This window comes from Amborella trichopoda, chromosome 7 (assembly GCF_054954075.1).
Source record: "Amborella trichopoda isolate Santa Cruz 75 chromosome 7, AtrichopodaSantaCruz75HAP2 v2.0, whole genome shotgun sequence".
Taxonomy (NCBI): Eukaryota; Viridiplantae; Streptophyta; class Magnoliopsida; order Amborellales; family Amborellaceae; genus Amborella; species Amborella trichopoda.
This window is the reverse complement of record NC_142342.1, coordinates 4,766,580-4,838,418: the sequence shown is the minus strand read 5'-3', so window position 1 is coordinate 4,838,418 and position 71,839 is coordinate 4,766,580. Positions and strand designations below refer to the sequence as shown.

Genomic DNA, 71,839 nt, shown 5'->3' with positions numbered 1-71,839 from the left:
AGTTTGGTTATCTTGGCATCTATCTACATTTCAAGATCAGGCTTGAACCTTCTTAATTTTTGTTTGACGAGTTTGACAATCGGATCAATGCCGAGGCGGTGAACGGCGACTTGAGGGTCTAAACCAGGCATCTCATGGTAATGCCAAGCAAAGATGTCTCGGTTCGTTTTCAAGAAGGCCATGAACTCCTCTTTCTAGTCTAGAGACATTCTTGCTAAAATGAAGGTAGGTCTGGGGTCCACTTCATCTCCAAGATTTATTTCTTCGAGTTCGTCAGTTGTGGCCTGACCACCTTCTTCTAATTCTTCTGAAGCCTCTTGCAACTCTTCATTGTTGTTTTCAGGGATATTTTGATTGACCTCAAATGCAGAGACCCATGATCCTGATACCTCTGCCTTCAATAGAGGCCCAGAGTGGATTATAATTTCTGCATCTTTCCCCGTTTGAGGAAGGGAAGGGTCTTCCATAAACAAGGGTTGTTTCTCAGACTGCATGAGTTCGCCTTGGAGATCACAAGGAATTTGGGATTCAATGATTGTAGTGCAAGAAGTATGCTAATGCAAATCACTTGGCCTTTGAGCAGCTATCCGCACTGTTTGGTCTACACGAGTTGGTGCTTCACATATTTGTATCATGTGGAAAGTTTCCTGAGAGTAGAAACTTTGCCCCCTTGACTTTATCAATCTCTGCTCAAAGTTAGGCTCAGATGGCCATTGGGGTTTCTTTGGCTTCGACTTCTTGCGCTTCTTTGTGGTAGGTGGCTCTGCCTTAGCTTTAGCTGTCGAGGCATCAGCAACTGTTGGGAATCCTGCTGCCTGTGGCAGGGTCTTTCTCAATCGTTTTCATTGCGTCTTTGTTCTCTATTGAGAGACTCAAAGTCTAGATATTTCAAGGTTACACCTGCAAGAGACATAGATGAAGAAGCATGAGAAGAAGGAGAAGTAGGGTTAGAAGGTGGGGGACTTTTAAGGTCGTTCCCCTCATTAGACCGATCTGGGCAGCTTTTACGTCATCGCCAGAGTTGACATCATCGCCAGAGTTGGACGGTTGCAGGGGAGCTTTTAGATCTTTCTCTTGCTTAGACCACTGAGGAGTGCTTTTAACGTCGTCACCCTCATCGGACGTTTGCTGAGTGGAAGATGGCACGGGGACGTCTTCTTGATAGGATGAAGAAGGAAAAAAGATCATGTCGAGGATGAAGTCTAGCAAAGTTGGCAACGGAGGAAGCGGCCTGAGAAATTCTTGCTCGACTGTGGGTTGAGCGGTCTTGTTTCTTCAGCGAGCAACCCTTGGTGACGGTCTTTTTTTGGTTTTCTGAGGTACTATTTGATTTGTCTCACTGGGTCCACGATCAGCGTTGGCTTGGCGAACCGCTTCTTGCCTCAAAGACTTGAGTCTGCTTTGGCCATGGTAGATCATGCATGGCTGGGAAGTCGAGGGTTCTGCAAAGTCTGAGTCATTGATTGGAAGGTCCTGCCTTGTAAGATCTTCTTGCCCTAATGAGGAAGTGATTTGGGGATCACTTATGGGGAGGTTGTAAAATTCTTGACACTCTTGCATCTTCTTTGCGAATATGTCAAGGAAAGTTGTTTATTCTGACAAGTAATGACCTCTTATCTGATGGTATGGACACCAACGATCTTTAGTCCCCTTAACAAGGTGAAGGGGTTGTCTTGCCTGCTTTAGTATGATTATGCCTTCCTGAAGCATTATAATGAAAAGGGTGTAGAGGATACTCAGCACTTCATCCTCCTCTTGGATGGCTATAGCATAGGAGGCCTCAACTGCCCCGAAGGCCTTCTTTAGGTCTTCAAGCTTTATCTGACCCTTCTGAATCAGGGCCTCAATGATATCCTTCAGCGTGTAGCAGTTATTTGTGGGATGATTGATCCTCCGATGGTAAGCCCAATAATTCGCCTGAGTGTCAAGGCCAGATTGCTCAGGGAACCTGGTTTCGGGAAGCTGGATCGTATTTTGTTCCAATAATAACCGGAACAACGCGGGGACCCATTCCTTCTCGAAGGGGTATACCTTATTCTTATGCCTGGTGAAATAATCACTCTGATCAAAGTTGGCTGGTGGAGGTACCCGATTGTACGACTGTTGCTGCTTGCTAGCCTGGGGTGTTACCTTCGCCGTGCTTACCTCTTTAGAGAGGTCCAAAGTTTGGGAGGGAGCCTTCTTTAAATCAGTGACCATAACGGCTGCACTAATTACCCCTTTCTGTTGGCTGCCCCGTGTGTTATTTCGAGCCACCATTGCCCCGGTTGTTCGTTGAACTTGTAGATGGTTTTCATGCTCCACCATGATGGCGGGAATGCGAACTGATTTAGAGATCAACTCTGACATGGAGGTCGGATTAGAGGCCTCGTGTAAAGTGATTTCAGGTCGCATGTTCTGCACGCAAGTTTGGACTGCTTCCTTCTCGGGCAGAGGATTAGGACGGCGAGAAGCCAAGTTTCTCCATCTTGATATGAACTGATCTACGGGCTCATCAGGGTCTTGAGTCAAGGTGAGAAGCTCGATGGTATGAACTTCCCTCTCGACCTCATAGAAGAGTTGATAGAACAATTTCTCCATCTCCTCCCATATATGCACCGAGTTAGGAGGAAGTTGGGCATACCATTGGAATGCTGGGCCATCAAGGGTCTCAACGAATTGGTGGAGAAGAAGTCTTCCATCAGCTGTTGTTTCCCGACATGCTACCTGGAAGTGGTGATATGCTGGTTTGGGGAGGTGGTTTTGCTAAATAGAGGAAACTTCCCTTTCTTATAGTCTGAGGGGAACGAGACCTGGTTAATATAAGAAGGATATGGTCATTGATAAGGCGTCGCACCCTGTATCCCTGGAATTTGTCTGTTCTTTAGGCTATGGGTGATCATATCATCAATATCTAACTGAGAGACCGGATAAAGGACATAATTATCTTATGAGGTAAATGGAGGAGGCTTCCGTGGAGGTACACCATCAGAGTGATGGGAATTGGTCTCATGGTTAACCGACTGGTGTGCAGCTCAATACAATCGATCTTTTCCATCATCACATGCACCATATCCTCAAACTTGTTCATGCGATCCTCCTGTGCATCATTGGGCTCGCTTACGACCATTACGCTAACCGTTTCATTATGGGGGTCGACGTTAGTGGCAACAGAGCGTTTGCGAGCTTGATGGGTCAAACATGGTAGGTCAGTCAGTAAGGGGTCAGCATGCCTTAACTGAACTCGACTTTTGTACGCAGATCGCATTTGGACCGGTTCTCAACAGTCTTGGGACGGTGGCTGAGGAGCCGGTTCACGACAGTCTTGGGACCCTGGTTGGGTCCTCTTCTGTGACAGTAACCACAACAAAGGGCTCCTTGAGCTCTTCTTCAGGCTTCATCGTTTGAAGGGGGTAGAAGGGATTCAAGTAAAGAGGGTCATCAAAATTGGCTGTTTTGACTACCTTGGTCACCTCCTTAGTCAAAATTCGCAGACCTCTATCACGTTTAGCTTTGAGGTTTTGATAGACCTCGCACCAAAACTACGATCTAGGTCACGGCAATGGATGAGGGCCAAGAATTGGAGTCATCTTGGCCCGGGGAGGATGAAGGACTCGATCTTCCGTGAGGTCCATGCCCCGAGCTCTCTTATGAGCTCCAGAGACATGACCAACGTGTTGGGGCTGGTTCAGGATGGTACTCTTGGGGAAAACCTTCAAGTAACAAAGCTGAAGGTGCTTGCTCGATGAAGGAGGAGCAGGGAGGAGCAGGGTCGACTCATGAGGAGGCCTGAGTCGAGGACGAGGGGAGGCCTGAGATGGCGACTCCTGTGCGCCCCTTGAAGAAGGATCATGGGGGTCCTGGGGTTCCATCCGAGCTCGTGCAGGTGATATGGTCTTAAGAGGCTGAGAACTACGAGCAGGTGTCTATAAGAGAACATGTGTAAGCCTGCCCTTATAGGGTGCTCTTGTGTATGCATAGGAGGAGGACGAGAAGGTCGTCTCCTGTGTACTCGGGATGACATAACAATGGCGTTGTCCCGAGCAGTGGGATGCAGATGAGTGGCGTGTGCAGGACCTAGCCTTGGAAGGTTTGATCTTGGACACCGACTTGAGGTAACAGAAGGGTTGCCCTGAAGTGTGACTCGAGTGGGTGACCCACGAGCCTTGTGGTGTATGTGAGGGGTGGAGACCATAAAGTTTCCACCTCAATGTGTTGAGCCTCTAGGGATAGAGACCAATGGTGTAGGAATGTGGGGGGTAGCCCTATGGAGACCCGCAAAAGCAATGAAGCTTGCTTGCCTTTTGAAAAAAGGGAACGAGCGGCCCTCCAGCGTACCTCAGGAACACGATCGGCAAGTGACTTGCCGGTGGCTGGGTGCATGCTGTGTGGGGCAACATAAGTGCCGCCCATGCAAGGTGCCTTGGTGGAGTTTCCACCAGAGTGAAGAGATGGGGAGTGAGGGACCTTCAAGTCCCTCTTCACACCGGTCCAGGTTAAGACCTGGGAGCTAGACAAGGGGTCTTTGCTCAAGAGGATGGTTGGGAATGAAGTCGAAGGACCTTGTTCCCTATGGAAACTCTCAAATAAGGGGATAAGAAAATCCCCGATCCGAATAAATGGGTTACATAACCAAGCAGCCATAAGTGAATGTGAAAAGAGAATGAAAGCAGATAAAGAAGAAACTAGCCAAACAAGAATGATCCAACGATGGGGTAGCAAGTCCCCAGTGGAGTCGCCACGTTGGTTAGGTGCCTTGATCTGGCCCTCCGGATCCCTGGAGGATCGGGCGGCACGCGTCTCGGGTTTCAGGAGAGACCTAGGAAATTTGTGAGATCGCTCTTTCAGGAACTTTGTTTGAAAACGGGGGCAGGTGTTACCAACCTGTGAGAGAGGAATTTAAAGGGGGGTTCAGGACTTACTCGGGCTGACTCACTCGGGCTGATTTATATGGGCACCCTCTTAAATCACGAAGAAAGCCCCCCAGTAATGAAACTGGTTCAAAATCGTCTCCCTTGACTTATATTCTTCTCATTTTATGCTTTCCTGCAATCACACACATCTATGACAAAGGTTATGGGGCAGGCGTGTCAGGTCTCACCCTTTTCCTCTTTGATGAACATACACAAGCATGCATATTCAAAAAGAAGAAAGAAAGACAGGGGGAGAGAAGAATTCGGCCTAGCGAGAAGATTAGAGCAGTGACTAGGTTGGTGGATAATTGACGTAACGTGGTAGCGAAATGGGCTTGGTAACTAAGACCGGCTCACAGGATCGCTGCTAGATGTTGTTACCAATATCGACTAGCTAAGCACGATGGTCGGTCATTCGTGGCAATAAAGCGGGCCAAGCGAACCTGGCGCAACAACATTACGGCTAGATGACAAGACTGCTATGAGATGCTAACCTCAACCCCTCTTGGTTGAACGAAAGAGTAGCAGAGGAATGGTTAAAGAGAAGAAGGAAATAGATGGAAGGAGAGAGAAGAAAGAAGGGAGGAGGGAGGAGAAGGAAGAGGAGATGCAGTTGAGCTAGACGTTGCCGACTGTTTCAGGAGATGGGGGAGAGAGGAAGCAATCGACGCTAAGCTTCGCCAACTATGTCAGATGAGAAGAGAGGAAGAGAACCAATTGGCGCTAATTCTCGCCAATTGACAGAAGAAGAGAGGGAAAATCAGTCGGCGCCAAGTCTCACCGACTGATAGAAGAAGAAAGAGAAGACCAATCGACGCTACGTCTCGCCGACTGATAGAAGAAGAGAGAGAAGGCCAACAGGCGCTAGGCCTCACCGATTGATAGAAGAAGAGAGAAAAGATAAACAGTGCTAGGCCTCACTGACTAATAGAAGAAGAGAGAGAAGGTCAACTGGTGCTAAGCCTCACCAGTTGCGTTAGAAGGGGACAAATGGAGATAGAGAAGATGAGAGAGAAAGAGATTGAGATGGGAAGAGGAGAGAGAAAGAGATAATGATAAAGAGAGAGAATGATAGAGGAGAGAGAGAAGGAGAAAAAGAGAGGGAGAAGAGAAAAGAGAGAGAAAGAGAGAAGGAGAGAAGAGAGAGAAAGAGAGAGAAAGAGAGAGAAGAGAGAGGGGAGGAGAGAGAAAGTTGTTTGCTCGAAGGGTACCGGCCCTTCTTTCTCTCACCTCTCTCTCTCTCCAAGACGTAGTCACAAGCTCAAGCAAGGAATCAAAATTTTTATTCAATCGTCCAAAAAAATCAACAGAAGACCGAGAGTCTCTTTTTTTTCAATGAGGCAGTGCCTATTTATATAAACGTGGGTGGATTGATCAAAATTAGACCTAATTGCTGAAAATTAAGATTTAATTGAATTAAAAAAATTCTAAAAGTAAGTACAAAATGACTGTTTTCCCCCTGCTTAATAATATGTGGAATTCCAGAGCAGTCCCTACTGGTGTCCGAGATCTTGCGTGATCTTCCGTGGCTGACTCGAAATTGTTTTGATGCCCGTTTAATCAAAAGATTATTATTTTCTTGTAGGGCTCGGCATGACGATTGTTTTGATACCAACTTTGAGCCATGAATCATGTTTTTGAGTTATGATCACGAGACTTGAATCTTGAAAACTTCGGATCGATTGTGTGCTCGTTCCTTGATGTTTTTCTATGATTTCTTCATCGTAGCACACTAAGCATGTTATCACGATCATGTGGCAATAAATGGGACGCGATTTGGAGTCTGAATGAAGATTTCACAACTTTTGAGTTTTGGCCGGAATCTGAAATCCGACGGTTGGAATTTCAGTCACTTCGTCGGCTTCATGAATGAAACTTGACCGTTCATCATCTACGGGGTTCAGACGAATGGTAGCCCTGGACCTTATGCACATAATGGAGTTGGTTTTATGTCGATCCGTTGAGCGAGCGTCGTGATTTGGTCTACTGAGCAAGGCATGTCGTTGTTGAATTTTTTGCAACTTCGTCATGGATCGGCAACTTCTCCTTAGCTTCTCTCCCTGCTCGGACATCATCTCGAGGCGTGCCACATATCGAATTGTTCGTCTTGATGAGACGAATATGCTCACCAAATTTGGGAGTGATACGACTTGGAATGAGTGAGTTAAGGGCCCCGAAAGTGACTAGACGTGACTGTAGAAACAACCACATTTAATGGTGTTTTGGTGCAGTGAGGCCACACGGGAATAGTGTGCAGCCTCTCATGTTTCAATGATTGGCTCATATCTTTGTTCTGGAGTATCCGATGAAGCTGAAACTTGACCCATAAGGGTTTTCAACCAAGCCAAATCCAACGGCAGTGGTCCCACATTGATTTGAGGTACCGAAAATGTAGTTCTAGTTGTAAGGTCCATTTCAGGGTGCTAGAGGCCATTTTTTCGAAAACTGTTCCTTTGTGTTCACTGCCTTAGACATGTTGGAATGCGACGAAACTTGGGAAGTAGTCTTTTAGAGTACTGATGAACAACTTGACTAGTTCTAGGGTCATTATGAGATTGTCGATAATTCCACTACTTTGTGGGCTTTATTGACCTGCTTCCTACCAGGGACTAAGGTAATGAAAAATACGTTCAAACAGGACACCCAACTTAGGGAAGCTCGAGTGGCAAGCCCAAGTATCTGGGACTCAGAGAATAGTCATACACCGATTTATCCTATCAAACATGCAATTTTATGACATTGGGCTTTCCGCTTGTTAGAGCTTCATATTTCCACAAAATTTCAACTCAGGTACTGCGGGATGTGGTGGGATCATCAGAAACGACATGGGTGGCTTCATAATGGTCTTTGCTATCCCTCTTGGCACCAGCTCCAATAATGCCACTGAGTTCAATCCCTTTGATCGTGGCATCTCCTTGCACATGAGATGGTTTACCGCCCTCCTATCATTGAGAGTAACTCCAAGTTGCTAGTTGACTCACTTGCTCACCATAGCTCTTTCCCATGGAGGCTTCACATCCTCTTGTCCACCTGTTGAGCAAAGCCCTTCTCATTCATAGTAGATATTATATGTATTCCGGGAGGCAAATTTGACTGTTGATTGCCTGACTAAGCAAGCGACATTCATGGCTCAAGCCAAAGTTTGGCAGGCCTGTCCCCCTGATTTTATCCCTCCTTTCATTTTGCGGGACAATGTTAATGTCCCCCTTGAAAGGGTTGTTTAATTTCTTGTTATGTTCTCCTCTACGATGTAACATTCCTCTTGTGATTATTAATAAAAACAAAACGGGTGGGGACTAGTCATCCCCACTTATTTACCCAAAAAAACCCAATATCTTTACAAATCTTTAAGGGTACGTTTGGTTCGTATGTAAATATTTACATGCATAAAGTATTTACATATGTAAACAGTTTGCAACAAAATATTTGCGTATGCATTTTTTTTTTATCATGTTTAGTAGCACATTTAAAAAGGACTATGGAATCAGTTTCATATGTTTGGTAGTGCTTGGTCGGTATAAAAATATTTACACAAATTCTTGAATAGATATGTATATTACATATATAATACAATAAATATATGTATTATAAATACAATATATAATATATAATATAATACAAATATATAACTAGTATATAGAATATACATTATATATTATATATTATTTTATAAATAATAAGATTACTTATTATATATATAATATATATTATATTTGATACATTATATGTTATAATAATAATAAATATATAATCATATATATATATTATTATTATTTATAATATATAATATAATATAATACAAATACATATAAATATTACATAGAATATACATTATATATTATATATTATTTTAGTGTGGGTAGAGGGAGGAAAAGTGAGAGAGAGGGCTGATGAGAGAAAGAGGGCCGGTAGAGAGAGAACAAGAGTGAAAGAGAGAGGACATGTAAAGATAGTAAGGTGAAAAAATGTGCTCATCTTGTAGACTGTGGGGATTGGAGTTTCCTTTTGAAATATTTAAGTTTGCTTTTTAGCTCTAGTAATAGACCTTCAACGTTTTGAGATTCTTTGATTAAGAGAATGCAATATAAGTTGGATTCGTGGAAATTCAAATTGCTATCTCTTGATGGTAGGCTTACTCTTATTAAGTATGCCTTAGCTAACTTGCCAATTTACTTCATTTCTCTTTATAAGCTTCCTTCAAGTGTAGTCAAAGCTTTGGAAGAATTGATCAGGAATTTTCTTTGAGGAAAAATGAAAATAAGAAATGCTTCCATTTAGTTAAGGGAGATAGGTGTGTATTCCTATAAGTGATGGAGGTATAAGGATAAAGAGACTAAAACCTATAATAGTGCTCTTATAACAAAGTGGTGGTGGAGAATTTCAAATGAGAAAGAGCAATTATGGAGGAAAATACTAGAGGAAAAATATGGGGAAGATATTGAACATGGTTTGGTTGCAAAGGGAAATAATAAGACATGTATTACTTCTATATGGAAGGGGATTGCTACGCATCGGATATTCTTCTTAGTTATATGTAAATGATGGTGGGGAAGAGTGGTACTGTTAGATTTTGGCAGTAAAATTGGATTGGAAATTGTCCCTTAAAGTATCAATTTCCTAATCTTTTTGCTAAGGTTAAGACCAAGTGTAAATTGATTAGTGGAAGAGGTTTTAATGCCATATGGGATATTCAGTGCCCCTACCGAGGAGTTAGTAACGTGATGGCAGATGAATTAGTAAATTGTTTAATTCTTTTACAACAATATTTTTACAGCCCTGATGAAGATGATAGATGTATTTGGACCCCTACTAGTTATGGTAAGTTTACTGTGAAATCTGCCTATAAAGTTTTGTTTTATGGCAAAGTTAGATGCGAAGACATAAGTATTGCTAAAGTTTGGAGATGGCCAATTCCACTAAAAATTTGGGCTTTTATTTGGTTGTTAACTCAAAACAAATTGTTAACTGTGGATATGTTGATTAAAAGAGGTAAAGTTCTTCCAAATGTTTGTTTGACATGTAAAAATGATGAAAAAAATGTGGAACATCTGTTTTTTTATTGTGTTGAAGGGAAAAGCATATGGAGATGGGTGTTCAATTGTATAGGGATGCAAACAAAATTTCAGACATGCTAGCAGATTCATTGATGAATGGGACTTAAATGAGATTGGAAAGAAAGGAAAATGTATTTAGAGAGTAGTTAAAGCTTCTACAATTTGGGAGTTATGGAAAGAAAGGAACATAAGATGTTTTGAAAGTTTAAGTAAACCTTCTATGGAGATACAAGAAAAATCAGAGTGACTATGGCCGAGTGGTTAGCCATCAATAAGATATGATGGGGCGTGTCTCGAACAAATCTGATGTACAATTTGCACATTCTTATTAGAAAAAAAAGCACTAAAGAGGTTAGAATTGGTTTGTGGAAAGCAATAGATGAAGGATGGGTGAAATTGAAATTTGATAGAAGTTCAAAAGGCAATTCAGGCCCAGGAGGGGTGGGAGGTATCATTCGAGATTGTGGAGGAAATGTATTGTTAAAATATTCAGGGCCAATTGGGAATATAACGACAATGAGGCAGAACTGCGATCTTTACTTCAAGGATTGAAACTTAGTAAACAATTTAACAAATCAGTTATTATTGAAGGGGATTCACTTAATATAGTTAAGTGGATGAAGAGAGAATCTGAGTTTCCTTGGTTGCTATATGATTTAGTAAGAGAAGTGACTGCAGTGTGTGAAGGTATGACTATGAATTTTGGTCATGTTTTTTGAGAATCAAATATGAAAGATGATAGATTGGCAAAAGAAGGTGTTGCACTTTCAAGTTTAAATGTGGTGGTGTTATGATGCCTTTTTCTTTCAGTTTTTTTGATTTGTAGGTTGTCTGTTTGTAAAACATAAATCCACTATAGATCCTAATCTTTGGGGGTATTGGGTTTTGTTATTTTTGAAATATGTACTTTGTTATAGATTTTATGATGAAATGAAATGGTTACTTGATTTAAAAAAAAAAAAAAAAGAGGGTGGGTAGAAGAGAATAAGGATATTTTTGTCATAATTTTGTTGACTGAGGGCTTAAATACAAGAAAATAATATTGGGTCTATGATGGGCTACTAAAAGTATTGGGGGAAAAAATGTCTATAAAGGTCATTTTGAGGGGTATTTATAGTTTGAACCCGGTTTCTATAGGGCTAAGCCTGCATATGTAGAAATGCGGACCTATTAATAAATCTATTTTGGGATGGATTTTGGACTTAATTTTTAAGGATATGTAATATCCAACATGAAGAACATAAATATGAATAAATAAATAAATTTTAAAAACTAGAAATAATAATTCTAGTAAGAAAATATTTGGACCGATAGTTTTCATTGTTTTTAGATGGACCACCTACTTGCATCCATCTTTAAAATGGATGGTTTACACTTCTTAGATTGGATATGTAATTCAATTCTCGAAAAAGAAGAAGAAGCACATGCAAGATTTCCACACTAAAAAGAAGGTCCAAATATCGCTCTTCACATGCACAAAATCTTGGATACATGCAAATAACACACCGTAATGTTTTTTTGTTTTATTTTTAGAATAATTTACATATGGACCTTAAAATTTTAGGTAAAATACGAAATGCTTCACTTAAATGCAGAAATTACAAAGAATGTTGGTTAACCCATTTTTTTTTTATTTTTTCAAATCTGACCCTTGGTCAAATGAATTTTGAATTTTTTTTTTTAGTTTTGTTTGGTAGTAATGATTTTTTAAAAAAAACTAAAAGAAAAAATTAGGTTGACCAAAGGCTAATTTTGAAAAAATTAAAAAAAAGAAAATATCTCCGTACCCCATATTTTTAAGTTCCATTTCAAAATAGACCCAAGGTTTTAAAAGATATCTTGAAGCATTAAAATTGTAGATTTTATTTCTTCTAACCCCCTGAGTTAATTTAAACCTATTTTTTTAGGTCAAACAAATCTAAAAAGATATGCCTTTTCTATAAGCCATCCCTCCAAACTTCGAGAGAGAGAAGAGCTTCATGGAGGTGAGAAGTTATCGAGAGGACAGAGAGAGGTGTCTGGAGAAACATGGGAGGGAAAGAAAATGAGAGGGACGTAGGAAGAGAGAGAAAGAGAGAAGTTTGGGGTATATAAGTAAAGAGAGAGAAATGACTGGGTTTAGAAATAGCATGTCTTTCTCACATTTGTTTAGGTTAAAAAATAAGTTTAAAGTGGGGGGTTAGAAGATATTTTTTAAAACCTTGGGTTTATCAATAACTGAAACTTAAAAGTAAGGGATATGGAGATATTTTCCCAATAAAAAATACAGGTTGACATTCTTTATAACTTTTAGGGAAAATTACGTACGTATTCGTTATAATTTGCATTATTACAAAACTACTGAATAGTTTCCGTTATTACCTATCTGTCCATTTTTTATGTTATAACGAAAATTAAAAAAAAAAGATAATTTTAATCTTTTTCGGTTGTTGAACAACCGAATTCGATGGATTTTCGGTTTCGGTTGTTGAACAACTAAATTCAATCCATTTTCGGTTGTTCCAATTTTGGATTTTGAAAAACCCAATATTCATTCTGTTGTTCCAATTTTGGTTTTTGAAAAACCTAAAATTCAAAATTTTCGGTTGTTGAAGTATTGAAAATTTTAAATTGTCGGTTCTTGAAGAACCTAATTTTTTTCGGTAGGTACTCCCCATATTTTGAACAATCGAATTAATGGATTTTCGGTTGTTCAACAACAGAAATCCTCTATAACCTTCTTCATCCACGTTTGACCCGTCTTTTCCCTTTAAACTCCATAGCGAAGAGTATAGAGGATATGTACGTAATTTTCCCTAATTTTTACATATAAGTGGAGCTATACGATCATTTCTCTTTTATATTTTATCCAGGGTTTTAAAAAATGCCAAGTAAAACAGAACTCGCCCGGTTCGACTCGGGAATCGCCCGAGGACGTGCCTGTTCTGCACATAAATGGGAATCGCCCCTGTCCACAGAGAACCAGGCGATTCCCAATAGTAGACTCGCGGTTCCGTCCTAGTCAGACCGAGTCACCCGGAAGAACACGGGCTGCACAGTGCTCTTCATGGGATTTCGATTTTTTTTGTCATTTTGTGATCAATTTTCAACGTTTTCAGCCTTATGAACGAATCTTACAGGCTTTAATTCAAATTTCGAATCATTTTCACTCAATAAAACGAATTAAAACCACCATTTTTTATCAACAAATTTGGATCGCAGAGTGAGTTTTAGGGTTTCCGCCATTTCAGTTATTTCAATCGAAATAAAGCTTTATTTTTTGTAAAGTTTCAGGCTGAGTGATTGTAAGAGTGTTGGTCAGAATTTTGTGTTCATAATTTGTGATTATCTTGGAGGAATACATATCAATTTTGAGTTTGAAGGCACGGTTGAATGAAGAATAGGTAAAAAGTCTTTTTTTTTTTTTTTTCCGCCATGTGATCAAATCCAATCAATATTTTACAAATCATGTATTAAATTTGTAGGGTTTTGATTCTTTGTAGTGTTGTTTATCATTAGATATATTCAATTTGATTATATTTTTTCAATTTCAGTTGGATTTTATAGAAAATAAGAGTGATGTTTGTTAAAAAAAAAGTGGACTGTTTTTTTTTTTCCTCCATTTTCACAATTTCAGTAAATATTTTACAAAGAATGTGTTAAATTTAAAGGGTTTTGATTCGTTATAGTATTGTTTATCATCTCATGTATTCAATTTTATCTGATTTATTCAATTTGAGATTAAATGATTGATGTCTGTGAAGAAATGCGTTTTTTTTTTTTTTCCCTCAATTCAATCGATTTTATTTAATATTTTGATAATAATGTATTAATATTATAGGGCTTTGATTCCTTATAGTATTGTTTATCAAAACATGTATTAAATTTGATGTAATTTATTTGATTTGAGGTGGATTTTTAGATGGAATGACTGATGTTAGGTTGGTCAGTGAAGAATTGGGTTTTTTTTTTTTTCATGATCAATTTTTTTGAGAAATCGTGATTTTTGGAAAAATTGTTTTTGATTATCATGAGGAATTAAACAATATTTTTAATTTTTATTCTTAAATTTCTAGTTCAAAAAATTGCATGTTGGTATATTATTAATGCAAAAAAATACAAGTTATTATATTTTTAATGCAAAACTGTACTTTTTAATTTGTTGTTAATGTAAAAAAATACATTAACAAATACAAGTTGTTAAACTGTATTATATTTTTAATGCAGTTTTGCATTAAAAAGGTATTTTAAATTTTTAAAATTTTTAATCCAAATAATACATGTTAAACTGTATTATCATGAGGAATTAAAGTGAATATCATTGTAAAAAAATCGTGGCATGTTGTTATATTTTTAATGTAAAATTATATTTTTTTAATTTGTTGTTAATGAAAAAAAATACATGTTGTTAAACTGTATTATATTTTAATGCAATTTTGCATTAAATTTTTTTTTTAAAATTTTAAAATTTTTAATGCAAAAAATACATGTTGTTAAACTGTATTATCGTGAGGAATTAAAGTGAATATCATTGTAAAATATCATGTATGATAATTATATTAGCTTGCGATTATCAATTTTATTATTAAATTTTTAATGCAAAAAATGTATGTTCTTGATAACTGAGTTGTAGGCATGTTTGGAGCTTGCTTTTTTATTATATTATCTTGCATATTTGTAATTGAGATGTATGAATATTTGGCATGTGTGACTTATTCATACTTTTTTTACCTATAATGTTGCATAAATATTTTTTTTTTCTTAGTAGGAACTAATTCATATTTGTCGAAATGAAGATTTGTGACAAGTCCATATATATTGGCATTGTGAATTACTATACCATTGTAAATATATTTTTTATTGATACTATATCAATGTAAATTTATTGTTCTTTATGAGGTTGATATAGGCTATTTTTATCTATAATGTTGCATAAATAAATTATTTTTCCCAGTAGGAATTAAAATATTTTTATCAATAGAAGTATTTTGCATTAACTAACAAATATAACTTCATGAACTACCCCTACATATTATCACTACACATGGTGATTATTTTTCATGTTCAACTGTCAGGTTAATTTTTAACCTTTTACATTTTAAAGTTGAACCATGGCAAGATCTGCAGAAGACCGTGCATGGCAACATGGGGTCAGACTTGATCCTAACAAAAAAGACAAAATTATTTGTAATTACTGCCAAAGAGTGATAAGTAGTGGGGTACATAGGTTCAAGCAACACTTAGCAGGGGTTAAGGGAGATGTTTCTATGTGCAATACTGTCCCTAATAATGTAAGAAAGCAGATGACGACATTTCTCAAAGCTATCAAAGGAAAAAAAATTGCAAAGCAGAGGATGGATGAGGAGATAGCTAGTTTATATACGCCATCAAGCGGGAATGATCTAAAAGAGCAATATAATAATGACTTGGAGATGCCCACAAGAATGAGTTTACATGAAACATACCAGAGGAAACGCGGGTTTAGAATGCCTGATGGTTATGACATGGGCATGCATGGTGGGCCTAGCTCAGACATGCATGGCTGGCCTAGCTCGAGCATGTATGGCGAGCCCAACTCAAATATGTATGGAAGGGTTGGTGGCAATATGTATCAAGAAGAATCAAACGTTGAAGAAATTGTTTCTAGGTTATCTAAGAGTGCTAGTATTGCAGGTCATGGTCGTATAAACCCATTTCTCTCAAAGCCTAAGTCACAACAGATGACCCTAAAAGGCAGGTTAAAGGTACAAGAAACATGTTGGGGAGATATATTAGTAAATGGTTTTATGATAAAGAGATTCCCTTTGATGCAGCTAATAGCCCATATTTTTCACCTATGGTTAGTGTAATCCAGAGAGCCGGGCCCGGGGTAAAACCCTCAACGGCATATGAGCTCAGTGGGCCAATATTAGATGAAGAGGTGGAGGAAATTACAAAGTGGATTGAAAAATATAAACAGAGTTGGCCAGGACAGGCATTACTCTCATAAGTGATGGTTGGTTGAATAAAGTTAGCAAAAAGGAGTTTTTAAACTTCTTGGCCTATTCTCCAAAAGGTACAGCTTTTTTTGTCTAGCAAAGACGTATCAGGGACGCAGAAGGATGCAAACTTCTACGTACGACTATATGATCAGATAGTGGAGGGGATGGGAGATAAGCATGTAGTCCAGTTTATTACAGACAATGCGCACGCATGTGTTTCTGATGGCAGCAGGTTGATGGATAAGAGGAAGCATCTAGTAAGGACCCCGTGTGCTGCACATAGCATCGACCTTATGTTAAAGGAGATCGGTGAGATCAAAATTGTAAAAGAGACTCTAGAGGAAGCAAGGTTGGTGTCGAGATTTATATACAACCACTCTAAAATTTTATTTCTGTTTAGAGAACACTCTAAGAAAAAAAAGATAACCAGGCCTGCCATAACCTGCTTTGCAACCGATTACTTAGTTGTGGACTCCATTCGGGAATCTGAAGGTGCATTAAAGAGATTGTTTACCTGTGAAGAGTGGTTAAATGATCGCCTCTTGAAGTCCAGTATCGGTATAAAAGTGGACGGCATAGTCTCAAATAGGAGGTTCTAGTCTCGATGTTCCAGTGTCGTAGAGGCCACTGCCCCTTTGGTCACGGTGTTAAGAATGGTGGATGCTGACTAGAAAGCTACCATGGGCATCCATTATGAAGGTATCGAGAGGGCGAAATCAGCTATTGGGGAGAAGTGTAGTTTTGCTAGTAAAGTGATCGAGATTATAGAAAAGAGGTGGAACACCAAATTTGGACGTCCAATTCATTATGGTGGTAAATATATATTTATATCAATAAAATGTTTCATTTTAAATCATTTTTTTATGAAATTGTAAATGACATTTTTCTATCTATATATTTTCTAGGTTATTACTTCAACCCAAAATTTTTCTATTTGACACCTGAATATCCCTACAAGATTATGGAAGGGGTCAGATACATTATTGCAAGGTTAGAGAGAAGTCATCGAAACCAAGTAGCAGCAATATAAGAGGTATTATTTAATGTTTGGGTAAGAAGTTCATCGAGTTGTTATATTTGTGAAGAATAATGCACTAAAACGAAATATATTTGTTTTAGCTTGCTATGTATATGGATGCTATAGGATCCTTTGGAATTAGACTTGTCAGGAATTCTCGAACTAAGATGGATGCAGGTTATCCCCTAACTAATATTTTGTTCATTGATATATTTAATCTTATGAATTGTTCTTGCCCTTACAATGCTTTTTGTATTTCAATCCAGCTAAATGGTGGGAGATATATGGTACTGATGCACCTCACCTAAAGAGGATAGCAATCAAGGTGCTCTCCCAGACATGTTCTGCTATTGGCTGTGAGCGCAACTGGAGTACGTTCCAAATAGTTGCACACTACTAGGAGGAATCGACTCGCTTCAGATAAGCTTTATAAACTAGTCTACGTTCATGATAACTTAAACCTCCAAGAGCGACAAATAAGAAGGAAGCTTGAAGACTATGGGTCGATAGACTTAGACACAATATTTGTCACAGACACAATAGACCAATGGGTAGTAGAAGAGGAAGAGCCAATGTTGCACAAGAGAGCATTCCTTGAAGCTATCGGTGAGGAAGATCTTGAAGAAGGTGATGAGCAGCATGAAAGAGGAAGCAGCCAGTCAACGTATCCACAATTTGTCAGAGATGTAGGTAATATTGTACCTAAAGAGGGAGAGTGGGAAGGGGGTCTAAGGGAAAATGAGAGAGATGATGATTCTGAGGCCACCCTATACCAGCCATATTATTCACATATCGAGTCCCAAGAGCAACAGGATAAGGATGAGCACGACAGTGTAGGTGAGCATGAAGGATGGACAAGCTTCGAGGATTTTGGATTGGAAACACAACAGAACACTAACACTCAGGGATTTGGGTATAGTCAGACACCTACTAATATCGGTGATTCGTTTTTAGATCGAATCAATGAATTGTCAAACGAATTCAATCAATGACACAAGCGTGACAAAAAAGAAGAACGACGTCGTCTGTCATTTTATTTTTAGATTGTATGTTACTAATTGTATGCTTTATTGTAGTCCATGTATATTGATATACTTATTCCATGATAATTCTATGTTTATCCTTTTGTGTGATGTAAGTTAAATGGTAAATAGTAGTTTATGCAGAGAAAGAACATATCAAAATTTGCATATTCATGGAAAGAAATGAAAATTTTTAATGGAGTACCTTCATTTCTTATTGAATTACTAAAAAACAATATTTATAATAAATTTTAATAATTTTTTCGGATTTTTTTGAAGTTTTAATCTGACTTATTCAGTCGATTCCCGATCCAGATCGCCGATTTACCGATTCGAATCGATTTTTGAAGTGCCCGATCCGAATCACCGATCAGCTTTTTAAACCATTGATTTTATCTAAAATTTTAAAATCCGTACGTAAATCTCTCTTAATTTTACAAACGTTAGTAAAAAAGAAAAGTCAGCGATGGTATTTTGGTCAAATTCCAAAACACCTCCAATTTATGGTCAAAAGATGGACTAAGAAGTCCGTAAGGCCGTGATAGACATTCCTATAAAAGACCAGGACGTTTTTCGTCTTTTATCACCCCGCTATCATTACTCTCGGTGGCCCTTAGGCCTAACCGACGCCCGAAGCTGAGCTGGGATTACCGAACCTAAATCCGGACCTAGAAAAATACACGCTCAATTAAATGGACAGAGCAGAGCTTGAGTTTGAGTTCGTTTTGATTTCTTTGGGGCGGTGAACAAGAATATATTGCGAAAGAATTCATCAGGTACGCGTATTTTTTTGCACGATTATATGAAAAATTTTAGGACTAAGGCAGGGATCGGGAGTCTTTTTTTCTAGAATTCTTTTGGAATTTACCGAATTAACCCTATTTTTTTAATTATTTTTTTGAGCTAGATTTTGTGCGGTATGTTGTTTTTCTCCAGGTATTTTTTTCTGAGTTAATTGTGGTTCTTATGGGTTTTTTCATGGATTTTTGAGATACTGTTTACTTTTATTTTATTTTATTGGATTTAGAGAGTAATTCTGATTACACATTTCTTTTGGGAGTTTTTGCTAGGGTTGGTGAGATTGCTGTTAATTTTTTTATTTTTTTGCGGAAGGTGAGGGGAATTTATACTGATATGGTTCGTTAACATTGTTTTTGATGGGTCTATATTCATGTAGTTTGAACTAGGGTTCCTCGTATGAGCTGGCATTCATCCTCTCTGTGTTTTTGTTTTTTTCCAGGAAATCTTGAATTTAATTCGGAAAGTCCATGGTTTTTTTCTTGGAGTTTGAGCTAGGATTTCTGATGTGGAGTCGTTGTATATCTGGAGGCCTTGATCATTAATGCAGGATGCTGGTTTCCTGCTTCACTTTGTTTTGCTGAATCAGAGGTGAAAATGATAAGAAGTTTGATCTGTATCTGTGATTTTTAATGTCCCTTTATCTATTTGATCATAGAATTTTCATGGACTATTTTAGTATGAATATCACATTCACTGTTCATCGATCCTTACCTTTTGAACATTTGATTGTAGCTTTTTCGACTGATTAAGAGATCGGAACTGCCTGTTTTAATTTCTTCATCAATTTCAGGATCGAGGCCAATCATGGCGCAAAGCAGTTGGGAAGCAGATAAAATGTATGCATTCTACGTTCTATCAGACTCTTTTTGTCAAATTTGCATTACTCTATTAACTTATTTTTTTGATAAGAGAGTTGTGAACTTTTTCCCTGTTTTATGGTTATCTTTGCTAGAAACATCTTTTATCCATTTGTTTTTACATTGTTTTTTCAGGCTTGATGTCTATATTTATGATTATCTATTAAAGAGGAATCTGCAAGCTTCTGCCAAAGCTTTCATGGTGGAAGGGAAAGTTGCTTCAGACCCAGTAGGTAATGCATGTATCATTTATCTGATTTGTTCTTGAACTTTTAATGTGTTTCTAAGCTGAACTAAAATTTAATTTCCCTTTAATTTGAACTTAACCTTTGAAATTTCAAATATGATCACTTATAATGGCCAAATTGTGAGCTTTAGTTTTGGGTTCGTTTTTTAAGGAGTCAAAACAAAAAGAAGAAAAGCTTTCTCAACGTCACAAGATTTTCTTCCAGAACATCTTACTTTTTTATTTTTTATATTTTATTTTTTCTGACAAGGAGAGAAATTTTGACAATTTAATATTTTCTTTTCCTTGTGGTGAAATATCTGTAATAGTCCACCTAACTGACATATTGATGGTAGCTATTGATGCACCGGGGGGCTTCCTTTTTGAATGGTGGTCTGTCTTCTGGGACATATTTATTGCAAGGACAAATGAGAAACATTCTGAGGTTGCTGCTGCTTATATTGAGGTGATTTTGTTATATACAATGGGACTTTTTATTTTTTTGTCTATCGGGTATCCTTATTATTTTTGGTTTAGAGACTGAACAGAGTAATCCTTTGATAAATGGGTTGTTTTTCTCTTCTGGGACATATCATTGGTTTAAAAACTCAATAAACAACACATTGTCAAATGTGGTGGTTATAATTCTTTTTTTGTTTTTTGATAAATAGGCACAACAAATGAAAGCCAGAGAGCAGCAACAGATGCAAATGCAACAATTTCAAATTATGCAGCAAAGGCATGCTCAAATGCAACGAAGAGATGCGAACCATGCTTCCCTTAATGGCCCATTAAATGGAATGAATTCCGAGGGGGTGTTGGGTCAGTCTCCAGCAAGTGTTCTTGCTGCAAAGGTTTATGAAGAACGCTTGAAACACCCTCACTCGATGGACTCGGAGTCATCTCCTCAGCTTCTCGATGCCAACAGGATGGCCCTTCTGAAATCTGCTACCAACCATTCAGGGTAGGATTGTGTTTTGTTCTTTGTATAAGCGAGTTGTGATTGATAATTCCATTTTTTCTGATTTATTTCTTCTTCATGTGTTTTGCTTTTCCACACATTCTCCTTACGTGTTATATGTGGTCTATATAAATATTTGTTTATGATCTTCCTGTCTCTCTCTATCTATCTATCTATATACACTATAATTTGCATAAATGTATCTATATCTATATATATACATACATACAGGTGCATGTATATGCATGCCTGTATGAGTCTGGAAAATTATGTGTTTTGTCTGTACATGTAAACTTGAGTGCATTCATGATCTTTTGACTTCTATGGACCATCATTGAGTGAATGAATGTTTTGTTGATGCAGCCAGTTGCTTCAAGGAACTCCTGGGAATGTATCTGCTGCATTACAGCAAATCCACGCACGATCTCAGCAGACGGCTGTAATAGCTTTCATCATCTTAATACATTTTGATATTAATATATGCTTCTATGGTTTGTGACTTGTTTGATCATTGGGGCTCATTGCAGGATATCAAAAGTGAAGTCAATTTGGCTGCAAGTCAGAGGTCTTTGCCAATGGATTCATCCATGTACGGACAAGGAGTTATGCAGTCAAAATCTGGCCTTGGTAGCCCAGGTGTGATCTCTTATTTACTTTGAAGTGTTTGGAAAATAAATAACAAAGTTTGGACAGCAAGCTCGTTCTGAAGAACTATCTATGGAAATTACTTCCATTCATTGTTTTGACGCGGTTCTATAGCAGCACGCTACCTTTTAAGCAGTGCTATGATTGGATTCTTGTCAGAAATTTTCATCTATTCATTTAGGGCACGTTTGTTTCATGTGAAAATACTGAAAATGCTTCTTGCGAAATATTTTCACGTGAAAGAATTCCCTCATGTGGTGAAATGTGGGAAAAATATTTTTTCCAGCATTTTTTTGTACCAATTGGACAGTTAATTAGTGTGAAAATATTCCCACACCTAACCAAATAAAGGAATTTTTTGCGTGAACATACTTTCACGTGAACCAAATATGCCCTTATTGTTTCTTATGGTCTTAAGAGTTCCTGTACATGTCTGTGAAATAGGGATTATTAATCAAAATGGATATGGAAGTTGTGTCAAAGTTTATGAACAAGGTCTTGGGAACCATATTTGTGTCTATTATGATGCTTGAGCGTCATCTCTTTTCTTGCTTGTGCAGGCAGTGAGATAGTATATAGTGTCAGGCCAAACACTCTGTATATTTAACGCAACTACTGCATTGAAACATATTTTGATAGATGAGTCTAGCATGGTTTTCAAGTTTATAGGAAACCTTAAAAAGAAAGATCCTTATTTTATTGGAAAAATATATTGTCTTTTCATATATTTTTAACCAATGCATAAATGCATTTCAACTTCGATTTGTTTATTTTATCTCAGCTTCTTTTTCCTTTTCAGGAATAAATCAGGGTGTCAGTGGTTTGCCATTGAAGGGTTGGCCTTTAACTGTAAGTGGCATATAAAATTTATGCGTAAGTCTAATCTCATTAACATTTAGAAGGACCATTCATTGCATTGGCATTTATGTTTCGCTAATGGATCTCTATTAACTTCATGTCTTCAGCAGGGCATTGACCAACTTCGATCAGGTCTAGGTCAGCAAGTACATAAATCCTTTTTGCAAACTCCAAATCAGCTGCAACAGTTTCAGCTTTTGTCACCTCAGCAGCAACATCATCTTTTAGCACAGGCTCAGGCACATGCAGCACAAGGCGGTTTGGGTTCATCGGGTACACCCAACTATGGAGAAATGGATCCTCGAAGATTTAGGGTTTTGCAAAGGGGTGGTTTGAATGGGAAGGATGGCCAACCCACAGGAACTGATGGAACTATGGGTTCCATCCAAGCAAGCTCTCCCATGGCCAGAGCGGGGTCACAAGATCAGGCTGAACTTCTCATGAAGGTTAGTGTCTGAAAGATGTTTAACTGGTTTTGTTAGTTCAAATATTCACGTTCAAATATTCACCACAGTATGCCAAAAGGTAATGTGAGTTTGATCATATAACTAATAATTTGTTGATGGTATGAATGGATTGATATGTATAGATATGAAATATGTTTGTTGATATTGGAGAAGCTGGGTATCAATTGGGTGTTAGGATTAAAGAACCCTCTTTTATGTAGAATAGGTAGTCTGAAGTTGGATCCTACCAGGATCGTGCACTTAACCAACTTGAAACAAAATATTTGAGAGTACAAACTATAATGCATGAAATAAAGTATAAAATGCATACACCATGAGAAGATAAAGATTTACATGGTTCACCCTAAAGTGCTACATCCATGGGCATGACAAACTGAAGTCCACTATTCCAATGGGAGTTATATTAAAGATTTTGGAACACAAAAGGTATCTAACCATCGAAAATATCCAGTTGAACAACCCTTCTATGCTAGCTCTCCTGATCGACATTATATTTCGTTCTTCATTCTTTTTACTTCTGGCAACCATTACCGAACACACCAGATAAGGATGCGAGAGCAATGAGAAACTGACTCTCTCTACAAAATGGATTCCACCTAAGATCTTCATGAGAACAACTTCTCTAAAAGAAATAAGGCATGGACATAGCGTTTCTCTTTCTGGAAGCCCAATTGTCTCTCTAGAGGCTCCTCCTTTCTGTGCAGGAAGCCCGTGCCTCTCTAGAGGCTCCTCCTTTTTGTGCAGGAAGCCCGTGCCTCTCTAGAGAGAAGTCCACTTCTCCCATATGGTGAACCAAATAGGTCACAAAAATTATTTAATCTCTCATTCCATATGTATAAGGTTATGAATCCAATGCCAAATAGGAATCCCATAAATGTCATATCTCAAATTTAACATGTAACCAAGAGTTTCAATGGGTATCCCAAATAACTTAGGAAACTTATAAATATCAATATCAATCTCATATAACATAGGATTTCTTTATGGGGGTTATTTTGGATATCACCAAATCCAACAATCTCTACCTTGAAACAAAGTCACCTGCTTGCCATGCTATCATCCATCGAATAGCTTTATGATTTCTTCCTTTTTTGCAAGATAAATCCCTTCGTTATTACTTTTGAAAAGTTCGTGTCTGCTATCATATTTCTCCACTTTAAACAAAACACTCACATATTTTGCCATGTTTTTCTTTGACCTAATGCACAAGCCCAAGCCTTGTACTAAACTTGGTTCTCATACCTCTTATATGTGGAAACAAAAATTTGAAAGTTGGATCCCGCCAAGACCGTGTACTTAAAGAACCCTCTTATATGTGGAAACAAAGATCCAAAGGTTGGATCCCACCAAGACTGTGTACTGAGCCAGCTAGAAACAAAATGGGTGAGAGTACAAACCGTAGCACGAGAAAAAGTAAAATAAAATACAAACCACATGAACGCAAAGATTTATGTGGTTCACCTTAAAGGGTTACATCCATATGCATGGCAAATTGAAGCTACACCAAGGATAGTTGCATCATAGATTTTGGGACACAAAATATCTTACTAATCATCGACAATACCCAGTTTAACAACCCTTTTGTATCAGTTACGATCATCACAAGCCGTTCTTCCTTCTCTTTACTTCTGACAACTAATATTGAACACACCAGTTAGAGATGCGAGAGCAAGGCTTACTAGAAGATTAGTTTTCTCTCTAGAGGCTTTTCCTCTGTGCAAGAGGCCCTTGCCTCTCTCTAGAGGGAAGTCCACCTTTCTCATAAGGTGACCCAAATAGGACACACAAATTATTTCCTCTCTCATTCTTTATATATAACATTATGAATCCCATACCAAATAGGGATATCATAGATGTCAAATATATCTCAAACTTAAGATATAACCAAAAGCCCTAATCTAATTGAATTTCAATGGGTATCTTAACGAACTTAGGAAACTGATTAATATCAATATCAATATTAATCCTATATATAGATTATGGGGCAGATTTTGGATATTACCAAATCCAACATTGGGTTCATCTGAAATATAATTGTTGGAAACACCTGTGATTTGGGATCTTTTCAGGAATCAGAATCATGGGTGGCTAGATGATTCTTATAGTCGGTTTTGTTGTCCATACAATGCATATCACATGAAACGGTATTCATGCCATTTCGAAATCACGCTTTGATCCAATAGGTATCTAGATTCCTACCTTATTGGAATCGTGGTATCGTCAACTGAAAATTGAGATCCCTATATTATGGGAATCACACACGTAACCACTTGGAACTAGTAGAAAAATTATCAAGAAACAAGTTCCAAGAGATTTAAGGTTTTTAGAGAAGTTTTTTTTGTGCAGCCTCATCCCGAATTATGTGGCCACATTATGCATCATGAGGCTGAGGGGGAAAAGGTTTGAGAGGGTATTACCCCAAAAAACCCTTATTAGAACCACTTCTGGTGTTTCTTTGATGATTAAAAACCAAAAAGAAATTGTATTTGGATTATTTCTTGAATCCATTGTTTCTGTTTTTCAAAAAGAGTTAGAGATATTTTGGTTATCTTTTGAAAAAATTTGTATTTGGTTTATTTCTTGAGAATTGATCATCTTTTGTTTTTCATGTCTTCATAAACTTTTGGTAGTTGTCTCTTTAGAGTTTGAACTTTAAAGTTTGGAAATTTGGATATGTTAATTGAAATATGATAGATTGTTTTGTTTTACATGTTAATTATATTAAAGATTATGAACAAACTATATCGCTCAATTAGGTTATCAGAGGACTCAGAGTCTCAGGCAGCTAATATATTAGAGAGTTATCGAATAAATTAAAATGCTTGCTATCACATAAATTACATCGATGTTTTTTATGCATTGTTATATTTTTTATTTTTTTGATTTTTTAAGTCTATTGGGACCTCTTCGAACTACATCCCCGCATCGGCCGCATTGGGACCTCTTCGAACTACATCCCCGCATCGGCCTCCGACCACATTGGGTCCGCATCCTGCATTTTAAAACACTATTTTAGAGTATCTATAAGCAAGAATTCCTTAGTATTGGACTATATTGAGTACGCTTCCCCAGGGCTCGCATATTATTAAAAACAATGTCTTTGACTGCTCTCCCCTAACATTGGCTTTGATGTATTGAGTGCCTTTTATCACAATTCCCCACAATTATTGGAAACAAGGTTGAGTACCCTAAGCTAAATACTTTCCTAGGTTTTTAGATTGAATAATGAAAATAAAATCACTTTATTTATTGATAATTTATTTTAAAAAATAAGATATTTATTACAAATTCTGAAAATTTAGGAATAATGCAAACCAAAGTTTGTTGACACCCTTTTGAGTTTTTAGACACCCATCATATTTTAATTATTAATAAATTTTAAATAAGAAAAATTTTCAAATAATGTTTTTTAAATTTCAAGCATCCCATAAATTTTTGACAATCATTTTTATGTTGTGGATCTAGAACACCCATCATATTTTAATTATGGGTTTGTCTAGAGTTAACAACCCTGCAAAATACAAAGGTTAAAGCTAGAAAGGGTTGTGATGGATGTATATAAAAAAGATCATTACTTTTTGTTTAAAAAATTATTTTAATAGGTAACTTAACCTTTAAGCAATTTAGAAGTTAGTATCCTGGAAATTTATTTGTAGAGTGCCCTTGTCTTTTAGTAAAAATTTCAATTTTGCCCTTTATGGAGAAGACAAAAATGTCCCTTGTCTTGTAGTAATATTTACAAAATTGCTCTTAATGATGAAGATATCACACAAAGTAACTCTTTTAGAAAATAGACTACAAAATTAGTAAATCCGCCTTTCACAACTCTCTCTATCTTTAACTTTTGTAATTTGAAGGGTTGTGAAGTTTAGATTATCCCTTTAAATATTAATAAATTCTAAATAAATTTTTTTTCAAGTAATGTTTTAAAAATTCCAAGCATCCCATAAAATTTTGACAATTATTTTGATGTTGTTGATCTAGATTCCAAATATTTGCTATTCCTAAAAATTAGAAGTGAAGTCTCATATTGGTTGGCAAAATTTTTGAGTTAGAATCTAGTTTTCAAAGACTTCAGAATGAGATTAAAAAAATGTGGAATCTTGACTCATAACTTCAGGAATGGGATGATTCCTTCATAGAAACATGGAGTCGTGATTCTGGTTCAGGAATCATCACCTAGGGTGGACGATTCTGGTAACTATAATCTGAAATGCTTAAAAAAATTGAAGATATCTATTCTTTAGATACGATAAACCCTTTTCAGAGAGTTCTTGAACGATGTAAATGCACTCACATGCACTAATACATGCACAAATAAAAGAAAGTAAAAGAGAGAAATAATCCAACAGGAAAATCATGTAAAAGATGAGCTGAAAATAAAGTATGTAAAAAAGATTTGTGGGTAGAAACAATAGAAAGATCCAATGCAAAAGTATAAAAGAACTAGACAGATTAGAAAAGGATGAGGTTATGTAAAGAAACAAAACTTGAGAAATAGATTGCGTGTGGATGAAAAAGCAACAGTGTTGTGGAATTTGAGGAGCTTTGTTGCAGATTATTGAGACCATTGATTAATTTTTCATTTGTTGCTGTGATTCACGCATCTTGTGGCTGGAGGGAACATAGCAAATCTACTCCTATAGACTTGTTTGGCACAGGCATTTGTAAGTGACTAATAAAAGATTCAAATTCCTATAATTAGATGATTTGGTACTCTTTACATCTATGTGCATTGTGTGCCAGGAGATACCTTTTTGGCTCCGAATAAACCCATGACGCTTAATTTTGAAATTGGCTCTTGGTTACATGTATACTCAGGCCATAAACCCATAACGCTGGAATTGTAATTTACAATGGCCTGAAAAGAGAATGTTTTCCAGTTATCACCCAGAAACTTGGTTCAGGATTGGCATTTCTTTGAAACTCATTCCAGCTAGCCAGACCACTGTGCCATGGTTCAGGTTTTGACTGTTGTCCTGATTCTTTGGCCTTCGTGATTGTGAGCCAATTTACAAGTCCTTTGTGGGAATCTCTACAAGCATGAACACGTCACTTTGAATTAAACATACTAGTCTGGTTACCTAATTTTGTACTGGGATCGCTTACCTGATTTTATACTTTTTCGTATCATTATTTTGTGATGTTTCTGAAATTTACGAAGTCCAGTAGATTTCAGGTATGCCTTAATTTTATTCTAATTTTATATACCTGTATTGTTTATTAGTTTTCTTTTAGTAAAATTTTTTACTCTAATATGCTTGATCTTGTTTACTTCCAAGCATCCTTGGTTTCTAAACACATGGCTAACTGGACTGCACAATTTTTACGGATTAAGTTAAATGCTTCTCTCTCTCTCTATGTTACTTCTTTTCTTCTCTCTTGCTTTTTTCTTGGGATGTATTGATTAATAGAAATGCTTAGGTTGTTTTGTTCATGAGCTATATTACTTCTTTCTGAACCTTTTGAGTTCATTATGATAGGCTGATATTTTGTTGCAGTCTAATTAATTTAATTCTTTAAATCAATGGTGGTTATTGTCCAAACAATAGATTGAGTAGTCAATGTCAATATAGGGTTTTAAGTTACTTATGGACTTTGAATTAGATGAAGATGACACAGATACAGCAGCTGTCAGCACATCAGCAACCAACAGATCAGCTGCAACAGCAACAACTACAACAGGTTTGTATTATTATTTTGTAGACCGTCTGGAAGGTTTTTCCTTTGCATGTTATGATTCTTTATTTCATTGGTGAAATGTTGCACGTCATTAAGCTCATATTGAGAGATGATACACTGCATGTTTCGAATATTTTCAAATATATTAGCTTCTAAGGCATTGATAAGTTTGGTTATCTGGTGGTCCTTTTTGTGAGTCCAGAATAACCGAAAAAGGAAGCAGCAATCTCCCTCTGGGGCTGCAAATAGTACTGGTACTGGAAACACCACTGGTCCTTCCCCAAACTCTGCACCTTCAACTCCGTCAACTCATACGCCCGGTGATGGGATGACCATGCCTGGAAGTTTAACACATGTGAATAGTATGCCTAAAAGCTTAATGATGTATGGTCCAGATGGGACAGGTGGACTTACATCATCTTCAAATCAGCTGGTATGTGCCTGCAGTATTTCTTCTTGTTCACTGCTGGTCAAATGTGCTTATTTTTCTGCCTATTTTAACATAATTTAATTGTTCCCCTTGCTTTTGTACCTGACAGGAAGACATGGAACACTTTGGAGATGTTGGTTCCTTGGAGGATAATGTCGAATCTTTTTTGTCTCATGATGATGGAGATACTCGAGATGCACTATTTGGCTCACTAAAAAGAAGTCCTATGGAGCATAACACAGATTCATCAAAGGGTAAGTGACTGGTTGCTGGGACTATTTTGCCAGTGAAATATGCAAAACTAATAATTTGGCACTCCCTTTCAGGTTTTTCTTTCTCCGAGGTTGATTGTCTAAGTTCAAACAATAGCAAAGTTATCTGTTGTCATTTCTCTTCTGATGGAAAGTTGTTAGCTAGTGCTGGACATGAGATGAAGGTGATGCATGGTACCTTATCGAGTATCTCTACAAAGCTTTAATTGGTCTTGCTCTTATCCTGACAGTGATGCTAGTAAACATGCTGATCTCTATTTTGTATTGTAGGTTGTTCTTTGGAACATGGACACCCTAAAAACAGAGAGCACTCCTGAGGAGCACACTAGTCTAATCACTGATATACGATTCAAACCTAATTCAACACAGTTAGCAACTTCTTCATTTGATAGGACTATTAGATTGTGGAATGCAACTGACGTAAGTACATCTAAATAGTCTCTCTCATATTTATGCGTTTTACTTTTTAGGATATGTATGAATTGCTTGATAGATGAAGTTTCTGTTCTGTGTATTTCGAAAGTGTAACATGACTCTTTTCTCTTTGCTGTTCTTGATGTATATTACTTTTATTTTGGACAAATAATTTCTCTTGAATTATGTATGAGGTTCTTAAATACAATGGGATGAGAACCTTTGTGAACTGCATAACTTACTAGTTCACTGAACTCTTTGTGAAGTATCTATATAGAGACTAGAGAGCCTTTCAAATGCTTTACCATTTTTTGAAAATTGGCTGAAAATCCATGTGGTCTCTTATCTGTACCTTTTTGTCTAGAAGATGCCAGGATCAACACTTAATGAGTGACAGTTGAGCGCAATACTTATGGCTTGCAGGTGACACTCAGTTTGAGGGTATTACTTTCTTGTTGCTTGTTGGTTTCTGGTGTTTGACATTTACCAATAGTTAGTAAGTTTACTTGCCTTGGTGTGGCATCTTCTCTATGTGGAATGCTATCTTATTAATGCTTTTGTTTTTCTGACATTACTACCATATAATCAAATTTGTGAGAATTAGTAATTTATTTGTGAGAATGAGTAATTTATCAGTCCTTGTTTTGTATCCAAATGTGTAATAGACTGGAAACAAGAAGACCTCTGCTTTCACATGAGAAGCCTAAAGGATTTATGGTTTCACCTGGACAAGAAATCACATTGGAGCATATTTTGGGAGGCATATGAAGATAATTGAAGTTTGGCAAGGAAGGTCCTGTTACCAAATCTTTAAGGAGAGAGATGTATATAGAGATAAGATAGAAAGAGAAAAATAGATAGTCTTTACCAATATGAAGTGGAGATGGAGATAGGCATAGCAAGAAATTGGTTTTATGAGTGATATGCTTTCATCATGGTGTCACACAATTTATTGCTAATGCATGCCAAGAAATAAATTAGTCTTTATAGAGTAAAAAATATAATATTAGTTTTAAATATACTGATTCTATATTATAATATGATGAAAGGGTAATGGTAATTATTTGATTATCAAGATTAGGTAATTATTTGATCATCAAGGTTATACATTCCCGAGAAGGGAAAACAAAAATACATCATTATTTAGTATATATGTCACATTAATTTTGAGATAAAATATTTAAATATTTAGATGATACAAATTGAATATATTTAAAAGGAGAAAAGATTAATCTGGTAAAAGAATATTAAAAGATAAAGTAGAAAAATAATAGTGTAGTTATTGGAGTAAAACAAAAGATACTAATCGACATTATTAGTATCTTTATAAATCATACTCAAATATGTATAATATACTTCATAGTTCATATGAGAAAATCTATCTATTATTACTATACATGAAGCAAGAAGTGGACCCCCTTTATTCTTACGACAAGTGTCCCTTTGAATGCCAATTTTGCCCTGCTAATCATTAGATATGAAAAAAAAAATCTAAAAAAAATCCATATATATATATATATATATATATATATATATATATATATATATATATATATATATATATATAAATTGTGTATTATAAGACGGATTACCATTGTTACAAGGAAGTCATAATCATTCTTAGCCATTAGATGTCAAACTGAATGGCTTGGGTTATGTTATGAAGTTCGAGAAATTGTTGTCGAACTTTGAGTTTAATCAATGACACTTGCAACCGCCTAAGTTAAAATATGGACAAGAGGGATTGTGACCTCCTTGTATCAAAAGTAAATGATCACTTTGTATACGTTTCTTATATATAGGAAAAAGTTTATATAAGGTTGCAACCTTAAAATACAGAATGAAGATACATCGCAAAAATCTACCATAAAGGGTTGTTTTGATGTCGGAAAACCCTCTAATAGATCATCTCAACATCAAGATGTATGAATGTGAAAAGAGAAAAAGATTTCGAGTCAAATAGGGTATCTTGCAACACGTTATTTAAACTGACCATTTTCAAGATTTTCATGTGTTTATAGATCTTCTTGATTTGAACCATTTTTGGATTTTAAAATTTTATAATTAGAGATAAAAATAGATTCACAAGCCATTTCAAGAATTTTTGTCACCAAAATTACATTTAAGGTAAAATTTGGAGGCGCACCTTAATTTGATTTTTTAAGGTTACAATCTTATGCAATGCACACCCATATAAGAATGAGTGCAAGGCAAGAAGGGTTAGAATTCGAAATGATACATTTAGAAAAATTTAGGTGTGGCACCTATAGGCGATAACATGAGAGAGAGTGGACTTAGGTGGACGGGCCATATGTGGCGTAGACTCAGTACAACAATTGTTAGGAGGTGTGAGTTAATTCAAGTGGAATGCACAAAGAGGGCAAGGAGTTGGCCCAAAAGGAAACAATTGGAAGTACTGAGAATAAATATGGGGACTTATAGCCTCACTAAGGGTATGACCCTCAATAGAGCCAAATGGCAGGCTACGATTCATGTGGCCGACCCCAATTAGTTGGAAAAAGGCTTTGACGATGATGATGATGATGATTTGATTTTTAATTTTTTTGTTTACAAATCTAAATCACTTGAAATTTAGAGTATATACTCTTTAAAAATAGGTGAATCTACAAAAACATATTAAAAATAATTTGTAAAAAATAAATTAACCAAAATACCGTGAAAGTTTTAAGGTATCTTGGTCAATTTATTTTGTGTGAATTATTTTTTAAATTTATTAGGTTTGCCTTAATGAGAAGAGTGGACACTTTAAATTTCAAGTGATTTGAATTTATGAATAAAAATTAAAATTCAAATAAAATGTGGTCATGACCGTTAGATTGGCCCATATTCAATTTGGGCCATTGGGCTTACACTATTCCATAATATTATAATTATTCATATATTGATTGTTATAAATAATTTGTCAAAATCAAATTTATATCTTTACCATTTTATAGGAAATTTATGTGATATATTGATTATAGATAATTTTGTTTAATTTAGTTTGTTCTCTTGATATTGTTTTTATAAAAACTATAATAAAGAATTTGAGATAATAATTTTTTTGGCAATATATTATCCATTGTACATTGCTTGATTTACCATACCAAATTTTGATGCATTATTTTATAATATTGCATAACAAATTACTTGGGGACCCGGTTTCTATGCAGCTATAAGCCTGCATATGTAGAAATGCGGGCCTTTTAATAAATCTATTTTTGAGATGGATTTTAGGACTTAATTTTTAAGGACATGTAATATCTAACATGGACATTATGAATATGAAAAAATAAATAAAGTTTTAAAACTAGAAATAACAATTCTAGTAAGAAAGCATTTGGACCGTTAGTTTCCGTTGTTTTTGGAGGGAACACCTATTGTATCCATCTTTAAGATGGATGCTTTACACTTTCTGGGCCGCATATGTAGAAATGCGGTCCAGCCCGCATGAAACAATTTTCCATTACTTGGCCAAACAAATATCTAATATTCAACCACATAGCATAATGAGGGAGACATCGTCATGTTTTGCATTCATTATATTATTTCTTTAATGTTTTTATCAGTGTCACATTATTTATATATAACCTTTTGATGAGACCTGCGAAACAAATGCGTCTTACCTTGTTCAGTTGGAATCTATTCAAGAGAACAATGTGCATATTGGAATGACATTCATATGAGCCCTGTGACCCCAGACCATTATTAGCAAGTCTCAATGAAAACAATTTTTTTTTATAAAAATCTCAGATTTTTTAAAATCTATGAAAAACTCCTTTTTTGAACGATCCTTAAGAAATCACCTTTTTTTAAAGGGTGAGGTTTGTATAAAGCCGAGGCTCTAAACAATCAAATTAGAGCCCACCTTCAAATAGTATCGAGAAATATGGTTTCAATATTGGAAATCTTTGTGATAGCCTTAAAATGTATTTTCATCTTTAATTGTAAAATTTAAAGCCTCAAAAATAGTGTAGATCAAGCAGATCTATGAACACATGAAAATCTTGAAAATTGACAGTCCAAAAATGTGTTACAAGATGCACTATTTCCAAAACATGAAATCTATTTTTTTCTCATGTCCATACATCTTGATGTCAAGATGATCAATTTGAGGATATTTGGGCATCAAAACAACCTCTTCTAGTAAAATTTTTGAGGTGGGCTCTAATTTGATTGTTTAGAGCCTCGGCTCGATATAAACTTTTCCCTTTTTTTAATGGAGCCAATGCAAATGAATGGTTTATCTTTCTTCAAAAAACCTTTTAGCTAAAACTTCTTCCATAATTTTCTTCAAATTAGGTTCTCTTCATGATTTGATGAATTTTAGATGTAGGATTAAATTAAGAATCTTGATCTAAGAAAAAATTTCATTAAAAAATTTCACCCATATATTGCTTTAAAGATATTGTATTGTAATAAAATAAAAAACAACAGCAACAACAACATAATTCCAAAAAATTATTCTCCCAAAACAAAAAATTTTTTTCCAAAAAATTAATTTCCAAAAAATTAAAATAATAGGTTGATTTAGAAGAAGAGTAACCCAATGATTGTTTTTTTCTTTTTCTCTAAACCATGAGCATCATTGCATAGAGAGAGAGAAAACGATTAAATCAAAATTAAAGTTTAGGCTCCTGGGAATTAGAGGTAAGGTGAATATTTGGATTTGTTTACAGTTCCCCCCCCCCCCCCCCCTTCCCACAAGAAAAAAGTGTTTGCTTATACATATTGTTCAATTCAAGTATGCCTTTTGTTACTCTCTCTTTGTGTACAGAAGTTGATTTGTTTCACATTTTTTGAAAGTTTTGTTATTTCATTCTTGAAAGTTTTACATATCCATTTTTTACTTTGTTTTTTTGAGCTAAATTCATAATACTCGAGATAATATTTGGCAATCTGTATTTTGGTCCTGATATTTGCTTCCGACTCTTTGGACCAACACCAATTTATTACCGGTGTTTCAGTTTGCTAATATATTGTTACTTCTCCGCTTGCTAACTATGGTTTGGATATTCTGATAGCAATATCCTTATCTTACTGTTACCTTTAATTATAAACGACTATGGAAATAGGTGTTCATCATTGGATGGATGAGCGGCAACACAAGAAAGGATAAAATTCAGAATGTATATATGAATGAACATAGGTGTTTTAAGAGAATGAGATTTCAACATTAAATGCTTGTTTTTGGTTGGTGTCTTCGGGATTTTATGAATGGATAATGTCAGAAAAATGAGATTTCAACATAAAATGCTTGTTTTTGGTTGGTGTCTGCGGGATTTTATGAATGGATAATGTCAGAAAAATTAATATTTTGTCACCTAATTATATAAGATATTAGATATGAATGCAATGTATAATATGGAAAATGTCGTCAAGGGAAATTCTAGGTTACCTAAAATTGTGTTTTATAATGTCATCAGCATCTTGTTAATATCAAAAGAAAAAATGTTAGTTAAGAATGTCGAGGTATGAACTTGAAACTTGCATATTTTTCCAGACCAAATATGATCCAAAAGTTAGCTAGAACTTGGGTTTACAAGGCGTAGTAACCTTTGCTTCGGACTGGCCTGGGACCCAATTTAGCTTCTGTTTTCAACTATGGAAATGAAAAGGTTTTTCATATCTAATGGTTAGTCAGTCTACTAGTCTATGTGTTTCTTTTTGGCATGCCACCTTCAAGCATGGTACGGTGTGTACTTTCAATATTTGGGTTTGCACTGTTGCACTATAAACCTCTTATGATCTTGATTTGGTTTGTATAGCCATTTATAAATTATGGTGACCAAAATAAAATTTTCAAAATTCTTTTGTGATTATATGCCGCATTTCCTGATAATCTGATCTATTAACTAGAAGAATGGTGCTGCAGCCGAGTTATTGTTTGGCTCCATTGACTGGCCACAAATCGCATGTGATGTCTCTGGATTTTCACCCAAAGAAGACCGATCTTCTGTGCTCATGCGATGGTAACAGTGAAATCCGATATTGGAATGTTGCTCAGCTATCATGCACCCGTCTTTCCAAGGCCGGTTTTCTCGACACATTCTCAGTTTCTCCTCATTTTATTTTGATCCATCTTATTTTCTCCTCATTAGTTTTGCTGTTCTTATTTATTCGTAATGTTCATGTTCTCTGTATATAGGGCGGAACAGCACAAGTCAGATTCCAGCCTAGGGTTGGGCAGCTATTGGCAGCAGCAGCAGAAAATGTTGTATCTATATTTGATGTTGAGACTGACAGGCGCACTCACACATTGAAGGTGGTTTAGACTCTGGAGCTTAACTATTTTATATGTTGTGGATGGTCTGTGACTGAGAGAGTGAGGATTCTTAAGAACATAACATGACCCAAGTAGTAGATGTGGCACTCTTTCTATCGCCTTCCGTTCAGCGGTTGGTCTGGAATAAACAATTACGACCATATTTTCTAAGGGTATTTCATCAGCAGCCAATAATACTGTTGTCCTTTGAGTTTTCAGAAAACGTAACTGCACTTTATTTCTGTTTGGAGTGAGTTTCAGTTTGGAGAGATTAGGCATGCAAATCTTCTGAACACTAATGGTGCCTCTTTTATTTGTGCTGTGAAATTTTCGCATTGTTTAATACTACAATTATAAGAAAAAGGTTTTTTCTTTTTCTTTTACGAAACAATTTCTTGTGGCTTCTGCAGAGGCACACTAAGCCAGTCCATTCAGTTTGTTGGGATGCCAGTGGAGACTATCTAGCTTCTGTGAGTGAGGACTCGGTTAGAGTTTGGTCTCTGGCATCTGGTGAAGAGTGCATTCACGAGCTCAATTCTAATGGCAACAATTTCCATTCTTGTGTTTTCCACCCAAGTTTCCCTACCCTCTTAGTTATTGGTGGCTACCAGGTATGAGATACTCCTGGTATAGTAGATGTTTTTACACATACAGTCATACTCAATTTGATAAGAATTGTTTGATCTTAAAGGAGATCTTATATAATTTCGTATGCCTGGGGGGGGGGGGTGGGGGGAAGGGGAGTCTTCTCATAGGTTGGCATGAGCGAGGAAGAGTCTTGTTCTGAGTTGAGAGAGAGAGAGAGAGTCTTTTGTTGTGTTGCGAGTTATACTTAGGCATAGACATACTGTGAAGTACCATGTCACATCATGTAGAGGACCTTGTTACATTTTTTGTTGGGGGGGTGGGGGATGGTTGTGTGTGAGAGAGAGAGAAAGAGCCTTGTCACAATTCCTAGAGGCCCTTGTTACATGTTGCAAGGCTGAGAGAGAGTCTTTTGTTGGGTTGTGAGTCATACTTGGCATAGACATCCTGTGAAATACCATGTCACGTTGTCTAGGACTTTGTGACATGGCGCAAGACTTGGGCTTACAGGCGTTCTTTCTATTGATAGGGATGGGCTGGCAATGGGCTGGGTGGACCGTCCCGGCCCTAAAAAATAGGACCTGGGCCAGAAGCCTGGCCCGAGGGCCTGGCTAGGGCCTGTGCCAGCCCTTTCCGGCCGGGCCCTCACAGGGCCTAGGCTGGCCCAAGGTTTTTACCCTTGCCTGATGCCACCCTTCTCTACAGAGAACCTTGTGTATATTTACTTTGCATATGTATACGACTTAGTACATATATCATTATTAGTGTTTAGTTTGCTGATTCAAATTATTCATATGCTTCTTTATTCTTCCATGTTGGGCAGACTTTGGAGCTATGGAACATGGCTGAGGACTCAAGGATGTCGATTCAGGCCCACGAAGGCCTCATCGCTGCTCTTGCACAGTCGCCAGCAACTGGCATGGTTGCCTCTGCTAGCCATGACAAATGTGTTAAGATATGGAAGTGAGAAGGGTGCTGAGTTTTACTTTTAACCAAAAAGAAAGAAAAAAAGAAAGAGAGAGAATGAGATTAGGGAGTATAGAGTGAGAAAAATGGGTGAAGGGTGGCCTCCATCTTGTGTTTGTTGGATGGTTTTCATAAATGAAATAAATTGGGAATGTGGTTGCTTTGAAGCTCATGCATGATGCATGGATGCATGCTTTCATGTATGTATGATTGCTTTGTCCTTCCAATGCTTCATCGGTAAGTGCATGGATGCATGTATCTATGTATGTATGATGTGATGTGTAATACCATCGGACTTGCGTATGTATATGTGGGTGTTGTAGCCCATTAATAGAGATTATTGATCCAGAACTCATGGCAATAATTTTTTGTTTTTGAAGGTTCATGATATATATAAGTTTACACACTGTTTTAAATCTGATATATATAAGTTTACACACTGTTTTAAATCTCAGAAATAATGTATTTTATAACATATTATTTACACCGCCCATTTTCAAGATTTATAGATCTATTTGATTTTAACTATTTTTGAAATTTAAAATTTTATAATTAGATATAAAAATAGATTTTGAGATAATCTTAAGAATATTTTTCATCAAAGTTATATATCATGATAAAATTTGAAGGTGCACTTTACCTCTACACCTACGAATGCATCCGTGTGTGTATATATATATATATATATATATATATATATATGTATGTGTGTGTGTTAAGTTGGAGTGTTAGAGTTTTTTCTAGTAAAAGATTTTTGGTCCTTAAAAAAGGCTTATATATACAAGTTTTGGGGGATGAATGACCCCACTGCTTTGGGTTTCGAAACATTAGTTACAAGTATTAGCAATGGAGGGTCTTTTGGTCATCTTTTAAGGCTTTTATAGATTCTCTCTAATTTCTGAGTAACATGGAAACGGTCTTTGATACAATGGTATCTACTAATTTTTCTTGTTGAAAACCAGAAGGGACGGAAAACGAGAATGTTCCTTCTATTTTTTGAGAATGTTTCTTTTATGTTCACATACCCTTACAAGGCTTGTGTTAATTTTCTCGTGAAAAGGTTGATGTGACCCAGAAATTAAAATACATATTTATTTAAATATATTTAGATATATTTCACAAATTGATACTTAGAAAAATAATGTGGGACTTAAACACGAACCTGGTACCCATATTTGAATAGTATTCAGGTCCAAGATTTGGGCCCGGACTTGATCTGTAGGTCCAAATTTTGGACCCATACTCAGACCTGAGTTAGGTTTCGGGTTGGTGTAGAACCCAACAAACACTACAATTTGGGTTGGAGGAATTGTGCCTTTGGAAATACTTGGAAGGTGCAATAATGAGGTGATATTTGAAATTGTTTTTGGAACTTAAATAGCTTATTAACATTATTATAAAATGCCCAAAAAGGGCAGGGGTAAGTTCAAAATGACTTGGTTGAAAGCAGTGAGAAAAAATATGGTGACTTGTGGTCTCAATAATGGTATGGCCTTTGTAGTTCAGAATGATGGATCAGGATTTGTATAGCGGACTTCAAATAGTTAGAAAAAAAAAAATGATGATGATAATTGACGAACATTGAAATAATATTTAAAAAAGAGGCAATAAAACAGTCATTGGTTAGATTTATGGGATATCAAAAGGCATTTTGGTGGGATTTGATTGGATATACGAGGTGAACAAGATAACTTTGTTGGATAACCAAGCCTGGCAATGAGATGGGAGGCACAGCCCAGCCAGCCTTGTCTAAGCTCGGGCGAGGGCAATATATGTGGCTTGTTGACCCAACCTGACTCTATGGAGGCTAAGGGCTTGTGCTCGGCCAGCTATAAGGGTGGCAACGTGCTTAAGCCGGGCCAGCCCTAGCCCTCGTCCCGCCTTCATCCCTATAAGGCTGGCCCAAACCTAGTTTGGACTGGGCCAAAGAGGCCCTGCCCAAATCTGGCCTGGCTGTACACGTACACCAAATTTACATTCGAATGACATTCTGTTGTATCAAACTTACCAATTACCAAAAAAAAAAACCTCATATGAGATTTCAACTTTATACTGTAGAAGTGAGGTACACTTCGAAAAGGTTGTTTCGACTGAAAAACCTTCCAATTGATTATCTCGACCTCGAGACGTATTGATATAAAAAAATGAATTTCAATCTAAAAAACAATGCGCCTTGTAACAAATTATTTACTTTTTAAAAATTTTTTAAGTCTTTATATATTTACTCGATCTGTTACTTTTTTTGAAGCTTTACATTTCACAATTAAGGAGGAAAATAAATTTTCAAGCAATCATAAAAAGTTTGTGACAAATATTTTTCGGCAAAGGTTGAAGGTGCACTATACTTTGATTGTTAAAGTCGAGCATCTTGTACAAACTGCATTTTAACAACCTTCTGCTAAATTCCACCTTTGGCTGATACATTGGTTTGGGCGTTACGATGACGTTTGAGTTAGCAGTGCTTCGTCTGTGGTTTTAATGTCTTTTATTTCATCTGAATTGAAATAAGTCTTCAATGTGACCAATCTTCTCCTGTATTAATCCAACTGATAGTACCTGAGTCACTGCCGTTTTAGGGCCCCCAAAGGAGCTCAGTAGACTCAGAATGTAATAATGCTTTAGCATCAGGACACGGTTTCTATGCAGCCAGCCCGCATATTATAGAAATGCAGGCTTAGTAATAAATATATTTTTTAAATATAATTTGACCTTAAGTTTTAGAGAATATATAATCTATAACATGAAGATCATGAATATGAAAAAAAAAAAAATTGAAAACTAGAAATAATAATTATATTAAAAAAACATTTGGACCGTTAGTTGCAATTGTTTTTAGATGGACCACCTATTTGTGTCATCTTTAATACGGATGTTTTATACCTCTCGACCGCATATTGTAGAAATGAGGTCCAGCCCGCATGAAACAATTTTCCTTAGCATCAGCTTGTAGATTAGCATGAAAAAATTTCTCTACGGTCTCTACATAAGCTCCCATACACTTGCTTTCAAAATTAAGTTTGAGTCATTAAGGAAACCATCTTGCAATTCTTCTCTCATTATAACCGGGGTGAGTAACGAAGTCCGAGAAATGTTTTTTAGAACTTTATGTCTATTCAATGATACTATTAGAACCACCCATTTTGAATATGACTGTGACATTTTTTTTAAAAAGGAAAAATTTTATATAAGGTTGCAACCTTATATGTAGAACTACATATGCACCTCAAAAATCTATACGGATGCACCTCAAAAATCTATAAGGATGCACCTCAAAAATCTATCAGAAAAGGTAGTTTTAATGTTGAAAAACCATTTGATTGATCATCTCAACATCAAGATGTATGACCATGAAAAATAAAAAGATTTTAAATCTCAGAAATAATGCATTTTACAAAATATTATCTACACCGTCCATTTTCAAGATTTTAATATATTTATATATCTACTTGATTTTAATAATTTTTAAATTTTAAAATTTTAAAATTTTATAATTAGATATAAAAATAGATTATGAGATAATCCTAAGAACATTTTACGTCAAAATTATATACCATGATAAAATTTGAAGGTGCACCTTAGCTCTATAGCTGCGGATATGCTAACTGCACCCTTTTAAAAAACCTACTTCCCTAAAATTATTCATAATATCTTTCTTTGGAATTCCCCCTCTCCTGTGGTGGCTAAAATTATCTTCAAAATATTGCTTATTCCTTTCTTTCCACAAGTTCGACGAAGTACCAATGAGTAGTGACTTCCATTAAATATTTCCAATTATATAAATCTGAGCTTCATGGGTAAGGGTAGCAATGGGCTGGGTGGCTTAGTTGGCTCTATACTGAAAAACAGGGGTCTGGCCCATAAGATGTGGCCAGACGGCCAAGGCCACGACACGGCCGAGCTAGGCTAGGGCTGGGCTGGGCTTGGGCCAGGGCCTCTTTGGCCCAGTCAAGGTCAGGGCATCTTTGGCCTAGTCAAGGCCAGGTCCAGGCTTGGCCAAAATAGGGCTGGGGCTGGCCTGGCCCAGGCCCAACCTATTGTCAGCCCTCATGACTGGCCGAAGGATAGGCTTGGAGTAATGGAGTAACAACCGGATGACATTGGAAATCAAGGGCTAAAAATGTTGATTAAAAGAAATGAAAAAATGAAAAGGATATATGAAAATGCATTTTCACCAATAATTTTTAGTTTCATGAAAATAAATATTTCCATGGCTCCTTTTTTCAACTTAGTATTTTCCTCAAATTTAAAAAGCCGTTTTAAAAGGAAAACATGGTAATTTTAGTTTTTTTAAAAAAGTAGAGAACATGGTAACATCGGATTATTTATAAGGCACTAATTAAAAGAGAATACAAGTTTCATTGAGTTCGAGTCGATAGAATCATAGAAAGCGTCAATTTATATGTAACCTAATAAAACTATTCGAAAAGGTCGAAAAAGGTTATATAAGGGTGAGGTCTTGAACAATCAAATTAAGGGGCAACTCAAAAATTTATTAGAAGAGGTGGTTTCGGTACCCAAATATCTTTAAATTTATTATCTCGATCTCAAGATGCATGGACATGAGAAAAAATGGATTTCAAGTATTAAAAATAGTGCATCTTGTAATGCATTTTGTAGACCATCAATTTTCAAGATTATCAGGTGCTATAGATCGTCTCGATCAACACTATTTTTGAAGCTTGAAGTTTTATAATTAGATATGAAAATAAATTAGCAGACCATCACACAAATTTCAAGTATTGAAATTGCATCTTTGACACTCTTTGAAGGTGCACCTTACGTTGATTGTTTAGGGCGTCAACTTTTATATAAACTCACACCCTTTCAAACCCTCCAATTGATCATTGCCGAAACTAAGACATATATAAATGAAAAAAAAGGATTCAAGTCATAAAGATAGTGCATATTGTAATATATTAACTAATTCATTCATTTTCAATATTTCCAATTGCTTATAGATCTATTTTATATGTACTATTTTAAAACTTTAAATTTAATAACTAGGAGGATAAAAATAAAATTTTAATAAGTGATTTAAAAAAATAGATCGATGCTTGGATCATGCACTTCAAAAACTGATCTGGATCGGCGAATCGGTAGTCCGGATTGGTATTTTGTTGTATGAAAAAAATAGTGAACAGACAAAAAAACGTGTGAATAAATAGTAAAATCGATATGGATCGATGAATTGGTTGTTCGGATCGCCGTTTTATTGTAAAGAATCACCGTTTTACTATGCAGAACTGCTCATTCCTTTTAAGACTCGGTCATTTTCTTATATATATGTAGAATCAGGATGGGGTGACCTATTCCTGGGTCAGACTACGCAATTTCGTGCCAACCATGCATTTTTTTTAAATCTCTGGTTTCAATGCATAATATGTATTAGCTTCATTTTGGAAGCAGCCTTTAATTATTATTATTTATGTTTGTTTTTGGATAATTCAGTGGGGAAGACAGACCCCTACCTGTTAATTTTGTTAATTTAAGTAGATTAAGAGTTAGATTTTTGAAGATATTAGTAGGGTGGTGTTAGTAGTATGAATGGAAACCACGATACGGTGATTAGGTGTGGGGATGTTACCACCACAACTCCAACCCATTTCCGGCTACCTTTAATTTGATTGTGTAAGGTTGACACCCTATGAAAATTATATAGGGCCACGGGTAAATCAGAATGCATCGTCCAATCAGCTTCAAACCATATAGACAGCGGATGCATTGACATGAGAAAAAGTGAATTTCAAGTTTTGAAAATAGTATATTTTGTAATGCATTTTTGGGCCCTCAATTTTCAATATTTTCAAGTTTTCATAGATCCGTCGAGTTATACTATTTTTGAAGATTTAAACTTTATAAATAAAGAAAAAAATATATTTTAAGGCTGTCACAAAGATTTCCGATGTTGAAACCACATTTCTCTACACTATTTGAAGGTAAGTTCTAATTTGATTGTTTAGAGCCCATGCCACTATTCAAACTGCGCCCTTACATAAATGAACAACAAATAACTGATTCTAATATTTTTCAAATTTCCTTTGGTGCGCCATTAATGCAGCTACAGTTTCAAGACCCAAAAGTTGAACCATGTTTTATGAACTCAATAAGAATAGAAAATTGCATAACAGAGAACATTCTTTTGAATACATGAAGCTATTGGTCTTCCCCAGCAATAACATAACTGAATAAAATGACAAGTAATCCAACATGAATAGGTATCTTTGAGTGGCTTACTGGTTCGCTATCACTTATGAGTTTTTAAAAACCAACAGGTTTTTTTTTTCCCTCTTCTTGACCAATAACTAAAGGGAGTGGTTGCTCTTTTAGGGTTTCCTAAACGGGCCTTGGTTGTCTTCAGCCACCATCACCGTCAAGACAAGACAGTGCCTTCGCCGCTGCTTCCCTAGCCACCACCTTTGCCTCATGCTAGCACCGTCGACCTTCCTTTCGACCTCGCGTCTTTCAAGAGAAAACCTTAGCGAATCTGCCCAACCTCTGCCAACAGCAGTCGCCGCCAGCAGCACCCATCCCCTCCGCCTAGAGAGAGAGCCACCACCCGTAACAGCTACCTTAGCCAGTTGTTGCCTTTGAACCTGGTTTTGTCTCTTGTGGGCCAGATCTTGACACCAATAGGTTAGAACTAGCAGCTCTGTGAGTCACCTCATCGGCGCTCCCTTTTATATTGAGCTCAGATATCTCTTTTTTCTCTCATTCTCTCTCTCTCTTATGTTCTCTACCCCCTCACCCATCCCTCTTATCTTTTCTATTTTTTTGTTTTTCTTTTTTGTGCTTCATTTCTCATTCTTTTTGACATTTTTTTTTTTTTTTTTTTGCTTATTTTGAGAATTTACGTGTAACCCATTTCTTTTGTTTACCCATCCCATTTTTCTCTCCTTCCTTCTCCTTGCCCTTCCGTCTCTGCCATATGCCGTCGTGGATCTCTTCCTGGTTGTTGTCCTTGTCCTTCATGGCTTTCCTTCAACTCTCTTTTTCCCATTGTGGGTTAACGCCCAAGACGGGATCACCCCTCAATATCTCGTTGTTGGTCTTTTGGCCTTGGGCTGTTGCCTTAGGATTCTCATAGACCTTTGTATCTAATGGCCGAGGCTAATGCATATATGGAGCTTGGCCTTCTGGCGGCCCCAAGGTGCCGTATTGTGGTTTTTCTTGGTCCTCTGGTAGGTTTTGATTTTCCTATCAATTCTTTGATACAATTTTTGGGGTTGTTTGAGCTGGACTGCTTCTTGTCTTTCTTTCTTTCCTTGGTAGATTTTCTTTTCGCTTCCTTTCTTTTTTCCCTCTATCTCAATTCTTTGATAAACTTATCTTTTGCCTTACTTTTGGTTGTTTGTTGTGTGTTGTTGCAGGCTTTATCAACGCCGTCGTGTTTGGGCGCCGGTTCAGAGGAGCTTATGCACCACCCCAACTTCGACCTTATGTTTCTTGCATATGTGATGTGTGTGCTTCTGTTTATTTTTGGTGAGGATTGGGGAAGTGGGGGCTTGAGATGGTTGTCTTTGATTGTTCTTGGAGTGGTCTGATTTGGATTTTGATTGCTTGTATAGCTGTTCCGTTAAGGTTTAGGTTTTGTAGTGGTGACAGTTGCATGTGGGTTCTCCTCTATTTATGGAGCGTTGCTCTTCTATAATGAAATTTCCTCACTTTTTGAAAAATAATAATCGAACAATAAATCCCAACCCAAGCGTAGCAAGAAAACATAGGATAGATTACAATAAAAATATACCATGATATTGTATAAACCATAAATAGTAATTATGTTCAAAGTGCATGGAGTTTCACATCATCACACATAATTCCCAAAGAAGATTGAGTTTTTAGAGGGAAATTGGTTTCAAGAGAGAAAATGGGTTTTGAGAGAGAGAAGGGTTTTTAGAGAGCAATTGAATTTCTAGAGTGAGAGAGAATGAGCATAAATTTGCTAAAAAAATTTAAATATGTAATTATTTTTTTTGCCTTACAATAATAAACAAATCAATTTTTGAAGAGTGAATTTTTTTTTATAAAAAAATAGCTCGCTAAGTGGGCCGAGCTTTATTTGGGCGGAGCCATAATATGTTATAATTTATTGGGCCAGCCTGGTCCTCTGGGCAAATAAGGGCCCTTTTTGGTCCTGACAGCTAAAAGCCCGGTCTGGTCCAATCCTATTGTTTTTGCGATGACCCGGCCCTGAGCTTGATAACGGCCCCAGGCGGGTCCATTAACACCCCTTAGTGTCAGCACAGTTTCTCTAACCAACCATCCACAAACCCGTTCCATTGTTCCCATACCACATACCTGCATCCACGTGTCACGATCTCTACCAATCATACCCTGCACGTGGCACTCTCCGACATGCCCAACCCCTGTATAAACGGCCCATCAGTTTTGACCCCGTTATCCATTAATCCTACCTCCCGGTCTCCTTCTCTGAATCTGATTCTACACACTCTGAATTTTCTTCATCTTTCTCACTCTAAAAAAGTTCAGAGACAAAAGGCAAAAGAAGGTAAGGCAAAAGATGGCAGCTTTTACTGCATCAGGCAAATATTTGATGAGATTCCATCACCTCAACAATACCCTCAAACCCGTCATCATCCATCCCATCCCGACTGTGTCCTTCTCTTCATTTTCAAGGCCACTGCAGGTACATGCATTATTATGGTTCCCATTCATAAAATCGGGGCATAATGGTAATTTTTTAAACTTGTGTTAGGCGGCTTGGTTCATGCTAATCTTAATAATTTTCGACTTCAAAATTACATCTTATCATAAAACTTGAAAGTGCGGCTTATTTTGATTGTTTAAAATTACAACCTTAAAGGAATTTTACCTTATAATTTATTGTGTATCTTCGACGAATTTCAAAATATACTTTATTTATACCATTGTCTGACCGGTTGAAAAAAAGCTTTGATGATGATGGTGATAAATATCCGGAGGGCACTATCACTCGTCATGTAACACGATGAAAATAAAGGTCTATAGCCAAAAAAATTTCATACTCTTGAAGGAGCATATTGTTCATATATTCCCTCAAGAATAATCTAATTTAGGATCTCTTTTAGTACCTGAAATTTTGGGGATGTAACCTTTCCGATCCATATGCTATATACTCAATATAAAAAATTCCAATTTGTATAGTTAGGTTTCTAGCTTGAAAAAATAATATCGCACTATTGAATAAGAACGGTCAATTTTTTGGAGGGTGAGATCTAGGCTTCAGAAAAACTCAAATTTCAAAGTGTGTGTTTTCAATATAATCATCTAGTGATTTTTAGATTGTTCCCAGAGTTTTGGATCAAAGAGATCTTGAGTCATCACGGATATGCTCCTGCAGGAGCATAGTCTACAAGCTCATGTCTATATGACACTGGTGATCACTATGGTGTGGATTGGTTCTCTCTCTCACTAGTTTGACGTTCTGTCTCTCTCCATCTCTCTAACAAAAGATCCCGATGTATCCAACGTGTACATTACGGTGGCATGACGTTTACACCGTTCGTTTTCAATGAACATTGCAGATTTCACCCAAATCTCCATTTTTGAGCCTGATCTACTCAGGCTATTGTGAATGGACCACCCATGCTTAATTTTGATAAATTGATATTGAAAAGTGTACAAAGAGACTATTTACTGTTTGTACAAAGTGGCCACAGTTACTCTTAAATTGGGTGGGTATCATTGAAAAGATTAAAAGTTTTTAAAAAAAAGTTCGGACTTTAGTCATCCAATTTAACATTTAATCTAATGAGTAGAAGTGATTGTGACCTCTTTTAAAAAAAAAAAAAAAGATATATAGTCGCATTGTATACAATCCCAATTGCTATCTGGTCATGTGGTGATGATACAATATGGCAACTCTCTTCTCTCCATCTCTCTGTCAGGCTATAAATTCAGAAGGGGCAAGAGAATCGGCAAATCGAATGCGTGACAATGCAAGCATAAAAATGCAAAACAAGGCCGAAGACATGAAAGATAAGACGACATCCACAGTTGAGCAGGTGAAAACCCTAAAATTTCAGTTGCATTAAGAAAGTAATCCCTCTAACTCTTAGAACATTTTTATTCAATTTTCACACAAAATATAAACCCATTTATAATTTTATGCCTAATATTTTTAATTTATTAGTGGAGATAAATAATAAGTGGTTTTTCATTTTTAGGTGGCTGATAAGACAAAGGAAGTTGCAAGTAAGGTTACAGAGACAGCCCAAGATTTGGGAGAAAAGGCCAAGCAAACTGTGCAAGATGCATGGGGAGCTGCAAAGGAAACCACACAAAATTTGAAGGAAACCATTGTTGGAAAAGCTGATGAAGTGAAAGAAACTGTTAAAGATAAAGGTGAATCACTTAGGGATACCATGAACCAGAAGAATTGATTTTGGGTTGCTTAACTTTTAGTAGTTTCACTTAGGCATGCCATGAACAAGAAGAACTGACATTGGGTTGTTTAAATTTTCTTAGTTTCTTAATAAAAAATTAATCCCCTGACAAGAGGCACTTGGAATTCAGTGCCCTGGCGTGGGGTTTTTTGTATTGCTGTTTTGATTATTGTATGTGGTTCCTTTTGTTTTGAATATGTAAAAGTATTGGGTCGACAGCATGTATGTTAATAAATTATATTTTTGGGTTTCTTTCTTTTCTTTTCCATTTCGATAGATGAATTGATGTGGATGAATTGCATAAATAATAAGCGGAATTATGGAGTTCATTTTTCACAGTTTCTCTTGCCCGAATCTTCAATTTGTAATTATTGTTTTAAGTATCTGATTATATGTGCTTATTTTTGTTTGTTTCGTTATCATAAATAAATAAAAAGTCTTTTCGCAACTATTTGTTTAATCGTTACTTTCTTGTATAAGGGCTTCTTTTCAATTTCATGATTGAGAAAAGGCCTCGACTTAAGATAGTGGGCTTGAATTGCCTGATTATTGCAAAATGCAAAAATAAAGCTTACGAATAGATCAATTATTTTTAATACGAGAAAATCACAATCATCCCTAATTTTTGTAGTGACATAGCAAAGGAAAGTAGAATACATAATGTACGTGAGCATGTCCAAGGGCGAAAGAGCACTCTAGCACGTTTAGTCCACCCAAGTGTGGTGCATGTTTTTGCTTGCTGCATCTTTTTAGATTGCACAATAATTCTTTTTTTACATGCACACATTCAATAATTCTCTCTCATTACCTCTACAAAGAGGCATTTCTCTCTCATTACCTCTACAAAGAGGCCTTGGGTACCATCTCTGTTGTTTCCCATAACTGTTAGGAAACATAAACTAATCCTATTTGACAATGGGATCACATGCTCCTAAGAAAGGGGTTGGGTTCGTGGTACACATCCTAGTTACCTTGTGGTTTGAATTCCCACTAACACTACTTCACTGAAACTTTCAAGAAACTAACTCGTAAACTATTTGAAAAAATGGATAGGGGTTTGTCAAACCAATTGAATTACCCCTCAAAGAAGAAGAAAGGCTACATGCCCCAAAAATCAGAAAACCTCTTATTTAATGAAATGTAACTTCTTACCAAAATAGGAACTCAATCAATATCCCAAAAAATGCTATTTGGCACCCTTATAAAACTATGAAACTTCCTTGAGACTAAAAATTTACACTCACACCTTAAAATTCACCTCATACTTGTGCAGTGCCTCCTCATTTTTCTTTCGTCTTTTTGGACTCTGTTGAAATTTTTGCCAATAGATAGGCAAAATAGCTCATAACTTCAATTCATGTGATGTTTGAATGTATTTTGGCGAATCTCATTGTTTAGAATAAAACTCTTTATCGTTAACCACCAATGCATATAATAATTTTTTAGTTAGTAGTTCTTATGAATAGACATGATAATTGAAAAATGTGATTTGTGAATATGTTTTCGCTTGTATGGGCACCTTAAGGAAGCACTAGTTTAATAAAATTATATTATAAATAATCGCACCCTCTCTCTCTCTCCCTCTCTTCTCGAATTCCTCTGTTCCCCTCAAATTCGATGTAGTTCTTTCATTTTTTTTTTTGGTAATATTAATTATTGTAAAGTATATAAAAAGATATACTTTTAATACAAAGAAGTCACAATTACTTTTGTCTGTTAATTTTAAATTGGGTAGTTATAAGTGTGATTTAGATTCAAACTTCCAAAAAATTTCTTGAAGTTTATGACACACCCCAAGCCATCCAATTTAACATTTAGTAGCTAAGAGTGATTAGGACCTCCTTGTATACAATCCTGAAAAGAAATAATATATATTTTTTAATAAATTGTCTATAAAGAGACCATTTATCTTGCATACATGGAGGTCACAATTACTCTCACTCATTAGATGTCAAATTGGATAGCTTGGGATGAGTGACGAAGTTAGAAAAAAAAAATTGAAACTTTGTGTCTATTCAATGACACTCTTACAACCACCCATTTTGAAATTTAAGAAAATAATGATTGTGACCTCCATGTACAACAGATAAATAGTCTCTTTGTAGGCATTCCCTTTTTTTTTTTGGAAAAATTGTATATATAGCCGAAGCTCTAAACACTAAAATTAGAACCCACATCAAAAAATTTACTAGAAGAGGTTGTTTTGACGCCCAAATATCCTCAAATTCATCATTTCAACATCAAGACGCATGAACATGAAAAAAAAATGGATTTCAAGTTTGGAAATAGTGCATCTTGTAACGTATTTTTGGACCGTCAATTTTTAAGATTTTCAAGTTTTCATAGTCTGCTCGATCCACACTATTTTTTAAGCTTTAAATTTTATAATTAAATATAAAATTATATTTTAAGGCTATCACCAATGTTCACAAAACCGGTCAGTCCGAACCGGAACCGGCCGGTTAGATCGGTACCGGCACGGTACCGATTCTGGTTAAGGCCGATTTTGGGGTACTCGTAAAAATTCAGGGGCCTCAAAAAAAATGAGCACCAAAACCGGTCGGTTCGAGTTCGAACCGGCAGTTTTACTTCAAAACCGGCCGGTTTCTGCCAATCGGTCCGGTTTCGATAGACATAGCAGTATTCTATTAAATAAAGACCGTTATTTCACACATAGGCCATTATTTTAAACAGAACCTGTGATTCATGTTTTGCAGCCTTTTTTTATTCGATTTTCTGGCTTTTTTTATTTTTTTCGGTGAATTATTGCATTTACACACCTGAAAGTGTCTATAATTAACTGTTTATCAAATCAAAAATTGAAGAAGAACGATTTTTTGGTGAATTGAAATGGCGGATTTCTGAAACTGTGAAATTTCTGCCATTTTGTGAATATGAGCTTCAATAACCCATGAATATGCATGGAAATGGAGGGCTTTGATTCATTACTGAATCCTTAAACTTTTTTCTATTTTGATTTGTCAAAAAAGATGAATTTTGGTGGTTGATTTCGGCCGAAAATGCGGCTGCTCGAAGAACTATGTTTGATGAAAAAAAATTGATTTATGATCGATGTATTTATCGTTTTTTATTGAATTGATCAGTTAATTTTGATCATCAAGGCTTCATAAATCGAACATCAGGTATTTTGATTTATCATTCAATATATTTATTTATATGAATTTGTTTTTTATGCATTTTTGTTTTAAAAATTGTGTGAAGTGAAATATCCGCCATTTTTTGAAGAATGATCTCAATTATGAATTGATCTTCATGATATTTGGGGCATTTTAATTGTGATTGAAGTATCTATCATATCTTCCTGTCAATTTGTTCAAAAAATGATAGATTTGGGGCTGATTTTGACTCTAAAGAAACTGTGTTCTTTGGCTCGATTTTAGGGTTCTTAAAAAAAATTTGTTTCTTAATAAAATTACGTTTTTTTATATAAAAATATATTATTTGTGATGAATATGAGAAAAAATAGATTCTTTCTTTTTAATTTTATATATTTTTGGTGAGCTTGTTGGATTGTTTTTAATGTTATATGTATTTTTTTACAAAAATATGTCTTTTTGTGATGAATATGAGAAAAACATTTCTTTCTTTTTAATGTTATATTTTTTTTTTTGCAAAAAGATGTTTTGTTTATGAATATGAGAAAAAATATTTATTTCTTTTAAATGTTATATATTTTTGGTGAGCTTGTTGAATTGTTTTTAATGATCTATATATATATATATATATGTATATTACAAAAATATGTTTTTTGTGATGAATATGAGAAAATCCCTTTCTTTTTAATGTTATATATTTTTGGTGAGCTTGTTGGATTGCTTGTAATGTTATATATATATATTTTATAGAAGTATGTTTTTTTGTTCTACTTTCTTCTTCAGTGTGAAAATGTGGAATGAGTTTGTGTTGACTGAATAGTATCAAAACATTCACGTTTCTTGATTAAGTTTACAATGAATTCTTTGGGCTTTTGATAAGAAATCATAGCAAGTGGTAAAGGTACTCTATTCTTTGCTACATTTTATCTTTCAAATCGTATCTTTTTGCAGGTTGGTATGAGTACATTCATCATAAATTTCCAGCCACATCTAGTTTGGACTTTGGAACAATTACGCCTCGTTATATAACATTTCATTAGGCTAGACTTTATACGAACCGATATATTTATTGCAACACTACTAACTGTTATTCAATGAGAATCTATTGAATTACTGTAGAAGTCTTGTGAATTTATTGCAACTTGATCCAAATGACTAATATATGACCAGTCTAGAAGATAAAAAGAAAAGAGAAAAATGACTTATATATAGTCTAATCTAAGTTTTTCTATAATATTTTGGGGGTTTTTGATCCTTTTTTCTGAAAAAAAAAATCTACTTGACCGATTAGTCCGATTAACCGCCCCGATTAGTCCGGTTCCAGTTCGAACAGCTCCTAGGCTCATGACCGGTTAACCGTTCCGTTTCGATTTTGTGAACACTTGCTATCACAAAGATTTCCAGTATTGAAACCACATTTCTCGATACTATATAAACATGCACTTTACTTTAGTTGTTTAGAGCCTCGGCTCTATACAAACTGTATCCCTTGTTTTAATACAAGGAAGTTATCAATGATTATTGACCATTGGATGCGATTTGAGTATTTGAGAATGTATCCTTGATTGGGCACAATATTAAAAATAAAATTTTTTTAACCTTTTTGTACAAAAAGTAAATAATCTCGTAGTATAAAATCATAAAATATAGAGCCATGAGAAAATTGTGTTTTCAAACTCTGATGTTTTTGTACAAAAAGTAAACAGTCTCGTAGTATACAATCAAAAAAGATAAAGCCGTAAGAAAATTGTGTTTTCAATAATTTAAATTGTGTTTTACATCCTAAGCTTTACGGAAAAAAAAATAGAAAATTATAGATACTCCCAAAATCAACTTTCTAAACATTTTAACCCCCTACTATTTTTTGTATCATACCTTAAACTTCAAATAGTATTTTTTTCTGCATTGTCCCCCAATAAAAAAATCAATAAATTTGGAACCAAAATACAATTTTTCACTCTCTTGCCCAATTCAATTGTTTGTCCACTTGCTATCTTTATCACTTTCTGTCTGCATCACTCTCCACCTGCCCTCTCTCTCCACCTACCATCTCTCTCTACTCGTCCTCTCTCTATCCGCCTTCGCTCTGTCTCTCTCTTTGCTTTCTCTCTCTTTGCCCTCTCTCTCTCCCATTCTCTTTCTCTCTCTTTGCCCTCTTTCTCTCATTTTCTTTCTCTCTCTTTGCTTTCTCTCTTTGCCCTCTCTTTCTCATTCTCTTTCTTCCCCTCTCTCTCTCTCTACTCTCTCTCTCTCTATCTTTTTCTCTCTCAAGCTGCACGGAAGGGTGCATCTCTCGACTGTAAGGAGGTCTTTCTCTCTCTCTCTACAAATTTGGATTGATTTCTTGGGTGTCGATTTTGTTCCAGTTCTTTCTCTCGTTGGAACAAACTTTCTCTTTGGAAGTAACCTAGGTCTATGGGATTGCCAACAAGTTAGGGTTTCTTATTAAGCTTTCTAAGTACTTTATTCTAGTAAGAAATGGCGGATTTTGGAATTGATGATAAAGTAACCTATTTACAAACCATTACAGGTGTTGGGGACCTCACTCTCTTACAGAGATCCTTGAAACCCACGGTTGGGATCTTTAGCTCGCCATCTATTCATTTACTTCTTTTTTTGACCTCTATTACTCCCTCTGATTTGAACAGGAAGCCCTTAGGATTAGGATTTTAAGAGCCCGGATTCGGGGATGAAGCTGGGGTTTCCAATAATGGAGAAGTAGAGTTTGTTCTATAGCCTAATTTTCCTAGTATTGCATGGAAGGTCATAAAGCTATTGTTTTCTCTGATGGAGTTTAGGATTAATGGCACGGGCAAATTGGGTTTGGTTTATGGGCAGCAGGCGAGGCTTTTTCATACGACATAGGTGCTCTCCATTGGGCTTTGCGGAATGAGGGTCGAGAGGAGAATTCATGTAGACAGAGAAAGAGAGAGACGGTGGGGGAGAGAGGGAGAAAAGTCTGATAGAGAATGAGAGAGGCCGGGTAGAGAGAGTGATGGCGGGTGGAGAGAGAAAAAGTAAGAGAGAACATTTCACTAAAAAATTGAAAAGGGCAAAAGAGAGAAAAAAGGTAATTTTGGTTTCAAAATTATTAATTTTTTTGACCGAGGAGTCAATGCAAGAAAAAATATTATTGGATTTAGGGTGTGTGATATAAAAAATACTTGGGGGTAAGATCCCTAAGAAATTAATTTTAAATGGCATTTAATTTTTTTTCAAAAAAAAAAATAAATTAAGGTAACTTCCAATCTCAAGATTCGTGATGGACTTTTCAGTTCCAAAAACTGGAACTAAATGTTTCTCATAATTATTTATTTCTCCTGTATCTTCTTAATTGAAGTACTCTTCCGTACAAGCTTTGGTGCTGTATTTATGTCGATAGCACATGAAATAAATAGCAAGAACACCCCTTCCAGAAAATAATTATTGTGTGAAAAAATGAGATGACTTGTCTAGCCCCAAACAAGACAACAAAAAGGGAAATAATTATCTAAGCGTTAGAAACTTTTTACAAAATCAAACAAGGGATCAAATGGTCAGAGGTTATTTCTTTTCTTTTCTTTTATTTCACTTCGATAACTTCTCAAAAAAAAAAAAAAATTCACAATCGCTCTTGTTCAGTATTAAAAAGGACAATCAATTATGGACGTTTTAGTAATTTGACCGCTAAAGTGCCCTCTACCTGAAAGATAAAACTACCCCTAGTTGTTCCTCATGATACATGAGGAACACACTCTTCAAGATTAGTAATGATACATAAGGAACACACTCTTCAAGATTAGTAATGAGGAGCGATTAAAAGTACTTTTATCATTTGATATATGCAAGGCATTTGGGTGCTAAAAACAAAAATACCCTAAGTTGTTTCTTATTTTTATTCTTAAATTATGTATTTTTTATTTGTAACACTGAATAAGCGTGAGTATTTTTTATGTTAAGTTGGAGACTCTTGGGTCCAATTACTAAACTATTCATGATTTTCCTCCTCAATTCTAAACAACGACAATTTAAGAATTTTTTATTTCTTTCAATAGGTCCCTAACTGAAATTAAAAAGAAAAAGTAATACTCAAACGTTACTTATGATCATTTGATCGCTTTAATGATTTTGTAAGATATTTCAACATCTTATATTATATTTTCCAAAAAAGATTTTGTAAGATGTTTCAACATCTTATATTATATTTTCCAAAAAAAAAAAAATAGAGAGTAACTTGATTGCCTTGAGAGAGAGAGAGAAAGAGAGTCTCATTTATTTCTTTATTACTTTTCTACTGTCATTTGTTTCTTTATTATTAATTAACTTTCTTTTATATGGTTAAACAAGCTAAAGTAATTTGGTTTTCAAACTTGAAACCATTGTTTCAAAACCCATTGATTTGGAACGGGAATCACCAATGTAGATTGAAAACCAGCTGGGATCGATGTGATTTTGGGAAGGTACCAGCATTGGTCCAGTCCCCCCCAACACCTCCTTTGCATCTTTTTTTTTCCTTTTTTAAGTTTATCTAATTATTTATTGAGTCCCCCCTAATTTTCAGCAAAAGCCCCTAATTTTAATTATTATTTTTCTAGCATTTTTTTTTAGATCACTAACTCAAATCGGTAAACCATCCCACCAATCTAGGTTTTGAAAAATTGCTTGAAACAATTGTCTAACTTTGATTAACCACAAAGAATAAATATAATAATAAAAAATAAATTTATCTAGATATCTATGCAAAATGAACTATTTAAGATTCTACCTACATTCTTTGATTTAATTTTAAAATATCTATCAAAAGATAAATAATCATAAGTTAGCATCGTTGCAATTGCGTATCAAAAGATGAATAGGTGTTCACTTCTAAGTTCTAAATATTATAATAAAGAAAAATTGTTTCATGAGGTGGGGGACGCATTTCTACATCCCCCAAAGGTATAAATCATCTATTTTAAAGATGGATACAAATGGGCAGTCCATCTAAAAATAGTTGAAACTAACTAACGGTTCAGACGTTTTTTTTATAAAACTATTATTTTTTTCTTAAAAAACTTATTTATTTTCCCATATTCATGATTTTCATGTTAGAGATTATATATCCTTAAAAGTGGTCCAAAAATCCATCTCAAACATCGATTTTTAAGAGGGGACTCATTTCTACATGTTCATGTAGAAACTGTGTCCTATAATAAAATCCTTATAAAAAACATGAATAGTGTAACACTAAATTTATTGAAATTTTGATAGAAATGTATATAAAGAAACCATTTACTTTTAGTACAAGGAGATTACAAATATTCTTATCAGTCAAATTTCAAATCAAGTAGTTGTAAGAACATCATTGACTAGATCCAAAGTTAAAAAAAAAAACAAAATTGAATTTCAAAACACACTCCAAGCCATCCAATTTGATATCTAATGAGAAGAAGTAATATTTTACAATTCCAATTTTAATAGTCGCCATAGAGAACATGTTCACCATGAAAGATATTGGAGAGTGCCCATTTACGTCATGGGAAAGGTTTCTATATTTTTCCGACAACATAGAAGATTTATGCTTCCCCTACCATCGAGCCGTCCAATTTTGATCAAAAGAGCCACCCACCGTTTGATCTTAAATCCGACATCTCAAAGTATTTTATTTTTAATTTTTTTTATAAAAATTATATGAATATGAAATTTAGTACGTACCATCTTCTCATTAGGGCGCACCTATAAAAAATATTAAAAATAATTTTTCGATAAAATATAATGACCAAAATATTTTTTGAATCTTTCAGGGGTATTTTGATCATTTTATTTTATTGAAAATATGTTTTTTATATTTTTCGCTAGTGCAGGTTTAATGTTAGGATATGGATATCTCTGGTTCTCGATGTGTTCTTCTAAGCATTGGCGTTTTTCTTTCAGGTAAGCAATGTCATCGTTGCCTTCACTAGTTGACTCCATTGGGGAAGAAAAAGGACAGAGGGTGTGGTGTTTCTCACTCCACAGATCAGGGGCCCTGCAACGCAGACGATAAGAGTTTGGCCACCTCACAGCCTACGATTGAGATTGAGGAACCTAGCTCTGATACTATGTTAGAATTTGTGAGAGTATAATGGATAATGGAGAGAGAAGAAGAGAGAATACAACATTTATATAGTTCAGGCCGAAGCTCTACGTAATCCCGTTTGATGTTCAAATTTTTCGTTCCTGGATGATGATCATGTTTTCCGTTACGTGATCACGTTTGATGATGGAGCTTTCCGTTACTCCATCCTTTGTGATGATCGAGTTTACTCTATCCTGGTTGATGATCGAATTTCTCGATCCTAGATGATGATCAAGTTTTTCGTTACTTGATCATGTTTGATGATGGAGTTTTTCATTACTCCATCATGTATGATGATCAGGTTTACTCGATCTTGTCCCCGTCAGATGCCTATGTTTCAATGATTGAGTGTTTCGTTACTCAATCGTGTTGAATGATGATTGAGTGTTCCATTACTCAATCTTGTTGGATGATGGAGTTTTCGTTGCTCCATCCTGTGAGATGATCAAATTTCTTTCCGTTATTCGATCATGTCTTTTAATCGAGTTTTTCGTTACTTGATTCCGAATGTTTTTGGGATGGAGACCACTACTTCTATCGATCACGCCTTGCACCTGCAGATCGAACGTAATTCTTTAAGCAACTTCCTACTGTGCAAACTCCAACTGTTTTGTGCCAAAGCATCTTGAGTTTGGGGGGAGTGTTAGGATATGGATATCTCTGGTTCATATTGATGTACATCATTATGGATGTATGGGTATATATCTCTTGATATGATTAGGTATCTAGAAGATAAGAAGAGACCAAGTCAAAGTTCTTTAGTCATTAAGTTAGTTTGATGATAAGGCCTCCTACTATTTACCTGTATCTCCAAGAATCATACCATATTTATCTCTTGTAATTGTGTGATTGTCCTCTATATATAGATGTACTTATTGATGTAAACATTCATCCAAAATAGTGAAGATGTAGCCAATTGAGCCTTGAATCCGTAGACGTAAGGCTTCGGCCTGAACCCCATAATGTTGTGTTATCTCTTTTTCTCTCTCCATTCTCCATTATACTCCCACGAATTCTAACATTTAATAGAGGATTGGACGTCAAAACTTTGGTATCAAAATAGTTTATAGGAAAAAATTTAAAATAAAATAGTGTAGAGACGTGACATTGTGATTGGGACAATCTTAGCCCTCCATTCAGAATGGACGGTTGGATAAAGGGGAAGTATATAAGTTTTATGCTGTAGGAAAAACCTAGAAAGCTTGCCCCCATATTGATGATTATGGGGAGAGCTCTTTGGCATATGTTAAAATTTCCCCACTAGATTGGGAAATTTAATTCAGTCAACTCACTTTGTAATTAAATAACAAAGCATCAAACTAAAAGAAAATAAAACATGAAAGGCGTGGATATGGTCCACGTCGTGTAGCACGTTCGGCTATGATACACAATTTTAGCCCTTTCACTGGAAATAGAGTTTAGTTGGTTGTTTCATAGATTTTTTTTTGTTTTGTACCTCTATAAATGGTACAAACCATGAGAAGTGAAATGCATGGTGCAAAAAAGAAATTCAAAAAATGAAATAATTTATATAAGGTTGTAATTTTAAAATATAGAAATAAAGATGCACCTCAAAAATCCATTGAAAATGGTAGTTTTAATGTTGAAAAACTCTCTAATTGATCATCTCGACATCGAGATGTATGAATATGAAAAGAAAAAAAGATTTTGAGTCTAAGAGATAGTGCATCTTGCAACGTTATCTACACCGTCCATTTTCAACTTTTTTATATATTTATAGATCTACTTTATTTTAACCATTTTTGAAGTTTAAAATTTATAATTAGATATCAAAATAGATTTTGAGATAATCTTAAGATTTTTTTACATGAAAATTACATGTTATGATAAAATTTGGAGGTACGCCTTAATTGGATTGTTTAAAGTTACAACCTTATAGAAACCACACCTTTTAAAAAATGTTGTATAAAGTGTCAAGGCGCACTTTTAGAGCTCGTCAAAAGATGTAATTTTGGTGTGGAAAATTTCAATGATGACCTAAAAGTCTACTTCACATCTAATTATGAAATTTAAAACTCAAAAAGTGGTAAGGATCAAGCAAATATACAGACAGATGAAAATTCTGAGAATTGACGGTCTAGATAATGCATATTACAAGATGTACAAGTTTTTGTACTGTATTTTTTTTTCATATTCATACATCTTGAGGTCGAGATGATTAATGAGGGGTTTTTAGCATCAGAATAACATTTTTGATGGAATTTTGAGATGTAACTTTTTTCTACATTCTAAGGTTACAGCCTTATATGAACTTTTTCTTTAAAAAGGACGAGGTTTACTATTTATATTGCACGCACTACTAAATTTTACCTATAGATGTATTTTGGATGTTGGAAATCTTATGATGGCATGAAAATCTATTTCTATCGCTAGTTACTAAAATTTGAATTCTTAAATTGGTACAAACAAACATATCTATAAACACTTGAAAATCTTGAAATAAGACAGTTTAGATAACTCGTTATAAGATACGCTATTTTTAGAACTTGAAATTATTTTCCTCTTCATATCCCTATAACTCGAGGTAGAGATGACCAATTGGAAGGTTTTCCAATGTTTGAACATTCTCTTGTAGATGATTTTTGAGCGGCATCTTATTTCAATAGTATATGGTTGATAAACATTTGTTTCTAGTATTTTTGTGTCTAAGCATTATTTATTACCCATATTCAATTTGAGATGGATCTGAGACGGGAGACATGTATAAATATGTGCGTCGTCGGACAAACCAACTTCACCCAAATAAGAAAAGTTATGGTTAACTATAGTCTTAGAACTAGAGGATCACCTAGTTTATGTAGAATCAGGTAGTTTGTATCGAACCTGTCCAGTTCATTGTAAAACAATCAAGTGTTTTCCTGGGGCATGTTTTTTTTGCTTTTTTGTTTTTTCCTTCACCATTTAACAGTGTATTTTTTAATTTATATTAGAATCGGTTAGGACTGAATCGAATCCAAGATGGAATGGGTCCCACCCCAACTCCCCCCTAAAACTTCATGAAAATAAATAAATCAAAATATCCCTGAAACTTTCAGGGGTATTTTGATTAATTTATTTTTTGTGGATAATTTGTTAAATATTTTTATTAAGTGTGTCATGATAAAAAGAATGGACGCCTCAAATTTCATATAGTTTGGATTTGTAGAAAAAATATTAAAATTACATTATGAGATGAGGTTATGACCATCAGATCGACTTAGATTCAATCTGGGCCATTGGGCTTATACTATTCCATCAGCTCATAGGTTGAGCTAATAACTTAGCAGTCATAACTCGCGTCTATTAAGAGGAGTGAATTAGTTCAAATAGAAGGCTAAAAAAAGACAAAAGATAAACTCAAAAGGACATGATTGAAAGTAGTGAGAAACTATATGGAGATTTATGGCCTCATTGAGGATATAACCATTAATAGAGCAGAATAGTGAATCGGGATTCATGTAGCCGACCCCAAATAGTTGGAAAAAGGTTCTGACGATGATGATGATACTATTGAAAACATTTTTCATAGTGGAATTGCAATATCGTAAATAATTAGGCTATTATAAATTTTATCGAGCAGCAATAGCACACTTCCACATAAGCATTTGTACATATACTCCCTTAAGCAAGAAACTTAATTAGGAGTATTTTCTAAAGTTCGAGAATCCATTGTTAATATTTTTGGTTTTTGTAGAATAGTTTATTGTATCTCAAAATGATATAATGTTTTGAGTGGTTTTTCTAAATTTTTTAATTTGTAGAAAAATTAAGTGTAGGTTTTTATTCCCACATTGAAGAGAAGAGTATGATTTGAGTGTTATTTAAATGTGATCTTTTTTATATTTTATGTTCTTAGAACAAAAGTAGGATTGATGGTACATGTGCGGAGTTAAGACCATAAAGCATAAGGCAAATACAAATTCAATCCAAAATTTGGGGTCCCAGGAGTATTTATATATCACTTGAGAATCTTTTTTTTTTTTTTTTTCTTTTTATTATTATTATGGGTCAATGGGAAGAGGATCGCTTATAAAAATTGAGCCTAAGATGTAGCGTTGCAAATTGTCAAGCTATAGCCGGTTAAGCCCATGCTATACTTTTTTGCCTAACCTTTTGGCTTATTATATGATTGTATATAAAGTTTGGCTTAACATTTAATGCAAAGCCGGTTCCTATGAAAGGCATAAAAAATAAAGCACTTAGGTGGTTCATCACAAGGAATAGCATAAAGGAATGAGGATATCCACTCTTATTTTTATATTTTTTTAAAATTTGGCGGAAATTTCTATCCTTGATCGATCCCCTCATGGCGACTATGGCCACTAGAAGACGATCAGAGAAAATTGCCCCATGTGCGTGAGAGAGAGGAGAGATGGACGTAGCTTGAAAATTTCCCCCTCCTTGCGTTTGGGTTCGGTGGAAAAGTTAGAGCACTTTCCTCCCTCACCAATCCCACTTCAAGGAAAGGGCTGACATACTTAGTCGCCACGTTGTGTTTTCGATCCTACCACTATCATCTGACGCTTTCAAAAAACTAACTCTCAAATTAATTTGAAAAGACAGGTAGGAATTTATTTTTTCTATTAAATTACTCAAAAAAAAAAAAAAACTAATTTATATGAAAATACGAGTAGGGGCTTGTCTATTCAATTGAATTACCCCTAAAAACAAAAAACGCCCTCTTCAAGGTGGGCTAGAGCTGGCTCTCTTTATCAACTGCTCAATTTCATATACGTAGGTTAAGGGTGATTATTATTTGTATATCATGGCTTATACAAGCGTATATTTTTCTTTTATTATGTGGTAGTATATATAATGGTATTATTATTTATTTTGATATATGGAGATCACAATCATCATTGACCATTAAATTTAAAATTAAGTGATTGAATGTGTGTCATTGTTTGGACAAATAATCCAAAATAAAATTTCTCAAATTTTGTAATACACTTTCATTTATTGGATTTCACATCTCGCGACTAAATGATTTACGACATTCTAGTACTAAAAATAAATAGTCTCACAGTATAAAATCCCTTAATATATTCCCAATTTTCATGAAATACGGAGGAAGCATTTCATCACCATCCAACATTGTGCAAATGGTGATAGAGAGGGATTTTATTGATGGGGGAGTGAAACATACCTTGTGTATCTCCACCACCATCCATCTCTTGAGTGGACAGAGATGGACCAAAGGACTACCCACGTTTTCATAATCCGCAAGACGATAATTGAAATTTTGCCAACCCCAAATTCGGAAAAACCTAAAACGTGACGGCGAAAGGTAAAAATGACAGGACATAAGACCATCAGAAGGGACAAAATCGAAATTTAGAAATGACCAGAGTTCGGACTCACCTGTCGTTGTCGAAGTTATGTGGGGCCGCTTCGAATTTTTGAAAATTTCGCGTTGGTCTCCCCACTCTGACCATGTCTGAAATCCTTCAAAATAGGAAGAGGGAGAGCTCTTTCCCGTTCATGGTGGTCTTTGCAAATAGCTTATCCTGAAACCCTAAAAACATATAAAGTCAAATACGATTTAATGGCGGTCTCTGCGTTTTGAAACCCTAGAAAACCAGAGAGGGATCTTGCTTTGACATCGTGGAATCAAGTAGGAAAGAAGCTCTCTTTAACCTTTGAAAACCAACGTGATTTTGTTCATTTATTTATTTTAATGGAATTGCAAACACTGAAGGAAACGCTCTGAAAATTGGGAAACAGGGAGGTCTGGTTTAATGGCGGACGTTGTGAAGACGACATGGCACCAATATCTGTTGCAACTGCAACTTCATCCTTTGAGAACAAAGGTTTCTTGAGAGTTCTTTCTTCTTTTTTTTCATTTCAAAATTCGGATTTTGATGTTTTCTAGATCTTTTGATTTCATTTTTTTAAAATTTTCTGCAGGCTATCACTGCTGGTTGTTTGGCTGGATGTAGTGATTTCATGGCTCAGAAGATCTCTGGTTTAAAGAAGCTTCAGTTGAGGAGGCTTCTTCTTGTAATGGTAGGTTGATGAGTAAAGGCTAAAGCATGATTTGATTGTAATTCATTTTGTTTTTTGTCTTTTCCTTTTCTCTCTATCTTTATAATTTAGAAGCTTTCTATTTGTTCTGTGTTTTTAACTTTATTTTCCTTTTCATCATATGAAAGATTGTTCGTATTTAGAGTTAGTGAGACTATTCTGCGTTATCAGGTTAAAGACTGTAAAATTATCGCTTTTGAGTTGGTTGTTTATTTTATTTGGTTTCAATTTCCTTTCTTTTTTTTGCCAGTTGTTGAAAGGAAGTAATTTTGTACATGTTGAAATCCTTTTTTCTCTTCTAAGTTTCATCCTTTTTGAAATGTAATTTTTGGATAATCTTTATTGAGGAACTTCAAACGCCGCGGCGAATCCTCATGTAGAATGAACATGAAGATCAAAGAGTTTTTCCCTTATTAATAGTTTCTGAATAATTGGTTAACATTATACCTGAATTGGGATTATTTTATCTGACTAGAATTCTATAGAGAATTCTTGGATTCCATGTTTTCTGAACTCTTTCTATTTCTCTTTTGTTAAGACCACTTTTAATCATCATTTATTGGAATTGGATTTTCCTGAATTCAAAAGTGATTGCATTTAATACCTGTTAAATGGTTTTTCATCCAAAGTTGATCAGAACAGGAACTTTTGTGGTATTTGATTTCTCTATTTATTTATTTTTCTTTTCTTTTTTTTTGTTTATTTATTTGGATTTTCCATTGTTTTCCTTGTTCGAGACTTTTACTGGGGCTAATTCTTATTTTATACACCTTTACATATATTTTCATGTTAAGGGGACTATGTTTTGCAGATTTGTTTCTTTTTTGTTGTGCTAAAATAAGTGAAAGGGAAATAAGTGAAAGGGACATGCTTGTAGTAATTCTGTATACTGGACTACAGTCTGACTGTGAGTAAACTGGAATTGTTGGGGAATGAAGCTTGGGCTTGCCCACTCCCTTCCCGTGCTTTCCTTTGAGTTACATCTTTGGCTATCATGAATTGAAAATTTGAAACGAGAAAGTGATTCTGTCTTATACTTTATATGGTTGCCTCCTCCTCTCTTGGTTTTTACATTTCTTTTATATGAAATGGAAGTATAAAAGTTTGTGATTGTGTAAGGAGGCATCAATAAAATTGAACATTCTTCTGTTGTTTTTGTCTACTAGAATTCGAAATTATTTCAAATTGTGGACTCGGGCTCGGACTCACCAGGATTCTGAGCCTGAGCAAATCAGAGAATCCGGCAAGTCATAGTCAGAGACCCTAGGCTTGGGAGCCTTCTCCAATTTTTTGCAGACTCCCTCTGGAATTGCTAGGGTCCCGAAAGCATGCCGATTCAGGCAATTCTGAGTTGGCATGGCAGTTTTTTTATTTCTGGTTTTGAGTATAAGGCATTCTTTTCTGAATGCAGCTATATGGTTTTGCCTATGGTGGACCTTTTGGGCACTTTCTGCATAAGTTGATGGATATCATATTCAAGGGCAAAAAGGACAGTAAGACAACACTCAAGAAGGTACTGGAATGCCATTTATACTCTATCCATAACTTAATTGGATTTTAGCATTTCTTGAGGGTCTTCTTTCAATAAATTTGCCATGTTTCTGTTGATCGTGTTCTGTAAAAACATACTTGTGAGAAGGGCCAACAAGTACATTGGTGATCTGGGGAATGGGTGCAAAAAGGGCTGTCTAAATTGACATGATTTGGAAAATGAGAATTTGAAAATCCATGGAATAATTGTTTGGAAGATCCTTGAGTTTTTATGAACTAAGAATTCTGGGGTTGATCACATCTATAAATCTAGTGGAAATGAAATCATTTACTTTATAGAAAATAAAATTTGGAGGAAATGCAAGGGAATATGCCAGGGTACTTGGCAGATCTTAAAAAAAAGGGGTAGAAATATATGAGAAATGTAGGTGGAATGTCCTTCATGCACGTGTCTGTGTGTCTTTGTTTGCATGTGTGTGTCTTTGTGTACATGTGTGTGTCTCTGTGCATGTGTGCATTAGCATACACGCTTGTATGTCGGGGGTGGGATGGGGGTTGTGCATGTTTCTGATGAAGTCCAGGCAGGTAACATGATAATACCAGTTTCTGTAATGTTTAATCAGAGACATGTTTTCCCCAAAGTATTGAGTTCATGGAACTTTAGTTTCCTTGACCATCTTTCCAAGTGGTTTGAAAGAAATTATCTTCTTTATTCAGTCTCAATCGGATGATTGCTTGTGAAGATGCATGTACTCACATGCATATGAAATTTAAAAGTTATACGATTGTTTTTTTGGACTGTTTGTCACATGGTTTGTACATGAAATACTGATATGACTTTCTAATTCAGGTACTCGTGGAACAGTTAACTTCAAACCCTTGGAACAACTTCGTCTTCATGATGTATTATGGCCTGGTTGTGGAGAGTAAGTCCTTATCAATCAACCCCTATACTTTCCAATGCAAAATCTTACTGTGGATTACAGAAAGGTGTTGCCTGTTTCTTCTGTTGGCTAGTCAAGTTTGTTGAGGGAGAAAATTCTCTTGAACCTTAGAAAACCAGAGTGAGGGGTTGTGCTGGGGCAACGAGAGCTACAAGCAAGAGGTGGGGACTAGCTTAAGAGGTGGTCTGATCTTATATTGGGTTTCATTGTAGACTAGGTTGTTGTGTGCCTGGTTATCCTATGATGGTTTAGCATCTATCTTCTGTTATTAAAAATAGTACCAGTGAATTGGAACATGGATGACAAGGTGCTGATTTGTCCTGAGATTGTTGGAGGAAGAGTTGTTTGCTGTTGTCATTTTAAATTGCACTTGAAAGGGAGGAGAGATTCTTGAGTTTGTTAGAGAAGGATTCCTGATTTTTGTTAGTCCCCCTTGTTGTGCAGATTGATGGATGTGTTTGAGGATATTCTTGAGATTTCTGGTTTCTAGAAGTTCAATATCTATATACGCTTACAGTGAAGAAGCCAATTTAGATGCAGATACCCTAGCTCATTTTTGGTTACTAGGGTGGATTGTGTTCTCAGCTTATTTTTCGCTACAATATGATTGTAACGTTTTCATGTGCTATGTTTCTCATACATGTTTCTATTAATAAATTTTTGTTACTACAACAAACAACTCAAAGGCATTTGAATGAGTTATTCATTCATGCATTTCCCATTTTGATATTTTAAAATTTATTACTTGCTCTATGAGGGATCAAAAGTTTCCAAGTACTCACCTGGAGGAATACCTTCTTCTTTTTTTTATTTGTGTTGTTTGCATGAAAATCTCTCTCTCTCTCTCTCTCTCTCTCTCTCTCTCTCTCACTCAAGAAGTATCTCACTATCTTATCATCCTCATCATATCTCGCCTCTCACCAAGCTTACAATGTACCATCTTTCTTGACATCTAGGAAGATCATTTGGATTAGTCAAGAATAAAGTAAAGAAAGACTATCCCTCTGTTCAATTGATGTCTTGGAGGGTATGCAGTTCTGATCTTGTCTTTAGCATATTTTCCTGCCAATAATTTCGTATTGCATTGTCTTTTTTAGATATTATATTGAACTGATCATTGTAAACATGCCTTGGCAGTTTTGGCCAATAGTTGGTTGGGTGAACTATACGTACGTGCCCTTACAATTCCGTGTTCTCTTCCACAGCTTTGTTGCGTCATGCTGGTGAGTAGTCTTTAATACACTGTCCTTGTTCCAAATCTAAACCACCCATTTTATCCCTTTTTTATTTTGTTCTGTTTTCTTACAAAAAAAAGTCTCTCTCTCTCTCTCTCTCTCTCTCTCTCTCTCTCTCTCTCTCTCACACACACACACACACACACACACACACACACACACACTGGTTTGGAATTAATCCTTTAAAGTTGTATCCCAACCCAAATAACAAGCACTACCTCTGCCCAAAACCGATTTGCATTAGGTGGGCTATTTGATTTCTAAGAGTTGATATACCATAACATACTTTACTACCAGTGGTTTAAAATACGGATTGGCCCTTCACGGTACCGATCCAGATTTGGCCAAATTAGGCAATCCAGATCTGCTGAATCGACAATCCAACCCAAAAAAAAGGAAAATGAAAAAAAGAAAAGAAAAAAGGTTAATAAATGATTTACCCCAATCTATAATTTGTTTGTTTGATGTTTTAAATCATCAAACAAACATATTACAGGAAGGGATCAATCGGTTTTAAAATGGTTAAGGTAGATTCCTGGTTATGGGAGGGAATCATCCTGTTGACCCTCCAAATCCATTCTGGATCTGGACGGGTGATTTTTAAAACATTGTTTACTACTAAAGGAGTATCCTATAGGATGTGGATTCATGTATGTTAATAATTATCTTTTGTTTGAATGAGCTTTTTATTGGTTTGGAATTTCATTGAAGAGGTCTTATTCAATCAATTCATTGACGTTACTCCACCTGTTCCCCACCTTTTTCTTTCTTATTAATCCTGACTGGTTCTGACCTGAATTCAGTATTTTTACGAATGGAACCTGCATTTAATGATTTATGAACGGTATCAAGGCTACATATTCCACACAGCAAAAAATCAAAAGATTGATTCTGTGACGAATAATGGTTCTTGGAAACATTTGTTCTCTTCATTTATTCCTTGTATTCTCTTCCCTGCGCCTCCTATTGGGTACATTCATATATGTAGTAGCCAATAGGAAGCTTGGCATAGTCACAACATTGCTATTTCCATTGAATCAAATCACTAATGCGATAGAGGGATCCAATTAATTTCTGATATATTGTCGAATGATAAAAGATAGTAAAAACAAGCAAAGGTCTCTTTTTAGCTATTTCATTTTTCTAATTGCTTGTTTCTTCCTTTATTCCAATGGGGTAAAAAGGGAAATGCTTGAGATCTTCATTGTCCGTTCCAGTTTTTCATGCACTAATCGTGATAGCAACTAGTCAATAGTAGTTTGTTATAAGGGTTGGATTGACCAGATGTCCCTGAAATGTGTGTTCTGTTTTTATCTTTTCCATCCATCTCCAAATACTATCTTTGAGTCTTTTATTTGAGTTTGTGTTAATTTTCATTTTCGTAAGTCAATATTGATTTACTCATATTGCTTTCTTTTTATCATTTTGTTGCTTTTTTTTTTCAGGGGAATATATCTGAATCTGCGTGCTCGGTCTGCTCTTGCTGCCATAAAGAATGCATAAATATTGGTACCATAAATGCTTAGTTATGAAACTTTCTTTTTTAGAGTGGGTTTTCTGATTATTTAGTAGTGGGATTGCCATGAATGGCGTTGGTGATATTTTTAGTTAAAAGTGTGGAAAAAAGATCTCCCCATGGGAAATATAAACTTTGTTCCTGTTGAAATTTTGTGTTTTTAATTATTTGTTATTGAAATATCGTGGAATAAATGTAGAAAATTAGGAGGTTATCTTATATATTTGTTTCTAGTTGGATGATCATTGTGCTATTATCGTTCTTAGATGGAAAAATTTCATCTGAACCATCCATCTAAATGGATTATAGACTATCTGAATCATGCGATAAATGATATCCCGGGCAAGTGAGTGCTACCTCTCTCTCTCTCTCTCTCAAGTGCTGAAAATAATGTAATGGGGGAGTATGCTCTGCAGAGCCTGTTGGTTTTCAGGTAAGTGGGTGCTGCTGCTCATCTCTCTCTCTTGTCACCTCCATCACAGCCTTACCTCTTACGACTGCAGTCTCCCTCTGACCCACCACCAAAACAGCCTTACTGTTACTCCCCTGAGCACCACCTCTTGTGACTGCATTTTCACCTTGGAGCTACCTTTACCGCTACCGCTATCATTCCCACCTCACTCACACCACTGCCGCTGCCACCACCTCGCTGCCCTTCCATTGCAACACCGAGACAATTATGGCTCACTTCTGCCGCACCCTTGTTAACTTGGCAAAAAAAGAAGAAAGAAACCAGTTTTACCTGCATATATAGATGACTGGGGATTTGTTTGGCCTTGTAAACAGGGACTAAGCTTCACTAGATTCACTAGATTGGAGACATTGGACTAATTTAATGAGAAAGAAACCAACCATTCCTGAATCAGATGTGAACCTGGATATTTGCTATTCCAATAAAACTTGTCTTTTCTCTAAAAGTCCTGCAACACTTTACTTGATGTTTTCGTTTGAAGGGTGTGTAAGATTTGTCATGATCTATGGAAATGCAAGATTTGTCGTGATGTATTACTTTGAAGGACAAGTAGGATTTGAACATTTCTTCAAAAGGTGTTTTTGGAAGAACTCTACAATTATTATGAGATGTATAGGTCAATTATCGTTTGTCAGTAAAAACTGTATTTTGTTTAAATTGATACCAGCTTTTAGATTTTTGTCACTTACCAAAAAAAAAAAGCTTTTAGATTTTTGTCTCTTTGCAAACTAAGAAAACTATTTAGCGCTTGCACAGTTGGTGACAATTATTGTTGTCGGGATGTTGTCAGCAAGGGTTTTTATCAGGATATTTTCGAGATCAGAAATTTATTTGATATTTAAAATATTGAAGACGTATTTCCTTTGAATATTTCTTAAAATATCTCATCATCATCATACCTTGTTATAAGTTCCGGTTTCTTTTTTCACTAACCATTATCAACAATAGATATCTTTTCGAAGAGAAAGGGGAAAAGAAAATTATCAATAATAGATATCTTTTCAAGGAGAAAGGAAAAAAAAGAAAAGAAAATGCTGCATAAGAGTTGATACAATACCAAAGAGGATCACCTTGGAGAAAACCAAAATAGAACTTGTTCATATGAAGAAAATAGACACTTAAATAGTATTATATAATTTTAAAATCAAGATCAATATTTTTTATTTATTTTATTTTTATATATTAACAGTGGGAATGAAGGCTGGGACGTTATTGTTGAGGCCAAAACCAACCATTTTTAAGTTGCAATATGCTCGTTGATGGCTCAAATGATCACCTCTCACTCTCGATGCACAAGCAACTCGTTGTTACGTCCTAATTTTATACAAGAAGTAATAGTTACATGGAAAATAACTCAATGGACTACTGCAGGCCCTTTATTTAAGGGTATGGTTTGCAACAATCAAAGGAAGGTGCACTTCCAAATTTTATCATAAGGTATAATTTTGGCGTCAAAAATTCTTATAATGCCCTGAACTTCCATTTTTATCTTTAATTTTAGACTCTAAAAAATAGATCAAATCAAGTAAATCTATGAAAACATGAAAATATTAAAAATGGATTGTCTATATATTGTTTTGCAAGATGCACTATTTTTATGACTCAAGAGTTTTTTCTTTTTATTCATACATTTTGATATTGAGGTGATCAATTCTTGACCAATGCTTACTCTTTTGAGAAAGAGAAGAAGAGAAAGAAATTGATATCATAGAGGTAATCATGTATTTTTTCCTTTCTTGATCTTAAATCTTCAAGTTACTCTTATTTGAATTTGAGAATAACTATTGTAATTCTTTTATGGGTGCGGTTTGTACGAGGTTGATGCCCTAAACAATCAAAGGAAGATCGCACCTTCAAACAATGCCAAAATATGTTGTTTTAGTATCATAAATCTTTATGATGAGCTAAAAATTTATTTTCATTCTAATTATGAAATTTAAATATTAAAAAATAATGTAGATCGAGTAGATCTATTAACTCTTGAAAAACTTGAAAATTGATGGTCAAGATTATACATCACAAGATGTACTATTTCCAAGACTTGAAATCTATTTTTTCTCATGTTTATAAATATTAAGGCCTAGATAATCTAATTGAGGGTTTCTCAGCATCAAAACAACCTCTTGTGAATTTTGATTGTTGAGAGCCTTGCTCTTATATAAACTTTTTCTTTTATTGCTTAGTGGATTTTAACTGTAGTGCCCCATTATTTTTTCCCTTTTTTGAAGGTTTTTTCACGTATATTTTAGTTTTGTGGTTGATTTTTAATCATGTGCAAATTTGCATATTTTATATCATTGCAGTTTAATAAATATTTAAAAATAAGTCTTATTTCTCTTTGATTCACGCATAGATGGGAAGACACAATTTCCTAATAAGTCATATCACAAGCCTAGTTAGATACCTTTCTTTTTCCAAGAAAACAGGAAGAAAAAAAATGTGTGTGAATCACGGAGACAAACATAAGCACGATGATTAGCCTGAACAAAAATAATTGGTTGATTTGAAAAAGTTAAAATAGAAGATTGTCTATATTGCAAAGATTTATATGCTCTCATTGACGGTGATGGAGCCAAACCAAAAGAAATGACATGTGAGGAGTAAAAGAACCTACATTAGAAGACGTCAAATGAAACTTCGGCATATTCTCTATAGAAGAATTTTGAAGGGTTGTACAAAAAAAAAGACAATCGGTGATAAAGCTTTGTTAATATGAAAGCTAGTATGTTTGAAGTTTAAAGTGGATGCTTTAATCGCAAAGCATTTAAATGAAACAATGAGAATAACAAATTGATAAGATAGACGATATTGAAAAGCTTCAATTATCACTTTTCATTAAGGAAGAGTGGTGTTTAAATACAAATTGTTCAAAAATGGTGAATGACTAGTCCCTTGATTGTAGGGATTTTCTAACAATAGCTAGTTATCCTAATAATACACCGCTAAAATACGGTTTACAATAGTTGTAGATATACACGGTTAGGAGGTTGAGTCTTCTTCGGACATGGTTAGACTGAATCTTCTTCTGTCACGATTAGACTGAATCTTCTTCTGTCACGATTAGGAGGTTGAGTCCTCATCGACTGATGTGGCAGGCCATGTTACGCGATGCTCTACGACAGGTTACATTACTTATCTTGGGGCCAACCCAGTGTCGTGGCGAATGAAGAAACAATTTACTGTCTCACGTTCATCAGCATAGGTTGAA

At 35.5% G+C, this 71,839-nt stretch overlaps 3 protein-coding genes and 1 long non-coding RNA gene across 56 annotated transcripts; all 4 read left to right on the top strand.

The window, feature by feature from the left end:
- The first annotated feature begins 18,662 nt into the window (after nt 1-18,662).
- Nucleotides 18,663-37,723, top strand: LUH (LEUNIG-like protein). 50 transcript variants are annotated; one of them, XR_016059565.1, is made up of 20 exons: nt 18,663-18,722; nt 19,017-19,059; nt 19,187-19,335; nt 19,538-19,583; nt 19,740-19,837; nt 20,187-20,296; nt 20,502-20,794; nt 21,155-21,230; nt 21,319-21,427; nt 22,236-22,285; nt 22,402-22,740; nt 28,384-28,446; nt 28,646-28,876; nt 28,983-29,127; nt 29,200-29,319; nt 29,416-29,565; nt 35,435-35,590; nt 35,708-35,824; nt 36,235-36,435; nt 37,233-37,723. XR_016059565.1 is itself a non-coding variant. In XM_088872408.1 (20 exons), exons 4-20 carry the CDS (start codon nt 19,552-19,554, stop codon nt 37,374-37,376), a joined length of 2,436 nt encoding a protein of 811 aa, XP_088728534.1. In that variant the 5' UTR covers nt 18,663-18,722; nt 19,017-19,059; nt 19,187-19,335; nt 19,538-19,551; the 3' UTR covers nt 37,377-37,723. The 50 variants fall into 50 exon arrangements, 26 of the variants coding, with proteins under 26 accessions (XP_088728534.1, XP_088728546.1, XP_088728539.1 ...); XR_016059545.1 differs by having other exon boundaries at nt 28,369-28,446; nt 29,200-29,309; nt 35,419-35,590; XR_016059552.1 differs by having other exon boundaries at nt 28,369-28,446.
- A 5,869-nt stretch (nt 37,724-43,592) lies between these two features.
- On the top strand, nt 43,593-45,048 carry LOC148781201 (uncharacterized). The gene is made up of 2 exons (XR_016059543.1): nt 43,593-44,553; nt 44,743-45,048. It is a non-coding gene; the product is annotated as an uncharacterized LOC148781201 (long non-coding RNA).
- A 723-nt stretch (nt 45,049-45,771) lies between these two features.
- LOC18447274 (uncharacterized) lies at nt 45,772-48,009 on the top strand. Its single transcript, XM_006857375.4, has 3 exons — nt 45,772-46,019; nt 47,260-47,376; nt 47,539-48,009. Exons 1-3 carry the CDS (start codon nt 45,894-45,896, stop codon nt 47,752-47,754), a joined length of 459 nt encoding a protein of 152 aa, XP_006857437.1. The 5' UTR covers nt 45,772-45,893; the 3' UTR covers nt 47,755-48,009.
- A 14,421-nt stretch (nt 48,010-62,430) lies between these two features.
- Nucleotides 62,431-68,309, top strand: LOC18447273 (Peroxisomal membrane 22 kDa (Mpv17/PMP22) family protein). 4 transcript variants are annotated; one of them, XM_011629848.3, is made up of 8 exons: nt 62,431-62,563; nt 62,674-62,759; nt 62,857-62,955; nt 64,385-64,486; nt 65,315-65,390; nt 66,365-66,435; nt 66,546-66,631; nt 68,089-68,309. In XM_011629848.3, exons 2-8 carry the CDS (start codon nt 62,688-62,690, stop codon nt 68,144-68,146), a joined length of 564 nt encoding a protein of 187 aa, XP_011628150.1. In that variant the 5' UTR covers nt 62,431-62,563; nt 62,674-62,687; the 3' UTR covers nt 68,147-68,309. The 4 variants fall into 4 exon arrangements, with proteins under 4 accessions (XP_011628150.1, XP_011628151.1, XP_088728529.1 ...); XM_011629849.3 differs by having other exon boundaries at nt 62,648-62,759; XM_088872403.1 differs by lacking the exon at nt 66,365-66,435.
- The last annotated feature ends 3,530 nt before the right edge of the window (nt 68,310-71,839 follow it).

Excerpts from the sequence above, each read along its gene's own strand:
- LOC18447273 (XM_011629848.3), top strand. The coding sequence starts at position 62,688 with ATGGCGGACGTTGTGAAGACGACATGGCACCAATATCTGTTGCAACTG. Across the intron at positions 64,487-65,314 it reads GTAAGACAACACTCAAGAAG|GTACTCGTGGAACAGTTAAC; the intron begins GTACTGGAATGC and ends TTTCTAATTCAG. Across the intron at positions 65,391-66,364 it reads TTATGGCCTGGTTGTGGAGA|GAAGATCATTTGGATTAGTC; the intron begins GTAAGTCCTTAT and ends CTTGACATCTAG.
- LOC18447274 (XM_006857375.4), top strand. The coding sequence starts at position 45,894 with ATGGCAGCTTTTACTGCATCAGGCAAATATTTGATGAGATTCCATCAC. Across the intron at positions 46,020-47,259 it reads CATTTTCAAGGCCACTGCAG|GCTATAAATTCAGAAGGGGC; the intron begins GTACATGCATTA and ends TCTCTCTGTCAG. Across the intron at positions 47,377-47,538 it reads CGACATCCACAGTTGAGCAG|GTGGCTGATAAGACAAAGGA; the intron begins GTGAAAACCCTA and ends TTTCATTTTTAG.
- LUH (XM_020675325.2), top strand. The coding sequence starts at position 19,552 with ATGGCGCAAAGCAGTTGGGAAGCAGATAAAAT. Across the intron at positions 29,310-29,415 it reads GTGCTGGACATGAGATGAAG|GTTGTTCTTTGGAACATGGA; the intron begins GTGATGCATGGT and ends TTTGTATTGTAG. Across the intron at positions 29,566-35,434 it reads GATTGTGGAATGCAACTGAC|CCGAGTTATTGTTTGGCTCC; the intron begins GTAAGTACATCT and ends ATGGTGCTGCAG.